General features: G+C 36.9%; 1 protein-coding gene and 2 long non-coding RNA genes across 3 annotated transcripts; all 3 read right to left on the bottom strand.

Moving 5' to 3' along the window:
• Nucleotides 1–24,585: 24,585 nt before the first annotated feature.
• Nucleotides 24,586–26,193, bottom strand: LOC117341317. The gene is made up of 3 exons (XR_004535609.1): nt 25,076–26,193; nt 24,925–24,981; nt 24,586–24,840 (listed from the first exon to the last, which is right to left on the bottom strand). It is a non-coding gene; the product is annotated as an uncharacterized LOC117341317 (long non-coding RNA).
• Nucleotides 26,194–30,470: 4,277 nt separating this feature from the next.
• Nucleotides 30,471–31,938, bottom strand: LOC117341349. Its single transcript, XR_004535616.1, has 3 exons — nt 30,821–31,938; nt 30,670–30,726; nt 30,471–30,585 (listed from the first exon to the last, which is right to left on the bottom strand). It is a non-coding gene; the product is annotated as an uncharacterized LOC117341349 (long non-coding RNA).
• A 27,041-nt stretch (nt 31,939–58,979) lies between these two features.
• On the bottom strand, nt 58,980–63,005 carry LOC117341409 (uncharacterized protein K02A2.6-like). Its single transcript, XM_033903258.1, has one exon. It carries the CDS (start codon nt 63,003–63,005, stop codon nt 58,980–58,982), a length of 4,026 nt encoding a protein of 1,341 aa, XP_033759149.1.
• Between the last annotated feature and the right edge of the window lie 9,084 nt (nt 63,006–72,089).

Genomic DNA, 72,089 nt, shown 5'->3' with positions numbered 1-72,089 from the left:
GGGTATGACAGTCGCCGATTATAAGACAAACCAGCTAGTCAGACTTGCGGAATTGGCGAACGAGATGGAATTACCAGTGATCACCGGGCCCGATTTGACAACAGAACAGTGTCAACACGCAGCGAGAGTAAAGGTACCGGATATAAAGCATCTGTCGGAGTGGTCCGCGGATCTTTCTCACATGCCAGACGTTGAACTTTCTGATATTTTTGTATACTTGGTCCAGTGTGGGTGGGACGGTGAACGTCTTCGCCGTTGGAAGTCCAGTCACGGCTACATGTTGAACAAAGACGGCCACGTCTGTAACGTACAGCTATGTGTTGATTGCGGAAAAGGGTACGAGTCCGTTGTTGTAGTTAGTGGTCAGTGTGTCAGAGAGACCAGCATATCAGAAAAACCTTACCACGTCTGGTTAGCCCTGGAAAAAAAAACCCGGGGGTTTTTTTGACCTCCCGGATGTGAATTCCCCAAACGTAAGAAAAGTAATTTTTTTATTAAACCCAGATTTAAAATTTAGTTTTTTTTCAATTTATTTAAAGGTTTAAAACAAAACAAGTAACCCTAACAAATGATCAGATATTTAAAAAAATTTTATTCCGTGTCATATTTTTATTGGAATGGCAGTAATTTTCACTTAGTTTTAAAAATTTTAAAAATCTGAAAAAAATTGACATGAAAAAAAAAATATTTTAAAATAAAAAAATTAGGATAAAAGGTAGTAATTTTACACATAGATGAACAATAATTTCAGTCAAAAATGGGGATAAACCATCTTCACTATGTATTTTTCTATGAAAACAATATAATTTTTTATATTTAATGTGAAACGTTCTTTATCGAAGCTTGGATTTTTTTTTTACTTACTTTGCTGGCCATGCCAACAGACACCATGAAACTGATGGGACATCGGTTTCAGTGGGGTTATTTAAGCTGAAATTGATTTTAAATGTTTCGGTCACTTACTCGGTTCAATAGTTCTCGAAAAAGAATATATGGACGTTTCAATGATATTCAATCTGGAATTATTAATTTTGATTTTGAGATTTCTGTCCTGCCAAAATATATTTGAATCGTATTTTCTTACCTTGAAGACAATCTCATCCCCACTGAAAAGGTGGAGAAAATCCTGGGCAGTCAGCTATTCGGAACGCTGTCAGCTTTGTTGACAGCAAGAGCCATGACCATTAGTCAGCTGATAACTATCAGGAGTATGCTGATATTCAAGCTCCTGATAGGAAACGGACAGAGATGCGGGGCCATCTCCAACATGACCCACGAAGAGTTTGATAGAAGAACCCGGAAAGAAGGGCTAACGATCATAAAGGTAATTTTTACATGTAAAAGTAGTTAAAGAAAATATTATGAATCTTGTATTGGAAATATTTTTAAACCTTGATAAAATTTAGTAAATATGATGAGTTACCAGAATATCCAAAACGCAAGTATAGACATCGGCATTACATGTCACAAAATTACCTTAATGAGTATATTAAAAACCAGTCCCGGACACTCTTCACATCCACACGATACATGAAAGATGGCTATTAATCAAAGGATTATAAGACTCTTTATTATGTGTGGATGTAGTATAGGATACATAAACGCATAATGAAAGTATATTTTTCTCTCATATCACAACCACATTTCTGGCAAAGGTGTCTTTATTAGACGTTTTGCCAAAAATACTTATGATATCATGAAAGATCATACCAAAGTTAAATAAACTATAAGCTTTCACACAAATTTCATTACTTTTATGCTATAGTGGTTGACGAAATAATATTTTGCCGACAAAAAAAACTTTGTATTCTCCAGTGACAGTTATTCTTATAAAACAATGCGTACGTCGCTGTCATTGAAATTGCATTCATTGTCCATGCGATGTTCGTCTCGACTGCCATATAAGATAATTTTGGCAACTTCGTGTTTAAACCAGCGAACAGTGACTAGATACTAGAATATTCGATCTTTTTTGTGACAAAGGATTAAATGTGTATAACCGGTTTCCTTGATGGGATGACGAAGGTATGGCCGTTGATAACGACGATCATATTCGAAGACTTGGTTGGCAGTTAGTTTTCCTGTTTTTCTGATTACACAAATGTAGACTCAATTAATCTTATACGATTGCAATTGTATAAATAATAATTTAGGGAATACATGCACAAGGTTTGTTTCAAAGGCCCTTGGGATGGATGTGTAACACTGTGTAACTAAGGCAGTCACGGCAGTCGATATTAGATATCTGTTGAAACAGTGGCATTTCCTTTGTATGACCTCCCAGGTTTACTGGATACATGTTGATTTCTACTCTAGTTGACATGGAAATGAAATATGTTGGATTATCTAACATTCAAAATGTAATGCCTTTCATGTGATCTAGGGGATCTAGTGACTTGAACTTTTGCCGATTTAAAGTGCTACCTCACTGAAGCATACTGCCGAAGACACCCAGCAACACAACCCATCCGGCCATATTATACTGACAACGGGCAAACCAGTCGTCCCACTCCAAATGTGCTGAGCGCTAAGCCGGAGCAGCAACTACCATTTTTTAAGACTGGTATGTCTCGGCTAGGGAACAGAACCAAAAGCCTTCCTCACAGGGGCGAACGCTCATCTTAAGGCCAAAAGTGAGGCAGTGTCAAGGGAGACGTAAGGAAGAAGAAAGTTGTTAAGAAGAGAAAAGATAAGATCCCAAATTTAGTCGCCTCTTACGATCATGCAATAGGGAAGTTCCGAGTTAGTCTCCCTTTGCGAACTCGTCAAAAAAAGAGGTAAAAATACACTACTTGTTTACCGGTTGGTAGGGCCAAAATGGAGGCGTAGCCCAATTATCGTCTGCTAGTTTTCGCTTGATCTTAAAACCATGGATTCAATGAATGTGTCAGAACTGAAGAGCTATCTGAAGGCACGGGGTATGACAGTCGCCGATTATAAGACAAACCAGCTAGTCAGACTTGCGGAATTGGCGACCGAGATGGAATTACCAGTGATCACCGGGCCCGATTTGACAACAGAACAGTGTCAACACGCAGCGAGAGTAAAGGTACCGGATATAAAGCATCTGTTGGAGTGGTCCGCGGATCTTTCTCACATGCCAGACGTTGAACTTTCTGATATTTTTGTATACTTGGTCCAGTGTGGGTGGGACGGTGAACGTCTTCGCCGTTGGAAGTCCAGTCACGGCTACATGTTGAACAAAGACGGCCACGTCTGTAACGTACAGCTATGTGTTGATTGCGGAAAAGGGTACGAGTCCGTTGTTGTAGTTAGTGGTCAGTGTGTCAGAGAGACCAGCATATCAGAAAAACCTTACCACGTCTGGTTAGCCCTGGAAAAGACCGGTGTCATTTTGACAGCAGGATGTGAATGTCCAGCGTAAGAACATGTATTTTTATGTATTATTACACAGATAAAATATTTAGTTATTTCAGTGTATTTATGATTTATACAACACAAGTAACATAACAAATGATACAGATATTTAAAAAATATTTATTCCGTGTCATATTGTTATTGGAATGGCATGTAATATTTCACTTAGTTTACATATTTGTAGATCTGAATATTGACATGAAAATAAAATATTTTAAAATAAACAAATTAGGATACATGTAAAATGCATGCATGCTTAGTCCTACATGTATATATTTTTGATATTTTAATTGAATCACTTACAAAAGTTGCCTAAACAATTTTTTGAACCAATGCTAATTTAAAGCTACTACATTTTATAGTAAAAAATATTTTTCTTTCTAACATTTTCAGAAATGACGGCTTTTGCAAGCATGTTGTAGCTGTTGCACTTGGGGTTTCTGACTGGTGTGGACGCCATGTAGACAGGAGCACAGAAGTCTGCACTGATAAGGTGTGTGAATGGGACAAACCGAGGAAAGTGTCACGCCCCCCAAAACTGGATGACATCCCCATCAGTGAAAACCTACCTTGTGGACCAACACGTTCCAGATACTCTGTCTCTACAAATCAACCAAAAATGACTGACCTAGAGGTGGAAAAGGCCTTATACCGATTAGTCAAAGGTGAGGAAACCCAGATCACTGAATCTCTTACACCTCCTTCTGATGATGAAAGTGACTATGATGAACCAAAGCCAGTCTCCATATCAGAGTGTGTTCACATTTTTTCAGCAAGTTATTCAGGTGATACTGGGAATTTTTTAAGCTTTCTGAAATCTCGGGTAACTGGATTATTGCAAACAAGTATCACAGCTAACCATCGGTCAAACTGAGAATGACGACTGGTTCTTATACAGGCATGGAAGACTAACAGCATCACAGTTCGGAATAGCAGCTTCTTACAAGGGAAACAATCCAAATAACTGTATTGTAGATGCAATCTTCTGCTGCTCCCCTCCTCCCTGAGGCAGGGCTTGTTAGGGGACACTACACTGTATAATAGGTATATCTGGAGTATACAAATTGCTGTAGCATGTTATATACAAATGTACCCAAATAAATATACATTATATATTTACATGGCCTTTTAGTCTCTGTCATTAATTCCGTATGCTATTATAAAGATAACCAATTAAGGTCCCAACAGAACCCTGGATCCCCCGAACCTGGGTTGTGACCGTGTACACACGTGTGGGGGAAATCCCTTACGCGTGTGACGGAAACGACGTTCTTTTACATAAATAAATGTTCTTGTGATTACTTAATTAAATCTGGAAAAGTTGGATCAAAATCTGTATAAAAACTACATTACCGTATGTGTAGATATGTTTTGTTATAATAAATAGGCTCTGGTTGCATTCAAGATCAATGTAAAATGAAATATACGTCTTCTGTGGGATGGTACCAAACGATTGGTTCCACAATAAAATCCTAGCCGATGCTATAGATCAAATGTCTCCCAACAAATGACTTTTATCGATAAAGAAAGCACCAATTACCCCTTTTATTAACAATACTTACATGCTCAACATGGGTCAAGTTGACGTAATTTGCTATGAGGGTGTTAGGTCATTTCGTCCCAACGAAGTCAGGTTATTTCGTCCCAACGAAGTCATTTAGCCACATTTTTGGTACACGAGTGATTAGACTTGTTATGACTTGTTCGACATCAACAAACCTGCTCATATAAGGTATTTTAGGGTTTAATATCGTTAACTGATTGCTATGATTATAAATGGTGGCAACAAATAACATAATTATGACCTCGGCTATCCAAAGCAAGGAGTGGTACTATAATGATTCTGACAAAACAAATATCTGTTTTTGTCTATTTTTAGTAACCCTATATGGACGTGGCCTGGATGCCATTGTGAACTTAAGTGTTGGCGTGGCCTTGATGATTGGGACAAAAGCTAATTAAGGTGTCCTGAAGATTTTGTTATAGATGATTGCTAGATAACGTAAAATATCTACAGAACTGCGGCATAGTTATGCACATTTTGCCATTTTCGAGATGGACGATTTCGACCACGACGCGAATGCCATTCGTCCTAGATAGTGACCATTTATTTACCTAAGGCGTCACACCTGTAAAACATCCGCCATATTGTAAATGTTGTAGGCGGGGTCAGGAGACGAGAGTTCGCCACACAAGAACACTTCGCATTGGTGTTATTTTTTCCAGAATGTACAGTTGGACAATGCTTGAATTTAAACAGTGGCCAACAATCGACTCCTGGTCTCGCATTCGGGTTCTATCGCCGGATTAGTCGGAAGTGTAAGCTAACAACACAGCGCCATGTTCTATAATTACAAATTCCTGGACTATACGTCGAAGACTATCCATATACACGCCTCGCATGTCTTCTCACCAAACAGAGGCTTTACGTGGTCTTACATCAATCTATTAATCCAACTCCAGGTTCTTCAAATTAAAGGTTTTAATTAGACAGCATTATTAAAGGTACAATTCATAGACACCATTACCCAACAGGCTGGTCATAATCACTGTTTTCCAGAACAAATTCCTCTGACTAATTTTCGATTTGACACTCATTTGTTCCACATATTAAATACATTTGTACTTGGTGGTAGAGAATTTGTGTATCCCGAGCCGAGCCCGAGCTTTGGGTATTTTGGTTTTTCTCAATGCTCTTCTGTAAAATATTCACAAAATTTGTTTCTTAAATGTTTTTATGGAGGCGTTTACGCCTGCCATATTACAATCACCTACGAGTTGTGACGTCACAATCTCTCACTTTCATTTTCGTTATATTTCCTTTCATAGTTCATTTTGTAGTTTCTTTCGGTTCATATATGATGTAGTTGAACTATATATACATTTATGAAAACTATCACGACTACAAATAAAGTGCTATTACATGAAAAAAGGTATATTCAGTATAAATTTCTCTTCGGCGGAAGCCCGGAATTTGAGACCTCTGGTGGTAATTTCTGTAACTACATATGTAGGTGTAATGATTCGCTTATTAGTCCAAGTATGAGGCACGTCATTGTAGTCCGTCATTTAAAGTAGATGTGTACAGAAATGTATTAACTATGCTGATAATGTTGTGAACATTTCAGGAACTATTTTGAATAAACAATAAGAATAATGTCTTGTAAATATCTACACCTGCATCGATTTTTGCAAATCTATATCGAAAATACTGATTGAAGGGAGATAACTGCGATATTCTGACGTTACCTTACAGAGGACACTTGTTTAACTACTAGGAATAAAGACGGCATAACAACCCAAGCGCAAACAAATTTCCGATTTTCATCAAACCCTCCAGGTTTTGGCTAACAACATTTCTTTTGTTTACAACTTGGTAGTTTGTTCACGAGATTTTATGAGATTTGGTCCGATATTTAGCTATCACGTGTTTCGTCTGTTTACGTGAGCGAGCACTCTGTCAAAATGGAGGCACGTGGACACGGGCTTCACACGAAGCATCAAAGTGTGATGATTGTCGCTAGAAATTAATATCTATCATTATGAATTAAAGGCAAGTTGCTTACAAAGTTTAAATCTGTTTGTTGACCCACTGAAATAAGCGTTTGTTTATTTAGGACGAAACTGTTTACGATATATTTAGGACGAAACTGTTTACGATAAGTTGTTCAAGCCTGGCCAGACCACAAAATCACAATATCTACTGCGATTATAGTCCGAATTTTCTGACGATCTTGCTGTATACTATATGCAGACTTTAATCAGCTTTAAGGCGATATCAACCCCAGAACCCTTCGGATTACTGCGATAACTGATTGAAGTCCCTGTGTTTCAAATCTATGAATCGGCAGACCTACGTGATGGCGTGATGGAATTCGATCGTTTATTTTTCAAAACTAAGAAAACTGGCACATATCTGTCGTGGTGGTCATTTGTGCTGTACCTTCCCCGACAGAGACAATATACATACTCTGGATTTTTGTGATAAGGTTTACTGCAGTAGCTACTCGCACTCGTAATATATATGAAAATGCTAAATTATTATTGAACCAGCTTGGTTCAAATGTTTTCATGTAATATATATATATACATTTGTATGCACCAAGCTGTGAAATGTTTGTATTACATAGAATATTTAAACAATACAAAGTAATTGTAGATTAACAAAATGTATACCAATTGCATTTTAACGTACTAGTACAACTTTTTGTTGTTTTCATGTAATATAACTTTTTGTTGTTTTCATGTAAAATGATAAATACATGTATATCTATTGGCAATCGATATACAATCCATATAATATAAGACTTTCTCAAATATCAATATCCTCATAACTTTCAAAATAAATCTATATTTGCTTTTGAAATTTCATTAAAAATGTTTGATTTTCATGTCACGAACAAATCCCTTAAAATGATCATCAATCTCCTTATTGGTCTCCAGAAAGTGTGAAAATAAATGAAACTTTTTTGTCAATAATTCTATTCATTATGAATTCATGTATAACCATTTAGGTTTTTTCCAATGTTGACCTTTAAAACTATATATATATACAAGCAACAATCTGTGGGATGTCAAATATGGAAGGCTATATAGCTGTTTCAGGATAAATTGCCAAAAATGCTTATAAGTACTGTTTCTTATCACTGATCACATATATTGGGTTTTGGACTATTATGTGTAATTGCTACTTAAGTGTGAATTTTTTCGGCTTAAGTGATAATGTATTTATTTGTACTTATGTGCAACAGACATCGCGAGAGTTTAATTCTCCTACATATAATATTGACTCCTACAAAAAGAAGTTGAGTGATCATGAGTGGTTGACTACGAGAGGCATTTTATCAAATCTCATATTGACCATACTGATTGCTCATGATCATATTTCATCCGGCCTAGTAAACTCTAGAAAAAACATCTTAATTTATGAAAGTAGCTTACTCCTTTAATGTATGTGTAAAAATTACGTATATATATATATCGTACAAAACATCAAACTTCTAATATGGTAGATATGAAACATACATTTAGGCTGACTGCCTGATAATATGATACAATTTGTACAGAGTTTACAATCCTTTGACATTCAGCTCATAATATACACCATTATAATTTGATCTGTCGTCATGCGTCGGTCTTCTTCTTAAGACCAAGATATCGCAGAATGGTGTACAAAAGGTTCTTAAGCTATTTTATCAAAATTGTTAATTTCATGGCCCCCTATGTGTCGCATTCCCCCTGGGGAGAGGATACATTTTACTATAGTTTATATAGGAAACTCATCACACATATTTTCGCATAATTTGTTTCATTTTCATTGGAAATCGGTTAGCACGTGGTTAGGGCAAACTTTTCTCAATGATATATTGTCAGAGAATGTCAAGGCCAACGACTTGTTATGGGTTCGTATGTCAAAAATAAAAATCTTATATTGATTATTTTTTTCATTTCATATGAACGAACATAGTCCACTGAAACAGAATGTGCATATTTTATTGTCATCAGATAAAAATATGGCAGAAAGATATGGCACTTGGAAAAGAATCAAAGCTATTTTCTCCAGCCAAAATTAAAAAATAATCCAAAATTGCAGAATAAAGGTTTCTGCTCTTTTATCTATAATATACACATGAAGGCTTGATGTTTGGCGCATCGATAACGTATGTCTGGCTACAAATGTTATACCTATATTTGACCTTGACCTTCATTTAAGGTCACGGGGGTCAAATGATGAAGAAAATTCAAAGTTCTTTCAAAATTATTAATTTGGGTCACATTTTAAAGAATCGGCCCTTTTAAAGGTGTGTGCAATGTATCAAGGTCAAATAATCAAAATGACGCAGATATGGCACTTTTAAAAAGAAATTCCTACCAAAATGAAAAAATGACCCAAAACTGCACATACACAGGAAGGCTGGATATTTGGCAAACAGATACATGTAACATGTGTAACTGGCTACAAATATTGAGTTTATCTCTCTGACCTTGACCTTCATTCACATTTTAAAGAACCGGCTCTTATGAAGGTGTGTGCAAAGTTTCAAGGGCAAATTATTAAAAATGATGCAGAGATGCCCTTTAAAGAATGTTTTCTTGCCAAAATCAAAAATTATCCTTAAACTGCAATTCAATTGTTGGCTCAAAAGGGGTCAATTTGGCTCAATTGACATAAATAACTTCTTCTTTGAAACTAAGCAATCGATATAGCTCATACTTGACTGGTAGCATCCTTTTGGGTAGGGATTCAAAATTGTAAAAATGGTGGGGTTGATCCCCGGGGGGCAGGGTCAAAAGGGGTCAATTGGTTTCTCTGAAACTAAGTTATGGATATAACTCACATTGGTGTGGTAGCAATCCCTATGGGGTTGTACCCAAAGTCAATTTCATTTCATGGATTAATTGCACAATTTGGTATAAAACCTACATTTGTATGGTAGCATGGTTATGGGGTGGGTATTCAAAATTGTACGAATGTTGGGGTTAACCTCCCGGGGGCTGAAGGATTGGACCAAAATAGGTCAATTTCGCTAAATTGACATTTTTACACAATCCTAATGTAAAAATAGGCCCAGGGTTCTTTCCCCACCCCAAGGGACTTATACAATCGTATTGAATTGATATCAAATATGAAAGTTTTCTTTAATATTTTGCATGTAAAACGCTGTATATTTATATACAGTACCTATAGCTACTAGGCTATTATCTACATCTTGGTGGTAAATTAAAAAGCAACAAATCACAGTTTATTGTTAATATTGACATTGGATCTATTAAAATAGATGGAATTGATATCTAATTTTGAAATAATTGTCCTTAAAAATGAGGTCTTTGTTAAAAAAAAGTGTAATATCTTTTAAAAGCTGTCAATCTAATTTTGATATTATTCTAAGATCAAAATAGAAAGGAATAAACAATTTTGTTTACAAGATATTGAAAGACATTGTACACTTTCAACAAAAAAGTAGCAGACACTCCCTGTATTTTCAATACATATCGTGTATTGCTTAACTTATCGAAATGCATATCTTATTGTTTCGTAATTTTCTAATACCCAGGCCTATAAAATATAAGTTTGTTTTAAACACATAAATGCAAATTTTGAACTACTTAAGTATAAAAGATGGTTTAAAGTATGAATGTTAATGACATGTACCTAAGTAGACGTTGATTTGAAAAAAATTAAAATGTTTGACTTTTTAAGTAAAGGTTTGATTGAAATAAGAAATGTTTAACTTCTTTTAGAAGTAGGTTTGCAACTTTTCAGATGGTTAAAACCATTATGTACATCGGAACAGTCTAAACCATTACATTCATCAGGACTGTGAAAACCATTATGTCCGGTTGGTTTGACACATTTAAGTGGAAATGTTTAGTCATGTTGATATCAGTTTAATTTGTATTCTTGCTTTATTTCAAATATCTCCTTTTACATCTGACTAACGCCTCCTACAGTACTTTCACTTTGATTAAACAAATTCTGTATCACTTCACCAGCATAGTACAGGCCCAATACCAAGTATCTTGGCCTCAAGGTTATTCAGTTGAAGTTTTTCAAGGTTTTTGCACGTCTAGCTCCAGTGGTCTTTAATGAAGGTAAAGGTCATTTATCAAAACAAACCTTGTAGCATTCAAGATTTGGGACCATCACTACAGAATGCAAGACCAAGTTTGAAAAGATCATCAAGCTAGCTATACAGAAGAAAAACAATTGAACAGGGATGTTATTTTGGACTACTGTGCTGAATATGTACTGATCTGACAGATCCATCATTTTAAAATGCCCAACAACATTATAGGAGTTTTAACCAAACCAAAGATTCTATTAAAATTATTGTTAAAAAGGAAGAAGCAGAGCATTTCTATATATATGTTATAGAGACATGAAAATATTGATGTACATCTATTGCCAAACAAAAAGCAAATTTTGACAAATCAACCAATTCTCAAAATCCACTAAATATGACAATTTGTTAACCAAAAGGATACTAGTACTGGAAAGAAATGAGAAGAAACTTTTGAAGATATGTAATAGAAGGAAATGTAAAGACTCATGTGAGAGACTATAACAACAGAGATATTATCAATAAAAAGAAATTAATTTTAAGTATACAAATAACCAAGTGTAAACTTTGTTATATAGGAGTTATATATCTGATTTATATGAATATGTCCTCTGCCCCAAATAATGGAAAGTAAAAAACCATAACAATAAAATGTTGAAATCTTACCTACATGAAAACTAAAATGGATTTGTAAAGTTTCTTTCACCTCTTTTGTAACTTCCAGATTTCTTGTGACTCAATAAAATAACCTATTCCATTTTTCGCCCACTTTCAAATATCATCAGATGTATATAATGATGTGTAGAACAATTGGAAACAAATATCAGAATGGCAATCTGCTAGAATAAGATTTACATGTATATGAAAGAAAACAAAGGGACACAACTCTTCAAGTTAGTGAAAATCCAACCCTTAATTTAGCATTATGATCATATGTCATTAGAGAATGTGTTCCTAAACCAAAGGCAACAACTGTATGAGAGCTTGTCAGTGTCTAACTTCCGGTGGTAGGGCAAGAGGAAACTCTGAATACTCATCAATTAGTCTCACCAAAGGTCTTTGAACTGTTAGAAGGTGAGGTTGCCAGATCTATTAATAAAATCTGACATTCTGTGTATTGAAATCAGAACAAAAGTAATACAGTATATGTCAACAGGTATTTTTGGATTGATACAGCAAAGATGTTAATATGAATGTTTAAAAAAATGATTTTCTTATTACTGCAAACACATATGATGGAATATGCACAAAGCGGATTGGGTCCAATTCCAACACATGTGCAACGAGGAGCTTACTGTAGAAAAACTAACTAACCTCGATGACTCATTTAAAACATTTACCGAAACTCTCACTTCTATTGCCGAAAAAACGATACCAAAGTCCGTTCCAAAACCTACAAAGTTTCTTTTATCTGAAGAATCTTTTATTAATAGATCCGGCCGAAAGGCAGCTCTAAGACGATTTTTGACTTCCCCTACTGTCGAAAATTACAATAATTTTAAAATTTGGAGAGCAAAGGCTCGACGATCTATTAAATCCGATAAAAAGAATAGCTGGAAGGAATACGTTTCTAAAATAACTTCAAACACATCATCTAAAAAGGTATGGGATCAGTTGCGAAAAATAAGTGGAAAAAGAAAAACGGCACCATCATCCCATCTTATCAATAAAAAGCAAATTTTCTCTTCTAAATCCGAAATTGCGAATGTATTTGCCAAAAATATAGCCCAAAACTCATCAGCCAAAAACCACTCCCAAAAATTTCAACGATTTAAAAAAGAGAAAGAAAAGAAACGTCTTAATTTTAAATCCTCCAACACAGAAAGTTACAATAAACCATTCGATCTCCCAGAGTTGCTTGAATCCTTAAACAAATCACACGATTCAGCAGCTGGGCCTGATGAAATTCCATACCAATTCCTGAAACATCTACCGGAATCATCCTTACGTTGTCTCCTATATATTTTTAATCAAGTCTACGAATCTGGGAAGATCCCAGACTCTTGGAAGGAATCTACAATTATTCCAATTCATAAACCTGGTAAGGACACCACTGAACCAAATAATTATCGTCCAATCTCTCTAACGAGTTGCATTTGCAAAACACTTGAACGGATGATAAACAGTAGACTAGTTTGGTTCCTTGAATCCAATAATATTTTGAGTCCACTCCAAAGTGGATTCAGAAACCGCAGAGGAACAGTAGACCATCTGGTCAGATTAGAAACCTTCATTCGAGAAGCTTTCGCGAAGAAGGAGCATCTTGTCGCTGTGTTCTTTGATCTGGAAAAGGCATACGACACTACATGGCAATATGGTATTATGAAAGACCTGCATGAAATTGGTGTACGTGGGAATCTCCCAAAATTCATTTCAAACTATATATCTGACAGACATTTTAAAGTTCGCGTAGGTTCAACTTATTCCGAAACAGCAAAACAGGAAATGGGAGTCCCTCAGGGTGGGATCCTTTCCGTAACACTTTTTGGTCTGAAAATCAACAGTATAACTAAATGTCTCGGTAAGTCGACTGAAGGGTCTCTATTCGTCGATGACTTCTTGATCTGCTATAGGTCGAAGAACATGCACACGATAGAACGACAACTTCAACAATGTTTAGGCAAACTACAAACATGGGCGGATGAAAACGGCTTTAAATTCTCCAGATCAAAAACTGTCTGCATGCACTTCTGCCAAAAACGAAAACCACATAATGATCCAGATCTTACATTAAACGGTATCACAATTCCAGTTGTCGAGCAGACTAAATTCCTCGGACTAATTTTCGATTTGAAACTCTCCTTTGTTCCACATATAAAATACTTGAAAGATAAGTGCTCAAAGGCAATGAACATTTTACGAGTACTATCCCATACTGACTGGGGTGCAGACCGCGAAATGCTTCTGCGCCTTTATAGGGCACTTATTCGATCAAAACTCGACTATGGCTCCATCGTTTATGGATCGGCACGAAATTCTTACCTGCAGATGCTGGATCCTATCCAAAACCAAGGATTACGTCTAGTACTTGGTGCTTTTCGAACAACACCTGTGCAGAGCCTTTATGTTGAGGCAAATGAACCATCCCTAAATGACAGAAGGAAAAAACTTTCTCTTCAATATGCCGTTCAATTAAAATCCAACCCGAAAAATCCGGCTTTTGACCTTGTTGTCAATCCGAAATACCAAAACATATTTAATCAAAACCAAAAACTTTTACCAACATTTGGCATTAGAATTTCTAACTTTCTTCAGGAACTTAACATCAGTTTAGACAACATAGGCGAGTACACCGTAACTGATGTACCACCGTGGCTTATCGAAACACCTGATGTTAACCTTACTCTACATGAGAGGGCAAAGTCGAGTGTATTACCCGAAGAGCACAAATCTTCTTTTCGGGAGTGCATTGCAGATTTTCCTGATCATGTTCAGATCTACATTGATGGCTCAAAAGATGGAGTAAAGGTCTCCGCAGCATGCTATTCCGATCACCACTGCTCTTCAATCCAAAACAATATTTAGCTACTTGAAAGAAATCGATCTATTTTATAGACTTTGATGTCTTTTACGTTACTGTCTTTGACGTTCTATTGATAACAAAGTTCACATAATCTACTCGTACATATTATTTCACATAATCTATTCGTACATATATATATATCACCATTTTTAACCACCTTTTATCATAATGATGTAAATATACGATACGGATGCTTTTAAAAATGACAAATTTTATCCGATTTTAACTTTAAAAATAAAACATGTTAGAATATTGTTTGGCCCTAAATGACCCTAGTTGTCGATGGGCCGTAAAACATAAACAAACAAACAAACAAATCTTCAATCCGCTTACCAGATGGTGCCTCTATCTTCTCTGCGGAAGCATGTGCCATCGATTTAGCCCTCGACCATATCGAAGAACAACGCACCAGAAAGGCAATAATTTGTTCCGACTCTCTATCCGTCCTTCAGAATTTACAATCACGAGATCCAAAGAACATACTCATACAAAACCTTGTTTTACGAATATCTTGTATCTTAAAAAAATGCAAAATAACATTACTTTGGATTCCGAGCCATGTCGGAATTAAAGGCAACGAACTTGTTGACCGCCAAGCAAAACTTGCTCTAAATCTGCAACAAACAAATATTAAAATACCATATACAGATTTCAAACCTCTAATTAGTTCTGCCATTCAGAGTAAATGGCAGCAACGCTGGTCTCTCGAGACGAGCAACAAGCTTTTTAAAGTACAACCAAAACTTAAAACATCAAAACCAAGCCGGAAGGATCGTAGAGAGGAAATAGTCCTCTCTCGGCTCCGTACCGGGCACACATATCCTACTCATTCGTTCCTTTTGAAACGAGAGGATCCACCGGTGTGTTATGCATGTGATGTTCAATTCACAGTGCAGCATTTTTTAATAGAATGTTCCGATTTTAAGCACATTCGTGATAAATACTTTCGAGTCCCGGATATGAAAACCCTTTTCAGTTCCGTGGATTCGAAAACAATATTTAGCTACTTGAAAGAAATCGATCTATTTTATAGACTTTGATGTCTTTTACGTTACTGTCTTTGACGTTCTATTTATAACAAAGTTCACATAATCTATTCGTACATATTATTTCACATAATGTACATATATATATTTTACCATTTTTAACCACCTTTTATTATAATGATGTAAATATACAATACGGATGCTTTTAAAAAATGACAAATTTTATCTGATTTTAACTTTAAAAATAAAACATGTTAGAATATTGTTTGGCCCTAAATGACCCTAGTTGTCGATGGGCCGTAAAACATAAACAAACAAACAAACAAACATACATGTATATTATACAATTATTTCAATTACAGATTTGGGAAATGAAAGAAATATTTCTATGTTCGAGTGGATTCAAGAAATATATAACACAGTAGTATTCTAATGAAGAAATTAATTAATTGTGAAAATGTCACAGAAACATGTCACCAAACAATATGGTGTGGAGCGCAATGTATTTTGAAAGCTAAATTCTCACTGTAGTCAAGTTGTCAAGTTGTCAAGATGAAGAATCATATTCTTTTATATATTTACATGACTTAAAAAGTTGTTGCAAAGATTTATCAAATAAAAACAAAACAAATCCCCACAAAAAAAAAAAAAAAAAAAAACCAAAAAAAACAACTTTACAAAGATGAACTTAATTTAGACAATCAAAGCTGGTAATTGTGTAAAATGAACTTAATTTTACATCTTCATACCGTGCTTACACAGGCCATCATTCAGAACTGACTGAAAAAAAAACCATGCTATTCTTTTTAAATTTGTTGTTGACATTTCTCTGATCTTCAATAACCAAAATTTTCTTTTTTAATTTCACATTTTCATGACTTAGACTAATACAGTAAAAACTTTGTCTCTACTAACCCGACTGACCCTTAAAAAAAATCTTGAATGCTTTTTTTCCAAAAAAAATTCAGTGTTTTTATTGTTATGCAAATACTTGATAAGAATGTGTAGTCCATTCCTGTTTAAACATCCGGGTCAGTAATACAAGGTACATATACATAATATTTGGGGAAATATTCTCTGTTTTTATATGATCAAATGAAAGATAATTGATAACTAACTTCTTAACCTAAAGGGAAAGACATACTTAGGTTGTCAGTGCTGGAACAATTTTTAAAAAAAATTAAGTTTTTCACATTAATACCACATGGATATGAGACAAACACGAACATACCGCAGACTCCTGAAACATGTATTAATGCACACATTCATCACACACATGTATGTCACTATCGGGGAAGGCCGTCCATAATTATAAAGGACACCAGCTGTTGAAAGGTGTGGGGGGTTAAACAATACATAACCAAACATTTATTTTGATATTGAGTATATGTGTGTTGGTTGAGCAGAAGAGTAGTTATCCAGAGTTTGCATGTTCGATCCGTATGTGGAGGCATTGATGGAAATAAATTTTATCATCCTCTCAGCCAATTTTGGATTATTTCATGAAAATGAATAAATCATCGATCAATGACCAGGTACATAGTTCAGTGGTCGAGTGTAGTACTGTACGTCTAGAGTTTGCAGGGTCTCGAGTTTGAACCCTGGTCTGGCTACTATCTTTCTCTTGTTACATATTTTGCGAGCCTGCAAATCCTTGTTTAAAGCATTGGGAGGATGCTAAAGCAACAGGATATCCGAACCTGTTGTCTTTGGGTGTGAAGACTTGATAAAAGGAGGGAGGAATGTTGCGGAACTGGACTGGGTTGATCATCGGCGACCAGATAGCTCAGTGGTAGAGTGTTCATCTAGAATTTGGAGGGTCCTGGGTTCGAACCCCGGTCTCACTACTACATTTTCTCTTTCTCCTGTTACATTTTTTTGTACATGTCTGTTTACCTATGACTTATTTAAATCTGTGACACATTTGATACATGCACATATATGTCCGTTTTTGTTGTTTGCATAAACAGTATGATTAATATCCAAAATAAATATAAATATTCTTTCCCACTTTCAAAATTAGTTTATTGCTTAATTTGCTTTAAAATTGAGTAAAAATGTCCCTAATTTTAGATAAAACCCCCTTAAAATAATCATCAATCTTTGATATTGGTCTCCTGAAAGTATGGCATGTATGCCGTTTACTCTGTAACCCATGACCAGTAAACCTGTGACAGGTTGTGAGTCATAGAGAAGAAAGACAGGTTATGAGCTCGAGTCATATGGTAAACGTAAGTATGAAGTCAATACAGGGGGTTGAGACACAACGTCCCAGAAGCAGAGACATGTATATCATATGCACGTCTCTGCCAGAAGGTAGAAAATTGTAGTCATCCAGACGAATATGCCGTGGATACAGACATTTAAATTATTATGCAGTGTTTACAAAAGGATACGATAGTACATGTAACGTGGCCCTGTGTCAGGGTCAGCTGAGGGTAGTCAGATCAGACCTGCAGACCAGACAAATTTAAACAAAGATGCACTGTACATGAGAAGTACAAATATTCTTGATAGACCAATCCCGCGGATAAGTAACTAGATCGACTATGGTTCATATATCTGAAAACTGTTAAAACGAAAGTAGGTCTAGCCCAACTACGTGAAGCAAATACTGCTATTTTCGCAATAAACGTTCGTTTTACTTGATACGATAGTTATGAACAAAATCAGTGTTACCTTCCTTTGTATTTTAGCATATTGGTGTCTCAAAAAATGCGAGAATAATCAGGTATTGTTCAATGATCTTCTGTTTTATTATCGTCATGTTTTCCGGGTCACGTTCTAATAGCATGTGGGCTTCCAGTTACGTCAACAAATTCATTTCCCGCGCATTTATTGGGAAATCTAAATCGCCACTTAAAATGAAATGAAGCGAAAGAAATAAAAAATGTCTATATAAAAACATTGTGATCAGTATTGAGTGCAACATCGAAGTTTCATCGTAATTAAATGCTATGATTCGCTAACCTAAAGCATAAGAATTTGAAATCAAATTATTTTCAAACTCATATTTCGTTTCTATTACAATCTTAAAATTTGCATCACAAGATCGTTTAGAAGCTTTGCAATACTGACTCTTTCAAACGCACAGATGCTTTGATCTGAACAAAGATGGCGACCTGAAGCTGTGTGGCGGTTTGGATTAGAATTAAATTGCGTATATTTCGGCAAGTAAACATCGTACAATGTTCCCGTGTGGTCAGATCATCTAGTTTTTATGGAGGCGTTTACGCCTGCCATATTACAATCACCTACGAGTTGTGACGTCACAATCTCTCACTTTCATTTTCGTTATATTTCCTTTCACAGTTCATTTTGTAGTTTCTTTCGGTTCATATATGATGTAGTTGAACTATATATACATTTATGAAAACTATCAAGACTACAAATAAAGTTCTATTACATGAAAAAAGGTATATTCAGTATAAATTTCTCTTCGGCGGAAGCCCGGAATTTGAGACCTCTGGTGGTAATTTCTATAACTAGGGGTAATGATTCGCTTATACTATTAGTTCCAAGTATGAGGCACGTCATTGTAGTCCGTCATTCAAAGTAGATGTGCACAGAAATGTATTAACTATGCTTATAATGTTGTGAACATTTCAGGAACTATTTTGAATAAACAATAAGAATAATGTCTTGTAAATATCTACACCTGCATCGATTTTTGCAAATCTATATCGAAAATACTGTTTGAAGGGAGATAACTGCGAGATTCTGACGTTACCTTACAGAGGACACTTGTTTAACTACTAGGAATAAAGACGGCATAGCAACCAAGCGCAAACAAATTCCCGATTTTCATAATACCCTCCAGGTTTTGGCTAACAACATTTCTTTTGTTTACAACTTGGTAGTTTGTTCACGAGATTTTATGAGATTTGGTCCGATATTTAGCGATCACGTGTTCCGTCTGTTTTCGTGAGCGAGCACTCTGTCAAAATGGAGGCACGTGGACACGGGCTTCACACGAAGCATCAAAGTGTGGTGTTTGTCGCTAGAAATTAATATCTATCAACATGAATTAAAGGCAAGTTGCTTACAAAGTTTAAATCTGTTTGTTGACCCACTGAAATAAGCGTTTGTTTATTTAGGACGAAACTGTTTACGATAAGTTGTTCAAGCCTGTCCAGACCACAAAATCACAATATCTACTGCGATTATAGTCCGAATTTTCTGACGATCTTGCTATATACTATATGCAGACTTTAATCAGCGATATCAACACCAGAACCCTTCGGATTACTGCGATAACTGATCGAAGTCCCTGTGTTTCAAATCTATGAATCGGTAGACCTAACGTGATCGGTGATGGCGTGATGGAATTCGATCGTTTATTTTTTAAAACTAAGAAAACTGGCACATATCTGTCGTGGTGGTCATTTGTGCTGTACCTTCCCCGACAGAGACAATATACATAATCTGGGCTTTTGTGATAAGGTTTACTGCAGTAGCTACTCGCACTCGTAATATATATGAAAATGCTAAATTATTATTGAACCAGCTTGTCTTATTTATATATTATTCAGCTCACGATTCAACCTTTTCAAATGTTTTCATGTAATATAACTTTTTGTTGTTTTCATGTAAAATGATAAATACATGTATATCTATTGGCAATCGATATATCAAATTCATATAATATAAGACTTTCTCAAATATCAATATTCCTCATAACTTTCAAAATAAATCTCTATTTGCTTTTGAAATTTAATTAAAAATGTTTGATATTCATGTCACGAACAAATCCCTTAAAACGATCATCAATCTCCTTATTGGTCTCCAGAAAGTGTGAAAATAAATGAAACTTTTTTGTCAATAATTCTATTTATTATGAATTCATGTATAACCATTTAGGTTTTTTCCAATGTTGACCTTTAAAACTATATATATACAAGCAACAATCTGTGGGATGTCAAATATGGAAAGCTATATAGCTGATTCAGGATAAATTGCCAAAAATGCTTATAAGTACTGTTTCTTATCACTGATCACATATATTGGGTTTTTGACTATTATGTGTTATTGCTACTTAAGTGTGAATTTTTTCGGCTTAAGTGATAATGTATTTCTTTGTACTTGTGTGCAACAGACATCGCAAGAGTTTAATTCTCCTACATATAATATTGACTCCTACAAAAAGAAGTTGAGTGATCATGAGTGGTTGACTACGAGAGGCATTTTATCAAATCTCATATTGACCATACTGATTGCTCATGATCATATTTCATCCGGCCTAGTAAACTCTAGAAAAAACATCTTAATTTATGAAAGTAGCTTACTCCTTTAATGTATGTGTAAAAATTACGTATATATATATATCGTACAAAACATCAGCATGCTATTCCGATCACCATTGCTCTTCAATCCGCTTACCAGATGGTGCCTCTATCTTCTCTGCGGAAGCATGTGCCATCGATTTGGCCCTCGACCATATCGAAGAACAACGCATCAGAAAAGCAATCATTTGTTCCGACTCTCTATCCGTCCTTCAGAATTTACAATCACGAGATCCAAAGAACATACTCATACAAAACCTTGTTTTACGAATATCTCGTATCTTAAAAAAATGCAAAATAACATTACTTTGGATTCCGAGCCATGTCGGAATTAAAGGCAACGAACTTGTTGACCGCCAAGCAAAACTTGCTCTAAATCTGCAACAAACAAATATTAAAATACCATATACAGATTTCAAACCTCTAATTAGTTCTGCCATTCAGAGTAAATGGCAGCAACGCTGGTCTCTCGAGACGAGCAACAAACTTTTTAAAGTACAACCAAAACTTAAAACATCAAAACCAAGCCGGAAGGATCGTAGAGAGGAAATAGTCCTCTCTCGGCTCCGTACCGGGCACACATATCCTACTCATTCGTTCCTTTTGAAACGAGAGGATCCACCGGTGTGTTATGCATGTGATGTTCAATTCACAGTGCAGCATTTTTTAATAGAATGTTCCGATTTTAAGCATATTCGTGATAAATACTTTCGAGTCCCGGATATGAAAACCCTTTTCAGTTCCGTGGATTCGAAAACAATATTTAGCTACTTGAAAGAAATCGATCTATTTTATAGACTTTGATGTCTTTTACGTTACTGTCTTTGACGTTCTATTGATAACAAAGTTCACATAATCTACTCGTACATATTATTTCACATAATCTATTCGTACATATATATATATCACCATTTTTAACCACCTTTTATCATAATGATGTAAATATACGATACGGATGCTTTTAAAAATGACAAATTTTATCCGATTTTAACTTTAAAAATAAAACATGTTAGAATATTGTTTGGCCCTAAATGACCCTAGTTGTCGATGGGCCGTAAAACATAAACAAACAAACAAACAATCCTACAAAAAGAAGTTGAGTGATCATGAGTGGTTGACTACGAGAGGCATTTTATCAAATCTCATATTGACCATACTGATTGCTCATGATCATATTTCATCCGGCCTAGTAAACTCTAGAAAAAACATCTTAATTTATGAAAGTAGCTAACTCCTTTAATGTATGTGTAAAAATTAAGTATATATATATATCGTACAAAACATCAAACTTCTAATATGGTAGATATGAAACATACATTTAGGCTGACTGCCTGATAATATAATTTGTACAGAGTTTACAATCCTTTGACATTCAGCTCATAATATACACCATTATAATTTGATCTGTCGTCATGCGTCGGTCTTCTTAAGACCAAGATATCGCAGAATGGTGTACAAAAGGTTCTTAAGCTATTTTATCAAAATTGTTAATTTCATGACCCCATATGTGTCGCATTCTCCTTGGGGAGAGGATACATTTTACTATAGTTTATATAGGAAACTCATCACACATATTTTAGCATAATTTATTTCATTTTCATTGGAAATTGGTTAGCACGTGGTTAGGGCAAACTTTTCTCAGTGATATATTGTCAGAGAATGTCAAGGCCAACGACTTGTTATGGGTTCGAATGTCAAAAATAAAAATCTTATATTGATTATTTTTTTCATTTCATATGAAAGAACATAGTCCACTGAAACAGAATGTGCATATTTTATTGTCATCAGATAAAAATATGGCAGAAAGATATGGCACTTGGAAAAGAATCATAAAGCTATTTTCTCCAGCCAAAATTAAAAAAATAATCCAAAATTGCAGAATAAAGGTTTCTGCTCTTTTATCTATAATATACACATGAAGGCTTGATGTTTGGCGCATCGATAACGTATGGCTGGCTACAAATGTTATACTTATATTTGACCTTGACCTTCATTTAAGGTCACGGGGGTCAAATGATGAAGAAAATTCAAAGTTCTTTCAAAATTATTAATTTGGGTCACATTTTAAAGAATCAGCCCTTTTAAAGGTGTGTGCAATGTATCAAGGTCAAATAATCAAAATGACGCAGATATGGCACTTTTAAAAAGAAATTCCTACCAAAATGAAAAAATGACCCAAAACTGCACATACACATGAAGGCTGGATATTTGGCAAACAGATACATGTAACATGTGTAACTGGCTACAAATATTGAGTTTATCTCTCTGACCTTGACCTTCATTCACATTTTAAAGAACCGGCTCTTATGAAGGTGTGTGCGAAGTTTCAAGGGCAAATTATTAAAAATGATGCAGACATGCCCTTTAAAGAATGTTTTCTTGCCAAAATCAAAAATTATCCTTAAACTGCAATTCAATTGTTGGCTCAAAAGGGGTCAATTTGGCTCAATTGACATAAATAACTTCTTCTCTGAAACTAAGCAATCGATATAGCTCATACTTGACTGGTAGCATCCTTTTGGGTAGGGATTCAAAATTGTAAAAATGGTGGGGTTGACCCCCGGGGGGCAGGGTCAAAAGGGGTCAATTGGTTTCTCTGAAACTAAGTTATGGATATAACTCACATTGGTGTGGTAGCAATCCCTATGGAGTTGTACCCAAAGTCAATTTCATTTCATGGATTAATTGCACAATTTGGTATAAAACCTACATTTGTATGGTAGCATGGTTATGGGGTGGGTATTCAAAATTGTACGAATGTTGGGGTTAACCTCCCGGGGGCTGAAGGATGGGACCAAAATAGGTCAATTTCGCTAAATTTACATTTTTACACAATCCTGATGTAAAAATAGGCCCAGGGTTCTTTCCCCACCCCAAGGGACCTATACAATCATATTGAATTGATATCAAATATGAAAGTTTTCTTCAATATTTTGCATGTAAAACGCTGTATATTTATATACAGTACCTATAGCTACTAGGCTATTATCTACATCTTGGTGGTAAATTAAAAAGCAACAAATCACAGTTTATTGTTAATATTGACATTGGAACTATTAAAATAGATGGAATTGATATCTAATTTTGAAATAATTGTCCTTAAAAATGAGGTCTTTGTTAAAAAAAAGTGTAATAACTTTTAAAAGCTGTCAATCTAATTTTGATATTATTCTAAGATCAAAATAGAAAGGAATAAACAATTTTGTTTACAAGATATTGAAAGACATTGTACACTTTCAACAAAAAAGTAGCAGACACTCCCTGTATTTTCAATACATATCGTGTATTGCTATAACTTATCGAAATGCATATCTAATTGTTTGGTCATTTCTAATACCCAGGCCTATAAAATATAAGTTTGTTTTAAACACATAAATGCAAATTTTGAACTACTTAAGTATAAAAGATGGTTTAAAGTATGAATGTTAATGACATGTACCTAAGTAGACGTTGATTTGAAAAAAAATTAAAATGTTTGACTTTTTAAGTAAAGGTTTGATTGAAATAAGAAATGTTTAACTTCTTTTAGAAGTAGGTTTGCAACTTTTAAGATGGTTAAAACCATTATGTACATCGGAACAGTCTAAACCATTACATTCATCAGGACTGTGAAAACCATTATGTCCGGTTGGTTTGACACATTTAAGTGGAAATGTTTAGTCATGTTGATATCAGTTTAATTTGTATTCTTGCTTTATTTCAAATATCTCCTTTTACATCTGACTAACGCCTCCTACAGTACTTTCAGTACTTTGATTTCAATACGTTTTCAGAACAGTTGTTGTTTAGTCCCTACGGTCATTAACATAAAAATTCGGATTATTATATAAATACTTATTTAATTACTAGTTAAATATAGAACAAACACGTATTTTACGATTCGTTTCATTTATTTTGGAGATCTGAAAAGAGAGAGAACAAATATTTTACCACAGATATTTCAATAAAAGAAAAAATCGAATTGTAGAAAATATTAACAATTATTCAAGTTGAAAAAGAGTTAAAATGAAAAGGAGAAAACTCAGTTACTCACTTTACATGTCTAATGAGGTAATAAGGGCCTTGAACATTTCCTCATCTATGGATACTGTGTGGAAGTCAGATGTCAGCTGAAATGAGAATGGTTTAATAGGAAAAATGTCTTAAAAGTTGTGGAGGAAAATGTAAAAATCGTACAAAATAGCTATACTTACAACGTCGATTCTTTCAGGCGATTCCAACCTCACCCTCTTTCTCTGCAGGTCTTCGGACTGGAAAAACATACATTTATATATTAAGACATGGGAAGTAAATGTGTGATAACGACAAATCGAAATATGATAGAGTTAATATAAGTATACTTACTGGCTCTTCATCCCTCTTCCTTTTCTGTAACAGTAAAACAAATTAAGTTATTCGATGTGAAACAATATGATGGAAATATGAAATGCTATATGATTAATGCGACAGTATTACAGTAATGCAAAGAAAATAGCACCTTTGTTACTGGTGGGGTAACCAGTTGTGGTCCCAATGGGACCTGTGTCTGTGGCGGCGGTGGTGGTGATGCTGTCACCAGTTGTGGTCCCAATGGGACCTGTGTCTGTGGCGGCGGTGGTGGTGATGCTGTCACCAGTTGTGGTCCCAATGGGACCGGTGTCTGTGGCGGCGGCGGTGGTGGTGCTGTCACCAGCTGTGGTCCCAATGGGACCGGTGTCTGTGGCGGTGTAGTATCAATTCGTTTGGAAGACTCCTAAACATGGAAATAATTTAATCATTTATAGTATCAGGATATACAATCCAAAACATCATGTTAATTGCTTTGACTAGTTATTTGTTTTAAAGATGACATTATTTTATATTCTTCAATTTGTGAGTTAATGAAAAAATGAATTTCATAAAGTAACTTTCATACGTACCTTTTTTATATGGGACTGGATATCTGCCATTAGTGCATAGTTCTGCACCATGTCCATGAATTCGTCCACACTCACGGTGGTGCACCTGTTATTGCGTCCATTTATATGGACATAGGTTACACCCCTATATACTGACAACTGGACATATTGTCCATTTCCGAAGAAATGTCTCGATGCCATCATTATTTTCAAAAAATAAAATCTCTTGAGATGGTCAAGCGATTGTGAGGTGAATAGGGTTGTAGTCTCTTTTATAGTGCGGGGGATCTGGAAAACGATTGGTTTGGATAGAATAATAAAATTTTGGTAATATTCCACTACTTCTCCTGATATTACAGGAGAAGTAGTGGAATTTCTAATTTACATATTGCGTAACGGTAAAAATTTGCATAGAGATGACGCTACTTTATTCCCTATTATGATAGTTGTTTACATTGAAACCAATTTGATATGTAGGTGTTTTTCCTTTAAACGGTCATATTAATACGTAGAAAGCGAATAACAAGAAATACAAAATCTGAAAGATATCGAAATGTTACTTTTTTTTGGTGCTTGTGTGTTATATATTTCGTCTTCGTGGGGCAGTGAAATGTGCTTTACCGTCAACCAAGGTCAAATGCTGACACAATGGTGTTACCCAATTAAATCGAGGGGTCGAAGAAGTTTCTTCAAGATTTCCGGTAACGGTAGATAAACTAGTGCAATGCGTCATCGTATACCTACTATACATTTAGCAGAAAACATCCAATCTTATCTATGCGATATGTAAATGAATTGAAACTATTTCAAAAGGTTGTTTTTATTCCTATTAATTTAACTAAAGGTTTTAAAGATTGTTTTTCAATGAATTAAACTAAAGATTTGAAAAAAAAAATACATATCGCATAGGTAGAATTGAACATTTACTGCTTGTTACTTTTGTATGGATGGTATCGCTGCTGTGATACCGAATAGGACGGTGGTGGTCCTGCTCTCTCTGCCAAGTTTATATAGGGATAAGACCCACACTGGACCGCAGGTGTCAATTGTAACGGTACATTCGGTGCGCAGGTGCGGGTATAGGTGCCGGTCATGCAAGTGTAGATGCTTGCGAATCGGTACAAGTCAAAGTTGCTGTCGAATACTCATGTGCAGGCTAAAAATGGAATGTATATATATATATGTAATTATCAACACAATCAAAATAATACATTAAAATATGTTTGGATAGGATTTTTTTTCATTACCTCATCCAGATGATGGAGTTGCACATCAAAAGCCCTTTTTACGAGGCATAGTTCCTCGTACTCTTCATAGTGCAAACTTAAAGTCTACCCGTTTCTGCAAATTTTATCTGATTTCAACTAAAAATAAAAAAACGATAGTATATTGTTTGGCCGTAAAACAAACAAACAAACAAAGGTTCGCATTGAGTTTCTTGATCGCTGGTCCAGGAGCCTACTGACGACACCCCAACATGTTTTTCTGTTACTAGCGAATTATAGCCCTTAATATCATAAAAATGGATTTGAAATCGCATGCTATTTGTCCGAGTATCGTACACTTTCTGGATATACGCGGTTTTAAGATTTCATCTATTAAATATTCCGCTTCACATAGAAGACGTTTGTTGATCGTTTTTGTTGTGTTGAGGATTACTCTCGCGTAGCATTCCATTAAAAGAAGAATAAATTCAAGGTTAAGTTTTTCTTTGGTCTTTATTCAATTTTGTGTGCATATTTTAGTTACATTAGTAACATGTGAGACCAATTAAAACAATGGATGTATTCTGATACCAACTTAAGTCCTATATCTTATTTTTTTAACTCCTTAGCGATCTTCAGTCCATCTTCCAGTTCTTATTTTTCAAGTAGTAGTCTCTCCTGTTTTCCCTCCTGATCCTCAACGCTCTTCTGTAAAATATTCACAAAATTTGTTTCTTAAATGTTTTTTTTACATGATTTTCATTAAGATACGACTATCAACACTGCACAAAAAAGGATATATTAATAAATTTGAAAATGTAAAAGTTTCTCATTTTAAAGGGTTAGGAACTATATACAATGCAATATTACGTATGGTATCTTGCTGGAAATTATGATGACAGAATAATCTGTAGGTTTCCTTGGGGTTGATTGTTCCTTGAAAACGACAGAATCTTCCCACTCAATGCTTGAACTAAAATTTGATTTTGACACACAATTTGACAGGTTTAGATATACCAAATATAAATATAAAAAAATTAGATCAATTAAATACAGATTTTAGCCATATATAATGTATGCCTCAGTTTTGTTCCTATTACAAATCAATTATCTCTACTGTTGATTATATGCATTACATATTCAGAATCTCCAATACATCTACAAAATACTGCTTCGGCAAAGATATACATGGGATGCCTGCGAATGAGACAGGTTAACTCCCTAGAAACCGTTCCCCATTTTAAATTGATGTATTTATCTATATAGAAAAACATATTCATTTCTATATTCTGGATATTTAACTTTGATTGCTTTGATTATCATTTTTAAAATATATCTTGGATGTACGTTAAATATATGACATCCAAATGTAACTTTCACCGTAGATAAACTAGTGCAATACGTCATCGTATATCTACTATACATTTAGCAGAAAACATCCAATCTTATCTATGCGATATGTAAATGAATTGAAACTATTTCAAAAGGTTGTTTTTATTCCTATTAATTTAACTAAAGATTTGAAAAAAAGGTTTTAAAGATTGTTTTTCTATGAATTAAACTAAAGATTTGAAAAAAAAATACATATCGCATAGGTAGAATTGAACATTTACTGCTTGTTACTTTTGTATGGATGGTATCGCTGCTGTGATACCGAATAGGACGGTGGTGGTCCTGCTCTCTCTGCCAAGTTTATATAGGGATAAGACCCACACTGGACCGCAGGTGTCAATTGTAACGGTACATTCGGTGCGCAGGTGCGGGTATAGGTGCCGGTCATGCAAGTTTAGATGCTTGCGAATCGGTACAAGTCAAAGTTGCTGTCGAATACTCAGGTGCAGGCTAAAAATGGAATGTATATATATATATGTGTAATTATCAACACAATCAAAATAATACATTAAAATATGTTTGGATAGGATTTTTTTTTCATTACCTCATCCAGATGATGGAGTTGCACATCAAAAGCCCTTTTTACGAGGCATAATTCCTCGTACTCTTCATAGTGCAAACTTAAAGTCTACCCGTTTCTGCAAATTTTATCTGATTTCAACTAAAAATAAAAAAAACGATAGTATATTGTTTGGCCGTAAAACAAACAAACAAACAAAGGTTAGCATTGAGTTTCTTGATCGCTGGTCCAGGAGCCTACTGACGACACCCCAACATGTTTTTCTGTTACTAGCGAATTATAGCCCTTAATATCATCAAAATGGATTTGAAATCGCATGCTATTTGTCCGAGTATCGTACACTTTCTGGATATACGCGGTTTTAAGATTTCATCTATTAAATATTCCGCTTCACATAGAAGACGTTTGTTGATCGTTTTGTGTTGTGTTGAGGATTACTCTCGCGTAGCATTCCATTAAAAGAAGAATAAATTCAAGGTTAAGTTTTTCTTTGGTCTTTATTCAATTTTGTGTGCATATTTTAGTTACATTAGTAACATGTGAGACCAATTAAAACAATGGATGTATTCTGATACCAACTTAAGTCCTATATCTTATTTTTTTAACTCCTTAGCGATCTTCAGTCCATCTTCCAGTTCTTATTTTTCAAGTAGTAGTCTCTCCTGTTTTCCCTCCTGATCCTCAACGCTCTTCTGTAAAATATTCACAAAATTTGTTTCTTAAATGTTTTTTTTACATGATTTTCATTAAGATACGACTATCAACACTGCACAAAAAAGGATATATTAATAAATTTGAAAATGTAAAAGTTTCTCATTTTAAAGGGTTAGGAACTATATACAATGCAATATTACGTATGGTATCTTGCTGGAAATTATGATGACAGAATAATCTGTAGGTTTCCTTGGGGTTGATTGTTCCTTGAAAACGACAGAATCTTCCCACTCAATGCTTGAACTAAAATTTGATTTTGACACACAATTTGACAGGTTTAGATATACCAAATATAAATATAAAAAAAATTAGATCAATTAAATACAGATTTTAGCCATATATAATGTATGCCTCAGTTTTGTTCCTATTACAAATCAATTATCTCTACTGTTGATTATATGCATTACATATTCAGAATCTCCAATACATCTACAAAATACTGCTTCGGCAAAGATATACATGGGATGCCTGCGAATGAGACAGGTTAACTCCCTAGAAACCGTTCCCCATTTTAAATTGATGTATTTATCTATATAGAAAAACATATTCATTTCTATATTCTGGATATTTAACTTTGATTGCTTTGATTATCATTTTTAAAATATATCTTGGATGTACGTTAAATATATGACATCCAAATGTAACTTTCACCGTAGATAAACTAGTGCAATACGTCATCGTATATCTACTATACATTTAGCAGAAAACATCCAATCTTATTTAGCGGAAATTGTTTTTTTTTTCAAATATCTCCTTTTTTTACATCTGACTAACCCCTCCTACAGTACTTTCAGTACTTTGATTTCAATACGTTTTCAGAACAGTTGTTGTTTAGTCCTACGGTCATTAACATAAAAATTCGATTATTATATAATACTTATTTAATTACTAGTTAAATAAGAACAACACGTATTTTACTTCGTTTCATTTATTTGGAGATCTGAAAAGAGAGAGAACAAATATTTTACCACAGATATTTCAATAAAAGAAAAAATCGAATTGTAAAAATATTAACAATTATTCAAGTTGAAAAAGAGTTAAAATGAAAAGGAGAAAACTCAGTTACTCACTTTACATGTCTAATGAGGTAATAAGGGCCTTGAACATTTCCTCATCTATGGATACTGTGTGGAAGTCAGATGTCAGCTGAAATGAGAATGGTTTAATAGGAAAAATGTCTTAAAAGTTGTGGAGGAAAATGTAAAAATCGTACAAAATAGCTATACTTACAACGTCGATTCTTTCAGGCGATTCCAACCTCACCCTCTTTCTCTGCAGGTCTTCGGACTGGAAAAACATACATTTATATATTAAGACATGGGAAGTAAATGTGTGATAACGACAAATCGAAATATGATAGAGTTAATATAAGTATACTTACTGGCTCTTCATCCCTCTTCCTTTTCTGTAACAGTAAAACAAATTAAGTTATTCGATGTGAAACAATATGATGGAAATATGAAATGCTATATGATTAATGCGACAGTATTACAGTAATGCAAAGAAAATAGCACCTTTGTTACTGGTGGGGTAACCAGTTGTGGTCCCAATGGGACCTGTGTCTGTGGCGGCGGTGGTGGTGATGCTGTCACCAGTTGTGGTCCCAATGGGACCTGTGTCTGTGGCGGCGGTGGTGGTGATGCTGTCACCAGTTGTGGTCCCAATGGGACCGGTGTCTGTGGCGGCGGCGGTGGTGGTGCTGTCACCAGCTGTGGTCCCAATGGGACCGGTGTCTGTGGCGGTGTAGTATCAATTCGTTTGGAAGACTCCTAAACATGGAAATAATTTAATCATTTATAGTATCAGGATATACAATCCAAAACATCATGTTAATTGCTTTGACTAGTTATTTGTTTTAAAGATGACATTATTTTATATTCTTCAATTTGTGAGTTAATGAAAAAATGAATTTCATAAAGTAACTTTCATACGTACCTTTTTTATATGGGACTGGATATCTGCCATTAGTGCATAGTTCTGCACCATGTCCATGAATTCGTCCACACTCACGGTGGTGCACCTGTTATTGCGTCCATTTATATGGACATAGGTTACACCCCTATATACTGACAACTGGACATATTGTCCATTTCCGAAGAAATGTCTCGATGCCATCATTATTTTCAAAAAATAAAATCTCTTGAGATGGTCAAGCGATTGTGAGGTGAATAGGGTTGTAGTCTCTTTTATAGTGCGGGGGATCTGGAAAACGATTGGTTTGGATAGAATAATAAAATTTTGGTAATATTCCACTACTTCTCCTGATATTACAGGAGAAGTAGTGGAATTTCTAATTTACATATTGCGTAACGGTAAAAATTTGCATAGAGATGACGCTACTTTATTCCCTATTATGATAGTTGTTTACATTGAAACCAATTTGATATGTAGGTGTTTTTCCTTTAAACGGTCATATTAATACGTAGAAAGCGAATAACAAGAAATACAAAATCTGAAAGATATCGAAATGTTACTTTTTTTTGGTGCTTGTGTGTTATATATTTCGTCTTCGTGGGGCAGTGAAATGTGCTTTACCGTCAACCAAGGTCAAATGCTGACACAATGGTGTTACCCAATTAAATCGAGGGGTCGAAGAAGTTTCTTCAAGATTTCCGGTAACGGTAGATAAACTAGTGCAATGCGTCATCGTATACCTACTATACATTTAGCAGAAAACATCCAATCTTATCTATGCGATATGTAAATGAATTGAAACTATTTCAAAAGGTTGTTTTTATTCCTATTAATTTAACTAAAGGTTTTAAAGATTGTTTTTCAATGAATTAAACTAAAGATTTGAAAAAAAAAATACATATCGCATAGGTAGAATTGAACATTTACTGCTTGTTACTTTTGTATGGATGGTATCGCTGCTGTGATACCGAATAGGACGGTGGTGGTCCTGCTCTCTCTGCCAAGTTTATATAGGGATAAGACCCACACTGGACCGCAGGTGTCAATTGTAACGGTACATTCGGTGCGCAGGTGCGGGTATAGGTGCCGGTCATGCAAGTGTAGATGCTTGCGAATCGGTACAAGTCAAAGTTGCTGTCGAATACTCATGTGCAGGCTAAAAATGGAATGTATATATATATATGTAATTATCAACACAATCAAAATAATACATTAAAATATGTTTGGATAGGATTTTTTTTCATTACCTCATCCAGATGATGGAGTTGCACATCAAAAGCCCTTTTTACGAGGCATAGTTCCTCGTACTCTTCATAGTGCAAACTTAAAGTCTACCCGTTTCTGCAAATTTTATCTGATTTCAACTAAAAATAAAAAAACGATAGTATATTGTTTGGCCGTAAAACAAACAAACAAACAAAGGTTCGCATTGAGTTTCTTGATCGCTGGTCCAGGAGCCTACTGACGACACCCCAACATGTTTTTCTGTTACTAGCGAATTATAGCCCTTAATATCATAAAAATGGATTTGAAATCGCATGCTATTTGTCCGAGTATCGTACACTTTCTGGATATACGCGGTTTTAAGATTTCATCTATTAAATATTCCGCTTCACATAGAAGACGTTTGTTGATCGTTTTTGTTGTGTTGAGGATTACTCTCGCGTAGCATTCCATTAAAAGAAGAATAAATTCAAGGTTAAGTTTTTCTTTGGTCTTTATTCAATTTTGTGTGCATATTTTAGTTACATTAGTAACATGTGAGACCAATTAAAACAATGGATGTATTCTGATACCAACTTAAGTCCTATATCTTATTTTTTTAACTCCTTAGCGATCTTCAGTCCATCTTCCAGTTCTTATTTTTCAAGTAGTAGTCTCTCCTGTTTTCCCTCCTGATCCTCAACGCTCTTCTGTAAAATATTCACAAAATTTGTTTCTTAAATGTTTTTTTTACATGATTTTCATTAAGATACGACTATCAACACTGCACAAAAAAGGATATATTAATAAATTTGAAAATGTAAAAGTTTCTCATTTTAAAGGGTTAGGAACTATATACAATGCAATATTACGTATGGTATCTTGCTGGAAATTATGATGACAGAATAATCTGTAGGTTTCCTTGGGGTTGATTGTTCCTTGAAAACGACAGAATCTTCCCACTCAATGCTTGAACTAAAATTTGATTTTGACACACAATTTGACAGGTTTAGATATACCAAATATAAATATAAAAAAATTAGATCAATTAAATACAGATTTTAGCCATATATAATGTATGCCTCAGTTTTGTTCCTATTACAAATCAATTATCTCTACTGTTGATTATATGCATTACATATTCAGAATCTCCAATACATCTACAAAATACTGCTTCGGCAAAGATATACATGGGATGCCTGCGAATGAGACAGGTTAACTCCCTAGAAACCGTTCCCCATTTTAAATTGATGTATTTATCTATATAGAAAAACATATTCATTTCTATATTCTGGATATTTAACTTTGATTGCTTTGATTATCATTTTTAAAATATATCTTGGATGTACGTTAAATATATGACATCCAAATGTAACTTTCACCGTAGATAAACTAGTGCAATACGTCATCGTATATCTACTATACATTTAGCAGAAAACATCCAATCTTATCTATGCGATATGTAAATGAATTGAAACTATTTCAAAAGGTTGTTTTTATTCCTATTAATTTAACTAAAGATTTGAAAAAAAGGTTTTAAAGATTGTTTTTCTATGAATTAAACTAAAGATTTGAAAAAAAAATACATATCGCATAGGTAGAATTGAACATTTACTGCTTGTTACTTTTGTATGGATGGTATCGCTGCTGTGATACCGAATAGGACGGTGGTGGTCCTGCTCTCTCTGCCAAGTTTATATAGGGATAAGACCCACACTGGACCGCAGGTGTCAATTGTAACGGTACATTCGGTGCGCAGGTGCGGGTATAGGTGCCGGTCATGCAAGTTTAGATGCTTGCGAATCGGTACAAGTCAAAGTTGCTGTCGAATACTCAGGTGCAGGCTAAAAATGGAATGTATATATATATATGTGTAATTATCAACACAATCAAAATAATACATTAAAATATGTTTGGATAGGATTTTTTTTTCATTACCTCATCCAGATGATGGAGTTGCACATCAAAAGCCCTTTTTACGAGGCATAATTCCTCGTACTCTTCATAGTGCAAACTTAAAGTCTACCCGTTTCTGCAAATTTTATCTGATTTCAACTAAAAATAAAAAAAACGATAGTATATTGTTTGGCCGTAAAACAAACAAACAAACAAAGGTTAGCATTGAGTTTCTTGATCGCTGGTCCAGGAGCCTACTGACGACACCCCAACATGTTTTTCTGTTACTAGCGAATTATAGCCCTTAATATCATCAAAATGGATTTGAAATCGCATGCTATTTGTCCGAGTATCGTACACTTTCTGGATATACGCGGTTTTAAGATTTCATCTATTAAATATTCCGCTTCACATAGAAGACGTTTGTTGATCGTTTTGTGTTGTGTTGAGGATTACTCTCGCGTAGCATTCCATTAAAAGAAGAATAAATTCAAGGTTAAGTTTTTCTTTGGTCTTTATTCAATTTTGTGTGCATATTTTAGTTACATTAGTAACATGTGAGACCAATTAAAACAATGGATGTATTCTGATACCAACTTAAGTCCTATATCTTATTTTTTTAACTCCTTAGCGATCTTCAGTCCATCTTCCAGTTCTTATTTTTCAAGTAGTAGTCTCTCCTGTTTTCCCTCCTGATCCTCAACGCTCTTCTGTAAAATATTCACAAAATTTGTTTCTTAAATGTTTTTTTTACATGATTTTCATTAAGATACGACTATCAACACTGCACAAAAAAGGATATATTAATAAATTTGAAAATGTAAAAGTTTCTCATTTTAAAGGGTTAGGAACTATATACAATGCAATATTACGTATGGTATCTTGCTGGAAATTATGATGACAGAATAATCTGTAGGTTTCCTTGGGGTTGATTGTTCCTTGAAAACGACAGAATCTTCCCACTCAATGCTTGAACTAAAATTTGATTTTGACACACAATTTGACAGGTTTAGATATACCAAATATAAATATAAAAAAAATTAGATCAATTAAATACAGATTTTAGCCATATATAATGTATGCCTCAGTTTTGTTCCTATTACAAATCAATTATCTCTACTGTTGATTATATGCATTACATATTCAGAATCTCCAATACATCTACAAAATACTGCTTCGGCAAAGATATACATGGGATGCCTGCGAATGAGACAGGTTAACTCCCTAGAAACCGTTCCCCATTTTAAATTGATGTATTTATCTATATAGAAAAACATATTCATTTCTATATTCTGGATATTTAACTTTGATTGCTTTGATTATCATTTTTAAAATATATCTTGGATGTACGTTAAATATATGACATCCAAATGTAACTTTCACCGTAGATAAACTAGTGCAATACGTCATCGTATATCTACTATACATTTAGCAGAAAACATCCAATCTTATCTATGCGATATGTAAATGAATTGAAACTATTTCAAAAGGTTGTTTTTATTCCTATTAATTTAACTAAAGATTTGAAAAAAAGGTTTTAAAGATTGTTTTTCTATGAATTAAACTAAAGATTTGAAAAAAAAATACATATCGCATAGGTAGAATTGAACATTTACTGCTTGTTACTTTTGTATGGATGGTATCGCTGCTGTGATACCGAATAGGACGGTGGTGGTCCTGCTCTCTCTGCCAAGTTTATATAGGGATAAGACCCACACTGGACCGCAGGTGTCAATTGTAACGGTACATTCGGTGCGCAGGTGCGGGTATAGGTGCCGGTCATGCAAGTTTAGATGCTTGCGAATCGGTACAAGTCAAAGTTGCTGTCGAATACTCAGGTGCAGGCTAAAAATGGAATGTATATATATATATGTAATTATCAACACAATCAAAATAATACATTAAAATATGTTTGGATAGGATTTTTTTTTCATTACCTCATCCAGATGATGGAGTTGCACATCAAAAGCCCTTTTTACGAGGCATAATTCCTCGTACTCTTCATAGTGCAAACTTAAAGTCTACCCGTTTCTGCAAATTTTATCTGATTTCAACTAAAAATAAAAAAAACGATAGTATATTGTTTGGCCGTAAAACAAACAAACAAACAAAGGTTAGCATTGAGTTTCTTGATCGCTGGTCCAGGAGCCTACTGACGACACCCCAACATGTTTTTCTGTTACTAGCGAATTATAGCCCTTAATATCATCAAAATGGATTTGAAATCGCATGCTATTTGTCCGAGTATCGTACACTTTCTGGATATACGCGGTTTTAAGATTTCATCTATTAAATATTCCGCTTCACATAGAAGACGTTTGCTGATCGTTTTGTGTTGTGTTGAGGATTACTCTCGCGTAGCATTCCATTAAAAGAAGAATAAATTCAAGGTTAAGTTTTTCTTTGGTCTTTATTCAATTTTGTGTGCATATTTTAGTTACATTAGTAACATGTGAGACCAATTAAAACAATGGATGTATTCTGATACCAACTTAAGTCCTATATCTTATTTTTTTAACTCCTTAGCGATCTTCAGTCCATCTTCCAGTTCTTATTTTTAGCCCACCATCATCAGATGGTGGGCTATTCAAATCGCCCTGCGTCCGTGGTCCGTCGTCCGTCCGTCCGTCCATCCGTGCTAGCATTTGACCATTAAGAGTTAACGAACTTGCCCTGTCCATATATAAGTGCTAATGAAGAATTGAGAGGGTGCCTCCTAATTCTTTGCTCAAAATTTGCTGGACCACTACTTAGGACCTACATATTCATTCTAGAAATTAACTCTTTATCGTTCGAATAAAAATTGTCCAAACCACAGTTATTCATTGTAAGAGTTGATTCCCTTTCCGTGTTGTATGAATCAGTTCCAAGTCAGCTTCCCGCGAAAATGTTTGCGCACGCGTGTACGGAATTTCCGGAAAACAGAAAGCTGGACGCGGGGCCGAATCAGCAGGTAAGTGCACAAGCAAACTTCATGTTAAATGTGTATTGAAATGATTGATTGGATAAAAGTATGTAATATAGAGTTCAAGTAGGCCTAAGTGTTCCTTAAAAAGGGCCTTACTATCTTCCATCACTGAAAACAAAAGGCGGGCTGAGGGATTTTCCAAATCTTGCAAATTGGCCTAGGTCTACTGTAGGCTACTGAACAAATAACTCCCAAATTTCTGGTAACAGTTAGGCCTACGGTACATGTGTAAGTTCAAAATGGAGAAACGGTCTTTTGTCGATAATTGTTTTAAATGAAAAGCTGCATGTGCCGTTAAACAGACCTGAAGGCTTAATTTACTCAAAAGAAAAGAATCGTGTGTTGCGCTTGTGCAGATAGGCCTAATGGCCGATGTCGGTGAAATTGTAAACAAACCAACAATGCCAGTGTAGCGAAGAAAAACAACATTTTGACAAAGTCTTGTCGACGTATTTCAAACTCGTCTTCATATTAGCAGCTTTCCTGTCTTTTATGACGATTAATATTTTATGGATGTGATAATAATACGGTATATATAACGAAACAATCAAGCATGCAAACAACTTCACCGGCAATCCGACATCTAGTCCGAATTTTCTGACGATCTTACTATGTAATTTATTAATTGACTGAACATAGAGTGGTATAAACGCTAAAGCAAACAAATAATTCAATATATAACAGGCAAAGGCATATTTATTACGTTTTCCCTCGTGTAAATAATGGAAGATGGAGGGATGTGTGACCTATATCAGTTCAAACACAATTTCCGATATTTATATCGATATAATTGAATATGAATCATATGAAATGTATACAATAACAGGTCACTTACTTTAAAACTTGATTTTGTATATGTTTTCAAACAGAACAAATACTTCCAAGTGTAAAACGATCTCTTTGTCAAGAAGGACTACAGAAATGTAACTAATTTTCGACACGAAAATCTTGACCGGAATTCAGGAATGAAAAAAAAATTCTTTTATAGAAGAAATCTTTCACTGTTAATTAAGTTTATGTTAACAAAGAATCTCCTATTTTATGGTACTTTAACATATTAGAATACAATGGAATTTTATTTTCTTTAATTTGTATGTGGCTATCTTAACAATAAAATTAGGAAAAAGTGAGTTTCTAAATAATGATATCAACTTAAATTGTCCTGAAAAAATGGATTGAAAAATGTGAAATAATCTTCCTATTCTGATAGTCTCTCTCTTCCAAAACTTGTAGTACCAGTATAAATGTTTTGCACTTTAAACACTGGAAATATCTTATAAAAAATATTAATATCCTATAAAAAATATTATCATAAATCCAGTTGCATTTGACCTCAACTGAAAATGGGTTTTTTTCAGTTTTAAATGGCAAGTTAGTTTCTAATTTGGCGAGTGAAATTTTAATCAAATGTGAGTTGCTTAAAAAGTTAGTGACAATGTGCATCAAGAAGCTGACGAGCTTTCATTTGGTGTCTATGTAAACTAATCGGTTGGGAAACGGAAGGTAAAATTTCACTGGAGTATTACTATCAGTAATTTAGATTTCTGTATTTTTCATGCCACGGAAAAGGAAGAAACCAAATGATGAAAATAAAGGTAACAATGACGTATATCCTATATGTAGTTAAATTGGCCGATATCAAATTAAAGTTGTGGCTTTTTGAATGTTGCCATAATCTGATAAACACAAGTATATTCAAAGAAGACCAACATGACTCCTTGCTCAAATATATAGTTTTCTGTTGGCACCAGTTTCATTTAGATGGGGTTATCGATGTTGCTTATAGACCTTGTTAATTAACAAATAAATGAAATTTATAAAAAAAAAAAAGCTCTATTAAGCACAAATGAAAATTCAACACCTATAAAACATTACCTTCAATAATGCTTTTGGTTTTCATTGTAAGACATTTGGGACTGGACACTTGGAACAATCTTATGTCCAAGGTTTGATTTCAGATTATTCTAGGCTAGCCCTTGGATGTTATTATTTTAGTTTGATCTTTTACAGAAACTATATATCAAAGCTTTCTTCCCTCTGAATTGTTTGGTTTGGTTTGGTTTGGTTTGGTTTAATTTGTTTAACGTCCTATTAACAGCTAAGGTCATTTAAGGACGGCCTCCCGTGCGTGCGACATGCATGCGTGTGTTCAGTGCGTATGTGTGTTTTGGGAGGCTGCGGTATGTTCGTGTTAAGTCTCCCTGTGATAGGCCGGAACTTTTGCCGATTTATAGTGCTACCTCACTGAAGCATACTGCCGAAGACACCCCACCCGGTCACATTATACTGACAACGGGCGAAGCAGTCGTCCCACTCCGTGTAACAGGGTTAACTCTTTGTCTTGGACAACTCTGATAAACATGAAGAATGTAACTGTAGGATGATGACAATTTTGATCTTGAAGTTAAAATTATATAAGTGACTTTGTAATTCTGGGAGTTCCTTGGTTTCTTGTGTGGACATAGTTTGCTACCATTTTCGAAATAAGGGTTTAAGAATTTGCCCTGTCCACATATGGGAACCAATGAGGAATTGAGAGGATGCCATTTTATTTTAATTTGAAAATTGGAGCAGAAATGAAGAATATTGAACTACAGTATTGTTATTACCTGAAGTGTTTGTTTGAAAATGGTTAACTCTTATGTGTTGGACATCCGTGACAATCATGAAAGATCTGCAGTAATGCAAGCAATATTAGATTTTCAACTATCATTATTAGTTATTACCTCATAATTTTTGGACGTCATATTTCCCAGGGTGCAATAGACTGCAAATTTAATTTCAATATGAATGTAATGAGTTACAAATCCCACATGGAGTTCATTTTGGTCCTTTCTTATGCTTTATTTAATCACTGCAATTGCTCCGTTGTTGTAAAAGACAGTTTACAGAAGGACCACATGATAATATGGAGAGGACTCAAATTTGTGTCTGTTGAAGACATGGAGGATGTTGCAAGATACTGTAGGAAGATGCATATTCAATATGAATTGATTTCTTGTTCCACATAGCATCCGCAGGTACATTTACAAGAACAAATTATGTAAAAGAGTGGTATTAAATACCATGCATTTGTCCATGGCATGCCAGTTTTTGTCATTTTTTAATCTGTTAAAATCCACAAAAGCAAGCTTTCCCCCCCTTTTTTCTAAATACTACATACACATATCAAGTGGGTATTCTAATGGACCATGACGATAAGATTTTGCCAGTATGAATTCATATAAAACGAATGATTTCCTGATAGCTAGCGAAATTTCAACCTGTCTGACCAGTCGTTTTGCTCCACCAGTGATCAGCGCTATGTAAATGAGGGTTTCTCGAACAATGCGAGTCGTCAAACTGACCATTCGGAACGGACTTTTGTTATTCAGGTAGTATGAAAAATATAACTGTTAGTGTAGACAGCATGCATATGTACAGTCAAGAACTGAAATTTAGGATTTTGCTGGTTGCCCCTTTAATACAAAGACTGGACCATCACAAAGTATATAAATAGAAAAATTAACAATTAGTTATTTCATTTTTAGAATCACCTAGATCCTACAAACTCAGGAAGATGTTCAAAACAGGTAATTATGATTAAAATATATGTTTTCATTCATACTGCATAAGTTCAGGACAGTGGAGTACTGTATAGTTGTGATATTTTGCAGATGTGTAAAATGTTCATGTTTCGTGTCAAGAGTGTATTATTGTTGGTCCAATTTCATGAATCACCATTGCTGTAAATCTTTTTTGGACATGTTAAAATCTTGTGTTTGTAATAAAAAATATTCATTTATACAAAATTTTGCAAATTTTAATATATCGACAAAATTTAACCCCTTCATGAATATTTAACAATTATAAAAGTACAATCTATTTAAATCATGGTCAAGCCCTCGTCGTCGAAATAACACTGTTGTCAGATGTTTTTAATAAAGCAACTTTTCAGTTTTCAACTACATAGGTTGATAATATGAATTCACCATTTCTTTGACCTTGATTAGGAGATGTGGTCCTCTGTGCAATGGAACTATCAGTGTGGTGGCCGGGGTATATTATGGAGGTTGTTGGCAAACAACTTGTCGTTGGTTTCTGGGATGAAGTTGAAACGTATGTATGATGCATAAAGACTTAGAGATTATACAAAGATTAACAATTTGATTCTGATATATTCTTTTTCATCAGTGATGTAATTGTAATAAAGTAGGAAAATTGAGAAGCTAATACATGTTGCCTTTTTATATTTTGATGAATTTCCCATTTTTGGAAAATACAAGAAATTGAATATGAACATTATTTTTACATTTGCTCTAATCCAACCAGGTGAGCGATACAGGCCCCATGGACATCTTGTTTGATTATATTAACAGTTACCTGGACATGTCAAGCAATTCGCCAATGTCGTGACGAGCCAACACCCGATTCGTGGGAGTGCGACGTCTCAAAATGCTTCTGTGTGGATGCTGGGGAGCTCCCTACCCATGACGTCTCCATCTCCACAAGGGGTACATTTCACTTGGAGGGGCTGACCGTGAACCACAGGGTCCACGTAATGACAGGGTCAGTGGACCCCCCTCTATCATGTAGGACGGGTGTGATATCGATTTCCTGGTCAAGGAATAGTACCATATGCCGTAAGTACGAGTGTCTATTCATTATCTGAAATATATATATATATATATAGACAGGTTTGGTTTGGTTTATTTTGTTTAACGTCCTATTAACAGCCAAGGTCATACTGTCCCTCCATCTTAACACATTATAGACGATAACAACCTTGTACAAAAACTAGTGATTTCAGATTGAGTATTAATGATATACATCTATATACTTAATTAAAAGAAAACTTGTAAACCTCTCGGGGTCGTCCATAATGATAGGAGTGGATTCATGCTCTGCATGGGAGGGGGGAGAGGTCGCATAATAATAATAATAAAACAAAGACAGGGCTTGCCCATTTTGTAAGTTGTAGATTGATTAGATATAATTCATCAAATTTTATTGTTCATAAGTTATTTTGTGTCGAAAATAAATTCGTTTTTTTTTTATTGAGTCAAATTATTTTATCATCACCTCCAGCATCCCGTCCCGACAGGACGTTCAGATCCATGACGTCACCCTACCGCCCCACAGATAGGACCGAGCAGCAATCGACGACACCCGTCAGTCCCGAGGGACCCATGGATTGGACCACACCTGATCGGACAGTGGAAACAAAGTGAGACCGTCCATCCCTCGGAATTGACGCAATCGACGACACCCGTCAGTCCCGAGGGACCCATGGAATGGACCACACCTGATCGGACAGTGGAATCGACGAAGTCCATTTCGTACACCACCCTCGCACCTTCCTCCTTCCCCGCACACGCCATTTTTATTTTTTCACTATCCAGAACTCATCAGAGTATGAGTGAACTCTACGAGCTGACAGCAAAAAAAATAGAAGATTCATCCGTTCTCTAGGTATGGAATACGTAGAGATCTGGGAACAATAATACACGAAGCTTAAAAACGCTGAAGCATTCAATTTTGTAAATACGCTCGACCTACAATCAAGGGTGGACCATCGTGACGCATTTTTGGAGGACGTACGAATGCCATTAAATTGCCTCTTTCACCAAAGAGGGCAAAAAGATTCATTACGCAGACTTTGCATCACTATACCCTTTTGTCAACAAATACAGGAAGTATCCTGTCGGTCATCCGAGCATCATCCCACGAGACTTCAAGGACATCGGTGCTTATTTTGGGATAGCAAAAGTGAAGGTTTTACCTCCCAGGAAACTTTTTCATCTTGTACTGCCACAGAGGATTGGAGGCAAGCTGGCATTTGCTCTTTGTCGCACATGCGCAGTGACACAAAACCAAAAGAAATGCCAGTGTAGCGACGCACATAGAGCCTTGATAGGAACGTGGTGTACACCGGAACTAATGAAAGCCTTAGAAAATGGTTACGAGATAATGAAAGTGTACGAAGTGTACCACTGAAACGAAACATCTCAGTACGACCCCAACACTAGACAAGGCGGTATATTTGAAAACTATATCAATCTTTTCCTGAAAACCAAACAATAATCAAGTGGCAGGCCTACATGGGTGAAAACTGAAGAGGACATGGATAGATACATTGACGAATATTTTCAACACGAAGGCATTCGGCTTGACAGGAATAATGTGAAACAAAATAAGGCCATGAGGTCCCTGGCAATGCTCCTGTTGAATTCCTTCTGGGGAAAATTTGGTCAGCGTCTGAATATGACCCAAACTTCATTCTTTCACGACGCTGAAGCGGACAGATTCTTCCGACGTCTGACGGACACTCGCAAAACCATGAAAGATTTCCACATCATCAGTGACGACATGATACAACTCAGCTGGGAGAACGAAGAACACATGGTACCAGAAAATCCACAGACAAACATATTCATCGCGTGTTTCACTACTTGTAACGCACGCATGCATCTCTATGAGAAGTGTCTCGAAACACTTAACGAAAGAGTTCGGTATATGGATACTGATAGCGTAATATATATTCAAAATCATTGGGGTAGTGAATTACCCCTAGGAGACTTCTTAGGTGAACTGACGAATGAACTCGATGATGGTGACCACATTACAGAATTCGTGTCAGGAGGCCCAAAACAGTATGCTTATAAGACTCTCAAAGGAAACCACGTTTGCAAAATTAGAGGGTTCTCTCTGAACTATGTCAATAGTAAATTAATAAACTTTGATTCATTGAAGGAACCTTTGACGCCCACATGCACCCCAACGTCTAACGGAATCGACGGAGAAAGTCTAGACACTTCAAATAGAAAAAGAACACATTCAGGAAGTATATCACTCGTGAACGGCAAAAAGATCGGGAGAGAAAAATAGCGAAGAACAATATATAATAGAGTAGAAGAGAAAAAGTACAAAATCGTTTATACCAAACGAGTAATTAAAGAAGGCACTTATGGTTAATAGAAAAAAAGCAAATGATAGAACATTCCTATCTTACATTTCCTTATGGCTATTAGTATAGAACATTCTTATCTTACACTTCCTTATGGCTATTAGTATTGAAAAAAAGCAAATGATAGAACATTCTTATCTTTATTGACAAAATAAACATGAAACAAAATGTACCTTCATTGAAATTTTACAAATCTATTTTTGTTAAATATAGAATATAAATGAACAATGTCTGCATGTAAATATGTATATATATATATATATTCATTTGTTTTCGTTGTTCTTAATATGGTACATTAAAATTCCGTCCATTTTATTTTCTTGTTCAGCAGTTTGAGTCTGTAATCGGGAGAGGCTTCATCACTCATCATAACGAATGCATTTCTGTTCCTAAACAGCTTCAGGTGAATGTCCACTCCATTTAATAGGTACTTGTCCATCCTGAATATGTCTTCATACAGTGGTCCTTCCAATTCGATTATCTTACTCTTTTGAAATTGACTTAAAAGGTAAAATATTCAACCTATTATAACAATAAAACAAAGTCATAACAAGCCGAGGTCAGTGCCTCGTATACAAATGTCCACATAGTATAATCATAAATGAATGTGTTAAGTATCATGCCGCCTCAAACAATCAGTCAACTTCCCAAACTAATCATTATCAAATATCAATACACATTTGGCACTATGTACAGTAGTAGGCAATAAAGGAATGAAGGCTTAGGTCATGGCCAGACCTATACCAAAGCATGATATGGGAAGATGCCTCAGTTGACAGTCAGATATATAAATTTATGTATTTGGAACTTAAATGTAGGGGAAATGTTTTAAACAAATTAGTAATGTTATTATGAGCCACCTCAGACAGTCTCACATTATATTAACCATTAAAACAAACTTTCCAGCACAACGTTACTTGTATGATTTGTATGCCATCACAAACTGGTATTCTAAAATAGCGTTTTACCGCATCAGAATTGCAGCGCCCCATAAGTCGAATATTTTCCTCAGGTATATGACATTGGAAAGCTGTGCTAGCTGCACCTATATGAAAGGAATAGGGTTTGTACATTTATGAGTCTAGTGCAATAAAGGAAACTGCATCTCTTAACTTTGAGGAGTAGTAGGTTTGGGTTATGGATGTAAAGCCTTCAAGAGTGAAAAGAGGCCCTTGAGTACTCCCTCTAACTTTAAGATAAGATTTCATGGCTGCAACTGGACAAATGCTTTTACAGTTTTGACAAAATATCTTAAGATGGACTGGCCTATGTGAAGAATGGTGTTAGAAAAACCGAAGTGACAACACCATGTCTGCAGGTTTTTTTATGCAAAGTATCCATGACTACATTGGGAAATTGAATTATTTTTCAAGTAGAATCTTTACCCGAGATTGTTATTTCCCCTACTCGCAAAAATCCAAAGAAACTGAGAGTAAACATAGCCCGTGAAAGCTTTCTGTCGTAATAGTTGGGAGACGTGTGCTGTAAGGATGACATCGACTGTTCTATATATGATGGTGTAATCGGCAGTCGCATGTCTTGGCTCGCATATACATTTTGCACCCCTTTCAATATCTTCTTAATTGGAAAACACTGAGTTGGATCCTCAAAGTCTCATCTTATGCTGAGAGGCCAACCCTGCAAGATATGTATGAATAGTGTTTGCTGACTTGCCATTCTAGTATAACCAGGATATAGACTGAACCACTTTCGCCACTGGAACAGGAAAAGTTGAAGACATTCCCGTCAAATGGAGGTGAAATTTATTGTATGAATTAATCGCTGTGCGATAGGAAAGGTAAGACATTTTGTTTGCCCTGAAACAAAATATTGTAACGCAGACAGACCAACAACACCAGTCTACGCACCAATCTCATGATGTAGGAATCTTTCGATGATGTTTAGTTAATGATATCCACAACTGCTCTATTGTCTGAATGGAACCAGATTGACTGATTTTGCAAATGCTCTCCCCATATCTCTACAGCTAGTACGATAGGAAACAGCTCTTTTATAGTGATGGGAAAATTCTGCATACCGCAATCCTTCCACATACCGTAAAACCACAATCGACCAAAAACTGCACCATCAGAATCCTGCCATGACCTTAGATGTTAATAGGACCTTAAACAAAATAAACCAAACCAAATTGTCATCTAAAAATATAGATTTGTCATTCAAACTGTCAATAAACGCTGCCCAAGCTTGCATATCTAGCCGGGCACCTTTGTTTAACCGTATGTGGTGATGTGGCTTAGATTTTCCCTTCGCGAGGTTTGTAAGGCGTCGTAAAAAGGCACGACCAGGAACAATCACCTGACAACAAAAAATTAGCAGTCCTAACAGGGAATGTAACTCCCTTAAGGTGACTTTCTTACGATTCTTACTGGAGAATACAAGTTTTCTAACTTTGGTAACCTTTTCGAGTGGTAAACGGGCTTCCATCTGGATTGTTTCTAGCTTAATACCCAAAAATGTCAAAACTGAACTTGAACCTTCCGTCTTTTCCTCTTTTATTGGGACCCCCAACACGCCACATAGCGAAATAAATTGCTGGAGGCTCAATGCACAAATCGAGGAGTTTTTAGGACCTAAAAAGAGGACATCATCCAAAACATGGACCATGCCTGGAACACCCAGTTTAGTCATAGCTACCCACTGTAATGCTGTAATGTTTCGAATATTGCAGAGGAAATAGAACAGCCCTTAGGCAAACATCCGTCATAGTAGTACAAACCTTGAAAACAGATCATAGTCAGAAGGGTGAATGGGAACTATCCTAAAAGCTGATGCTATATCTGTTTCAGCCAAAAGACATCCAGTTCCATTTTTTTTAATCAGAGCCACTGCGTCATCCACTGTACTGTAGGTTACTGAACAACACCCATCTGGGATGAAATCATTGATAGATTGGCCCTCCGGGTAAGAAAGATGGTGGATCATTCTAAATTCCCCTGCTCTTTTTTGGTACTACCCCAATAGAACATTGTAATGTTGCAAAAGGTGGTATTTCAAATGGGCCTACTATTCTGCCTAAAGCTACATTTCCCTTTTAATAAGCTGAAACTAAGTTTTTGTATGTTCTAAAATTGCGCTGACCTTCAAAATTAAGCCGAAAACCTGTTCTGAAACCAAGCAACATAAATTCTGACAAACCTTTGTCATAACCTTTCAAGAAGTCTTCCAACACTGTAGCTTTAACTGGGGTGGTGATGTCATTACTTTTTACTTGTTTGGGTTTGATTTGTTTGACCAATGTTGGTATATGCCTTGTTTCCCTGACAGGACAGCACTGGGTGGAGCTTTTTACATTGGAAACACCAATGTTTGTATGGGCAGGATCAAGGGTGAGAGGGACATTTACCATGTTTATGTAATAAGTAGCAGAAACCTTGTGGGACTTTATCTGAACCTGGTCGTGGAAATCTGTTTGAGCCTCTGCGAAACCCCTCTGTCCCTCTACCACGACAGTTTGGTTTGGTTTGGTTTATTTTGTTTAACGTCCTATTAACAGCTAATGTCATTTAAGGACGGCCTCCTGTGCGTGCGACATGTATGCGTGTGGTGAGTGCGTATGTGTGTTTTGGGAGGCTGCGGTTTGTTCGTGTTAAGTCTCCTTGTGATAGGCCGGAACTTATGCCGATTTATAGTGCTACCACACTGAAGCATACTGCCGAAGACACCCAGCAGCACACCCCACCCGGTCACATTATACTGACAACGGGCCAACCAGTCGTCCCACTCCCAATATGCTGAGCGCTAAGCAGGAGCAGCAACTACCATTTTTAAAGACTCTGGTATGTCTCGGCTAGGGGACAGAACCCAAAACCTTCCTCACAGCGGCGAACGCTCAACTAAAGGCCAAACGTGAGGCATTGTCAAGGGAGACAGTAAGAAGAAGAAAGTTGTTCAGAAAGAGAAAAGATAAGATCCCAAGTTTAGTCGCCTCTTACGATCATGCAATGGGGGCAGCAGGTACAATTATTACGCCCTACCTGCAGGGCAGTTCGAGAGATAGAGCAAATACTTAACAGAGATCTTGAAGTATTGAACACCTGGGCTAAAACATGGTTAGTTATATTTAACCCTAATAAAACCGAAATGATTTTCATATCGAATTCAAACGAAATTGAAGCAGACTTTGATATTGTTTTTGATGTAACATTTGTAAATTTTACCGAGACTCACCGCCATCTTTGTGTATTTATTAATCAGTTCATCTGCTAAATGGGGAGATCATGTTAATTCTATATATAAGTCCAATATGAAAAAGATAAATATGTTAAGGAAATTGAAATTCATATTAAAACGAGATGCTCGACTTAGAATTCATAAAACTTTTATTTTACCTATGTTAGAATACGCATGTGAACTTTGGGACGGGTGTTCAATAACAGACTCTATAAAATTAGAAATAGTCCAACGTGAGGCAGCACGAAGTATCACTCATATGTAAATGTTTCAGCTTTATACTCAGAAACGAGCCTTGAGACACTCTCTGAGAGACGAAAACGCAGAAAAATAAGTATATTCTACAAATGGATAGGAACATAACTCCACATTATCTTAATTCTCTTCTTCCTCCAAATGTCGGCGATACTAACAACTACATCTTACGAACTAACAATAATTACAGAATTCCCCACTACAGACTCTCCCTTACTACCTCCTCCTTTATACCTTCATCTCTACACATGTGGAATGACCTGGATGAATCTACTAGATCATCTCCTTCCTTAGCAACTTTTTTAAAAAAGTATATCCAGGTCTGATGAAGAAAAATACCCAACATTTTATAATTTTGGTTCGTTCTCTGAAATCTGATTTTGATGTCATCTGCAGTTAGAGCCTCGTAATGTTCGTCTGTAAAGGATCTAAAGATACCTAGCTCTAAATGACGTTTCAGTTCCTGTTGACGGGTATTTGCCATTGATATTTTTCTTGCATGGATTGTTATTTGTTTTGATATGATTGTACCATAATTTTGGAGCTACTAACTCGCCCATATCAAGATCCCCTTTGTTTACCATGTCATGAGGAACGAAGGTGTTGAGATGATGGTGGAGTGGGAATAGAGAATTTTCCATTCGAGAGTTTCTTCTTTTGTCTTCGAACAAGCCGCGGGTAGTCACGACCGGAAACAGCACAATTTGTTTTAAAACAATACACAGGAATTCCATTTTCTTGCGCAAATAGCTTGAGAACTCGCCCACCATTGGAAGGGATTTCTCCTTTGGAGTTACGCACATCATACTTTTTTGCTAATTCGGACCAATTTATACTTGAAACTTTGTCTCTATTGTGGGTATCTGACATAAATAACAGTTTGTTGAAATGGTAAGATGAAAATTTACCGAAAGCACTTCGTTTTTAGGTCACCTCAGACGAAGCCTCAAGTGACCGATTCTAATCGCCTTTTGTCCGTCGTCGTGCGTCCGTAAACTTTTTACATTTTCGACTTCTTCTCCAAAACCACTTAACAAAATTCAATGACATTTAGCAGAAAGTTTCTATGGCTGAAGGTCAACCAAAATTGTGAACTATATGGTCCCCACCCCCCAGGGGCCTGAGGGGTGGGGCCAAAAAGGGTCAAATTGACTAAAACTTCAAAAATCAGCATGGGATGACAGTTTGATGGTAGATACATGTTGGCCCTGGTTGACCCTGGGGTCTCACGTTTGCCCCTGGGGAGGGGGTAAACTTAACTATAGTTTATATAGGGAAATCACATTTATGACTATTATTTGTTTGATTTCTATTGGAATACATTCTAACTTGGTTCAAATTATCAGCATGGGATGACAGTTTGATGTTATGTACAAGTTGGCCCTGGTTGACCCCCAGGGGCTGGTGGGCGGGGCCAAAAAGGGTCAAATTGACTGAAATGTCAAAAATCTTCTTCTCTACTCTCCGATATGGTAGAATCAAATACTCTTCATAGATGGAAGGCTCTTCTGGTGCTTTACCAAAATTGTGAATTTCATGACCCTGGGGTCTCACGTTTGCCCCTGGGTAGGGGGTAAACTTTATTATTTGTTGGATTTGTATTGGAATTCATTCTAACTTGGTTCAAATTATCAGCATGGGATTACAGTTTGATGTTATGTACATGTTGGCCCTGGTTGACCCCCAGGGGCTGGTGGGCGGGGCCAAAAAGGGTCAAATTGACTGAAATTTCAAAAATATTTTTCTATACTCTCAGGTATGTTAGAATCAAATAATTTTCATAGATGAAGGAGTCTTATGGTGTTTTACCAAAATTGTGAATTTCATGACCCTGGGGTCTCACGTTTGCCCCTGGGGAGGGGGTAAACTTTACTTTAGTTTATATAGGGAAATCACATTTTTGACTATTATTTGTTGGATTTGTATTGGAATTCATTCTAACTTGAATCAAATTATCAGCATGGGATGACACTTTGATGGTATGTACATGTTGGCCCTGGTTGACCCCCAGGGGCTGGTAGGCGGGGCCAAAAAGGGTCAAATGGAATGAAATTTCAAAAATCATCTTCTCTACTCTCAGATATGGTAGAATCAAATACTCTTCATAGATGGAAGGGTCTTAAGGTGCTTTACCAAAATTGTGAATTTCATGACCCTGGGGTCTCACGTTTGCCCCTGGGGAGGGGGTAAACTTTACTATAGTTTATATAGGGAAATCACATTTTTGACTATTTGTTTGATTTCTATTGGAATTCATTCTAACTTCGTTCAAATTATCAGCATGGGATTACAGTTTGATGTTATGTACATGTTGGCCCTGGCTGACCCCCAGGGGCTGGTGGGCGGGGCCAAAAAGGGTCAAATTGACTGAAATTTCAAAAATCTTCTTATCTAGTATATGTTAGAATCAAATACTCTTCATAGATGGAAGGCTCTTCAGGTGCTTTACCAAATTGTGAATTTCATGACCCTGGGGTCTCACGTTTGCCCCTGGGTAGGGGGTAAACTTTATTATTTGTTGGATTTGTATTGGAATTCATTCTAACTTGGTTCAAATTATCAGCATGGGATTACAGTTTGATGTTATGTACATGTTGGCCCTGGTTGACCCCAGGGGCTGGTGGGCGGGGCCAAAAAGGGTCAAATTGACTGAAATTTCAAAAATATGTTTCTATACTCTCAGGTATGTTAGAATCAAATACTCTTCATAGATGAAGGAGTCTTATGGTGCTTTACCAAAATTGTGAATTTCATGACCCTGGGGTCTCACGTTTGCCCCTGGGGAGGGGGTAAACTTTACTTTAGTTTATATAGGGAAATCACATTTTTGACTATTATTTGTTGGATTTGTATTGGAATTCATTCTAACTTGAATCAAATTATCAGCATGGGATGACACTTTGATGGTATGTACATGTTGGCCCTAGTTGACCCCCAGGGGCTGGTGGGCGGGGCCAAAAAGGGTCAAATGGAATGAAATTTCAAAAATCTTCTTATCTACTAGTAATATGTTAGAATCAAATACTCTTCATAGACTGACCCCATTAGGACTGATGGGTGGGGCCAAAAAGGATCAATTTAATTGGCCGAAATATTTCAAATCTCAGGTGACCGTTAAGGCCCTTTGGGGCTCTTGTTTACATATGCCGTCATTCTCTTTTTTCAAATGTTTTTCCACATTTTCTGTAGATTTTTCAGGGTCTCTCATAAAAAGTTCTCAGAGGTGTCCTATCATATTGTGAATAAGAAGTCCCACTGGCAATAAAGTTTATAACATTGTCTTCATTTGTCACCATAGGCATTGGTGCATGATTGTTTTAACTGTTCGTTCACATGTTGTGGTTTTTGTTTTTTTTTTTCATTTTCCGTTTGTTAGCTCACCTGGTCCAAAGGACCAAGATGAGCTTATGCCATACCGTGGCGTCCGTCGTCCGTCCGTCAACAATTGACTTATTTGACTTCTTTTTCATAACCGCTGATAGGAATTTTAACAAATTTGGTCAGCACCATCCCTATGGGTAGGGGAACTTAAAATTGTACAAATGATGGGGCTGATTCCCTGGGGGCCTCTGGGACGGGGCCAAAAGGGGTCAATTTGGCGCTTTTGATATAAACGACTTCCTTCTCTGAAACCAAGCAATGGCTATCGCTCATATTTGCCTGGTAGCATCACTATGAGGTGGGGATTCAAAATTGTACAAATGATGGGGCTGACCCCCCAGGGGCCTGAGGGGCGGGGCCGAATGTGGTCAATCCGGCTATATTCATATAAACGACTTCTCTGAAACCAAGCATTGGCTATCGCTCATATTTGCCTGGTAGCATCATTATGGGGTGGGGATTCAAAATTGTGCAAATGATGGGGCTGACCCCTCAGGGGCCTGAGGGGCGGGCCGAAGGTGGTCAATCCGGCTTTATTGATATAAACGACTTCTTGTCTGAAACCGAGCAATGGCTGTCGCTCATATTTGCCTGGTAGCATCATTATGGGGTCGGGATTCAAAATTGTACAAATGATTGGGCTGACCCCCCAGGGGCTGGAGGGGTGGGGCCGAATGTGGTCAATCCGGCTTTATTAGCTCACCTGGTCCTAAGGACCAAGGTGAGCGTATGCCATACCGTGGCGTCCGTCGTCCGTCGTCCGTCCGTCCGTCAACAATTGACTTATTTGACTTCTTCTTCATAACCGCTGATCGGAATTTCACCAAATTTGGTCAGAAGCATCCCTATGGGTAGGGGACTCAAAATTGTACAAATGATGGGGCTGACCCCCTGGGCGCCTCTAGGGCGGGGCCAAAAGGGGTCAAGTTAGCTATTTTGATATAAACGACTTCTTCTCGGAAACCGAGCAATGGATATTGATCATATTTGCTTGGTAGCATCACTATGGGTTGGGGATTCAAAATTGTACAAATGATGGGGCTGACCCCCTGGGGGCCTCTGGGGCGGGGCCAAATGAGGTCAATTGGGCTATATTGATATAAACGACTTCTCTGAAACCGAGCATTGGATATTGCTCATATTTTCCTGGTAGCATCACTATGTGGTGGGGATTCAAAATTGTACAAATGATGGGGCTGACCCCCCAGGGGCCTGAGGGGCGGGGTCAAATGTGGTCAATTGGGCTCTATTGATATAAACGACTTCTCTGAAACCGAGCAATTGATATCGCTCATATTTGCCTGGTAGCATCACTACTGAGTGGGGATTCAAAATTGTACAAATGGTGGGGCTGACCCCCCGGGGCGCTGAGGGGCGGGGCCAAACAGGGTCAATTTGGCTAAATTGATATAAACAACTTCTCTGAAACCGAGCAATGGATATATCACGTATTTGCCTTGTAGCACCTACTTGGGGTAGGAATTCAAAATTGTACAATTAGTGGGGCTAACCCCCTGGGTTTGTTAGGGGCGGGGCCAAAAAGGGCCAGTTTGGCTAGATTGATATAAACGACTTCTCCTCTGAAACTAAGCAATGGATATCTCACATATTTGACTGGCAATATCCCCTTGGGGTTTGGTTTATTGGCTTATTTTGTTTAACGTCCTATTAACATCTAAGGTCATTTAAGGACGGCCTCCCGTGCGTGCGACATGTATGAGTGTGGTGAGTGCGTATGTGTGTTTTGGGAGGCTGCGGTATGTTCGTGTTAGGTCTCCTTGTGATAGGCCGGAACTTTTGCCGATTTAAAGTGCTATCTCACTGAAGCATACTGCCAAAGACACCCAGCAACACACCCCACCCGGTCACATTATACTGACAACGGGAAACGGAAAACGGAAATCCGGATTATCTAAAAACAAATGCAAAAAGACTTGTGATATTCACTTAATTTGATATTCAGCCATTAATTGTTATTTGTAGTTTTATAACTTCTGAAATAGTGTGATTGATTCTCTATATAATATTGCTGTGGAACTTGTGTTATTTTTCAAACAAATTCATTTTGATAATTTGTTAATTTAGAACGTTCATCAAGTCATGATCAAGACTTGAAATTCTCGCTACACCATACTTCAAACACAGTAATCAATGAATTGATAAATTGAAAATTGAAGTCAAGCAAATGAGTTAATATTTACCTAAATAATTTTTCAATATACAACACATGTTCAGATGACTATTTGTGCCATGCTGTTACAAGATTTCAGTTACAATTCTAAAAGTCAAGCAAATGAGTTAATATTTACCTAAATATTTTTTTTCAATATACAACACATGTTCAGATGACTATTTGTGCCATGCTGTTACAAGATTTCAGTTATAATTCTAAAATTGAATTAGTATGTAAATATATGTTATCCTGTCAATATCCACAAAGCGAGTGTAGTTTACTGTACTCAAAGTCATGCCAGTAGATAGCGGTACATATACTTACTGCTTACATCTAGTGCTTACTTGTGTGAACTATAAATTAATAACAAAATGGTTCATATATTTCTATATATGACTTCACAAATTATGTGGTGTCTGAAGATCTGAATGAAGTGAATAAACGATGTATTACATTATTTTTATGAAATATTCAAGTCATAGATCATTCTCTTAAAAATATTGATTTCAAGTCCATTTTGGTAATTTTACTATGACGGTAATCAGGCCTAGAATGGCGAATAAACCCCTAATATTTTACATATGATTAAATTTGACATTGGAGAACATAAAATTGTGTCCATTCTCTAAGCACTGGTAGAATGTACAGAATAGAGCTTCATAAATATATTCTCAAAATTACTAATTACCCCGGTAAATATAACATTTTACATAAACCTCCCATGACTGATGGTGAACTTAAACTTGCAAATCTCCTGTGTCATTCCAATTTTGATATGTGTAAATATATACACGTACTGTATATATATACAATGTATATAGTTATAGATATGGAATGCTTCACAATTTGCATACAGTTATGGAATAGTATAACACCCCCAGAAATGTTCTCACCACATAAAGGTGTGATCTGTGCAATTACATTGCTGAACTGTGTGGTTCAGTATGATTGGATGATCAACATTGGAAAAGGACAATAAATAGGGAATGTGTCGTCCCATCGAATGGACTGTAATCTTTGTGATCAGGTTTGAAGTTGAAAATGAATCTTGAAGTTTTCTTTTCCTGTTTGCTGAATTATTCGATGAAGATAGTCTTTATCTGGTTGTTATTCTTTATCACATTGTTTACAATACTGTAATTATAACAGAAGTTTATCTTCTCATATACAGATTTATTAACATTCCTAATTCGGGCCTTGATTAGCAGCTCTGGTTTTGGTTTTCAGTAATTCTTTATGTTTGTTTCATCATATTTAGTTGAAATACAACTATGTATGCCAAACTAACGATGGAACTAGCCTAAATTTAGTGCATATTAGAAGTTGGCATCAATAAGGTCACAGAGTCCTGGCTGTATTATAACTGATGATGCCTTCCCGAAAGAAAGAAGACATATTTTATTTTCATCGATCCAAGATAGATCAACAAACTTCCAATTTCAGTTAGGACCTTACAGAAACATGCATGTGTAAAATCAAATCAGAACAGCTGCAAACATTTCAAATTATTTGCAATTAATTCCTAAACCGATATCAGTAAATTTATCAACTTAAAACTAAGAAGATTACTGATTTTGCATTAAACAATAATGTTCGTTTACAGTACTTCCAGTACTTTGATTTGAAGCAGTCGATTAAAGGTGTGGTCATTGTCAATACACTCACGACAGTCACTCAACCTCAACACATGATTTTTTCTTGATGACACATTTTGCTGGAAAAAAAACCCAGAGAAAAATCATGTTTTAGAAGTTTTTTCACCAGATTTGTTAGAATTTATCCAATTCCCATCCTTTGACAAAGCGGTTTGTATCCTTGGCAAAACTGATCGAAATTTTGAATATCTGAAGTAGAGTTTCGGATAATTGGCTACAAAATGTTGGTAAATCTCGTGCCGTTTTGGTATGCGAAAGTCATTGTCATAAATTGGTGTAGACTCTTTACACTTTTCAGCTATATTTTGACTACATTTTTCATTAGAATTATCAACCCTCTGTACATAATTATTATTTTTAGATGATCTTGCGATGAAAACCTTGGAAAAATTACACAGTTTCATCTTGTTGAAAAATTATCGTCATGATGGTTGTTTGGACGAGTTGCTGCCTGGAACTTTTTTACCTGTAGGGGTTATCTCCCTTCGCCCTGCCTTGTTTTGTTGGTATATTTTGAATAATTGATATTTGTATGTCTACTAAAGAACAGAAACTGGGGCAATTGTGTCAACAAAATTAATTTGTATTGTTATCTATATGTGTTTCATTTAGAAATTCTGATTGCGTTCACAGTTGATTTCGTTAGTTTCAGTTTATGTCCTGCGGATGGCATTGTTGTTGTTTTTTTCGGCATAGCCGTCTAATTTTCTTTTGGCCCCGGATATGACGCGACAGGTGGCGTTCTGATCAAGATGAAGTATGTGATTGGTCAATGCAGCGGTCAATGCAAAATGCAGATATACAGTTAAAAACGAAACAAGTTAAAGGGACCTCACGGTAAACCAATATTTATTTAGTATTTTTTATCATATTATTGGGTATATCTTTAAAAAAATAACCTTCTGAACAATGACCATTCGAATTTGATGATGTATGTACATAAACACATCAATAATCAATTATTAAAATGTTATCACTCTGTATATGCAAATTTTGTGACATATACGATAAACGCATGCGCACAACAAACTAAAACAAATGGAAACAAAAATGGCTTCCAATGTGAATTGACTGGGGTTGAAAACGATAACAGCTTCCGCAATGAAGGAAATAATAGGAAAATGGATCAAACACAATCCTAGAGTCAAACATGAAAACAACAGTAGTACGGACGCCGCTCGTATTCTGCTTGATTGTTTGATAGTAGGTCATGATAATCTCGGTAATATTTACACAAACTCGGTAATTTTCACACAAACTCAGTAATATTAACACATACTCGGTAGTAGTTCCACAAACTCTGTAATATTTATACAGTCTGTACCAGTACATCGCTACTGTCACTATACTATATGAACAGTGTTTACACTTATTTACACATAAATATGTGTGCCGTAATATTTACAGAACGTGTTATTTAACATTTAAACCACTGTGTATAATATCGTTATCCAACAAACCCAGATGGAATATAGATATCGCCTAGTAAACTATCGTGTGTTTTTGTTGCCACGATTTCAAAACAGTCACGTAATGATCTAAACATAATTTCCGCGCTAAATTTAGAGGGTAGCACGCACGGGAGGCCGTCCTTAAATGACCTTAGCTGTTAATAGGACGTTAAACAAAATAAACCAAACCAAACCAAATTAGAGAGTGATTCGCAACTAAATCGAGTGGTCAAGCTGGACATAGGGATTGACTGTGAACATTGGAACAGCACAGAAACATAACTGGAAAGGAACAAAACGCGTGCATTCAGTGAAAATTGCAACGTTTTTACAGTGATGCCCCTTTTAAATTGAATGCAAGCTGAATGAGTGGATGCATCGATTCAAATGACACATTTGCAGTCTTGTTATCAACAAAATGATTCAAACTGATATAATTTTGTTATCCGTGCTGAAACTGCGGATTTATTAATTACATCGTAGTTCGTTAATTTAGTGCACCAGTAGTTTTACATTATAACCACCAGCATTAAAACTATGCCGTTTATCTTTTTTAAGATATTTCTTGTTTAGCAGTGTTTGTGGAAAATAAAACGTCGATTCTTTCATATTTTATTATTTTGAATGTTTGAAATAAAAAAACATAAACAGAAAATATATTGTTGTATGCTTATTAAAAAATCTGCATTATTAAAGTACATCGTGTATATAACATAAGTAAATAAACATCGTTGTAACATTTGTACCAATAAAACAGAAGAGTTCCACATGAATATGCATTGGTTATCACCGGTGCATTAACACTGCTATGAATAAACGTTTCGTGGAAGCATTTATAACAGTACTTGACAAAAATATAAACAGTTATATTAAATAGTGTGTTAATCTGAAATAAAAAGTACGTGTGCAACGTGGTGCAAATGCGTATTTCGGTATTTATAGGTTCTAGTTGATTAGCCTTGCACTAGTCCGTACAAAGCTGTGATTGTTATTGCAGCCCTACAGGTGGGGCGTAAGAATTGTACCTGCTGCCCCCATTGCATGATCGTAAGAGGCGACTAAATTTGGGATCTTATCTGTAGCACCGTTATGTGCTGTAAACAGGATTTGATCCTACACACAAACGATAACACCATTGAAGGTCGCCATCACCATGTGGTCTCTTTTATTCACAGTACGCATGCGTAATTGGATATTACGTAACATGAATGATATACGCAACTCACTCCATTAAGGATGCTTGACCCAAGATCTCGCATACACTACATCCCTCCTTTTTTTTCAAAACAGAAGTATTCAACAACAAAATTTTAAATCGAAATTCTCAACATATTTATAGAACAACCTGATGCTTTAAGAGTTCAAATTGTATAGCACCAGGTAGAAACACATTTGACTAGAACTGCATTAAAGTTCATCAATTCCATTGGCGCATATGATATTCAACACTTTGCAAAACTTTTAACAAAATTAAAGCTCATATGAAAACATCAAATAGCAAGTGTTATTACTTGTACACATGATAATCATCAAACTTTGTAGGCATCTTATGCTCACGCCTAGGACGTTCATTTACACTCTGTGGAATAGAACCTTTTGGTTCTTCAGCGAGCTCAGCTTGAACCACCCCGCCTGTATCTACAGGTGGTTCCATTTCCGGTACCACAACAGGTTCCTTTTGTGGTTCCTGTGGTTGTACTGGATTTTCTACAAACTTTTTCAAATGAGTAACATTCCGTTTGTGACCAGAATCTAGTGTTACAGAATTACCCGTTTTCTTCAAAACCTGACAAGGCTCTGGGTGAAATGTAGTAGAAAACTTATCATGCCTATCTTGTTTCCTAAGAACTAGATCTCCCTCATGAACTTCGCTCTCTCGTGCTCCACGTTTGGCATCAGCATATGCCCTCCCTTTCTCCTTTTTCTCAGTATCTCGATCTCTCACCTCAGTGTTAATATCATCAGTACTATAATGATGGAGATCTGGAAGTTTTGTACGCAACTTCCTACCGTACAACAGTTCAGCTGGACTGATACCAGTTGTGCTATGTGGGGTACTACGGTACATAAGTAAGTATGAATTGAGGTCATCTCTCCATGATCGACCTTCAGCTTGTGCGATACGGACACGCTTCATAATTGACCGATTTTCACGCTCCACTTGACCATTGGCCTGAGGCCACAATGGAGTTGTCCGACGGTGTTCAATCCCATGGCTACTGCAGAACACTTTGAAATGTTCGCTGATAAACTGAGGACCATTATCTGTCTGAATGGATTCTGACAATCCATGAGTGAGAAAGAACTTGGATAAAATTTGTGTAATTTTCTCAGACGTTGTGGTCTTTGTTACTTCTACCTCAAACCACCTACTATAATAGTCCACCAAAACAAAGATGAAATCACCGGTTGGCAACGGCCCTAATAAATCTGCCGCAAGATGTTGCCATGGTAATGACGGTAACTCACGACGTTTCATTGGTTCCGGTTTACACGGTTGACTAACTAGCTGACAACCATAACATTTCCGACAAAATTTCTCAACTTCATTGTCAATCCCCGGCCACCAAACTTTGCTACGGAGTCTGTGTTTCATACTGACAATACCAGGATGACCTTCATGAGCTAGTTCTAGAACACGTTCTCTCAATGACCTTGGAACCACTAACCTGGTTCCCCTAAGCACTATCATTCCTATAGCACTAAGCTCATTTCGAACAGGTAAGTAAGCAGTATGCTCAGTTTTGTGCCACTGACCGTTTAACAGATGTTCCCGAACTTCAGAAAGTTCTGGATCTTTCTCCGACTCACGCTCGACCTCACGGGTAGTCATGGCAACGGGAGTCGCTTCCTTAGCAACGAACCTAATGTACTCTTCACCGACTTCATGACTAGAGTTCGATACCTTTGACACCTTTAGAAGTCGCGACAGCGAATCTGCGATATTTCTCGAACCTGGAATATACCTCACCCTATAACGATAAGGTTGTAACCGGAGGACCCATCTCTCGATCCTCGCACAGGGTTTTGACCTGGTTGAATAGATACATTCTAGCGGCTTGTGATCTGTTAACAACTCAAATTCCATACCATAAAGGTAAACGTGGAACCTCTCGCAGGCCCAAACAATAGCTAGCGCCTCTTTCTCAGTCTGCGAATAGCGCTTCTCTGTGTCACTCAAACTCCTACTTGCGTAACAAATTACTCTAGATTCACCGCTTTGAGATTCCTGCACTAACACTGCCCCAAGACCGACTGGACTTGCGTCTGTAATGACCTGTGTCTTAGCATTCTTGTCAAAGTAACCCAACGTCTCGGCCTGTGCTAAGCACTTCTTAAGAACATTGAACGCGACCTGTTGTTCTGCCCCCCAGACAAATTCTTCGTCCTTTTTCGTCAGTTTCCGTAACGGAGCGGATATCGTAGCTAAGTCCGGAATAAACCGAGCACTGTAATTCACAAGACCTAGGAAGCTTCGTACTTCGCTCGCAGTAGTCGGCTCACGCGCATCAAGAACGGCCTTGACCTTGACCTCGGACGGACCGATCCCCTTTTCAGATAATACATGACCCATGAACACAAGTTTTGACATATTAAATTCACATTTGTCACTGTTCAATGTCATTCCCGACTCACTCAGGACTCTCACAGCTTCTCTCAGCCTCTGGTCATGCTCATCTTGACTACTACCATGTACAATAACATCATCCATGATATTTTGAACTCCCTCACAACCTTGCAACACTTGCTGTACAACTTTTTGAAACATTTCTGGCGCACAACTTACCCCAAACATCAACCTTTTGTACCTATACAAACCCTTGTGGGTCACAAAAGTTGTAATGTCTCTAGACTTCTCTGCTAACATAATCTGGTGGTAGGCCCACTTAATATCTATCTTGCTAAAAACCTTGCTACAGTTCATGTCTTGCAGTACCTCATCAACAGTGGGGATGGGGAATCGTTCGCGTAGGACAGCCGTGTTGGCCTGTCGCATATCTACACACAATCTAATGTCAGTGTCCCCTTTTGGTACCACCACGATCGGAGAAACCCAAGATGTGGGTCCATGTACTGGCTCAATTATGTCCAAGTCCTCAAGTTCCAGTAGTTTCTTTTCAAGTCTGTCCCTCAGGTTGTAAGGCACCCTCCTAAGTGGTTGTGCAATAGGTTTGACCTCGGGGTCAAGTGAGATTTCAAGTTCAAAATTCCTCAAAGTTCCTAATCCCTGGAATGCCTTGGGATACTTCCTAATCAACTCGTCCTTGATCCCCAGAGTTGTAGACACTTTGTTAATATCATGTCTCTCATTAGGTGACGGTAGTGGTCCCAACCTCAGAACCCCTAGTTTTATTGAGGTGTCTTTACCAAGAAGGGTCTGGCCCCTTCCCTCTATAACCAGAAACTCCACGCCGTCCTCGTATCTATCATTATATGCGATACGGGCTACAAATGATCCAACCGCATGAATCGGTGTCTGGCTACCATACACAAAAATGTGTTTGTCACTCTTCTTTGATGTACACTTAATAGACTGTCTTTTAAGTGTTTCCCATGTGCCCCTGTTCATAACGTTACAGCTGGCTCCAGAGTCAATAATAGCCTCCATCTGGATCCCTCCAATATTAATGACAATACTGTTTTGAGTCTGACCTGAAGTACCATGTACACTAAAGGCATAATTTGCAGGTCCCTCACTCGAAACTTGGCGAACCGTAGATTTCTGACCCTTGGACTTACATCTTGCCTCAAAATGTCCAACTCCATGACATTTCCGACACTTTTGTCCTTTAGCTGGGCACTTATCATCTTTGGCTAGGTGTCCTTCCCTACCACAGTTATAACATGGCCCTATTACTCTGTGACTGTTAGTGTTACCAGACTTCCGGTTGTCTTTCCTTGGTCTAGAGAAAGTTCTACTTTTGGCCCCCTTGGCGCCCCATGCTACCTTGTTTACTTCCTCTATCCCCTCTATGTTCCGTGCTTGTCTCTCGGATTGCTCCATGGCCCTAGCGATTTCTCGTAGCTGTACAAGTGTCAGAGTTCTCCCCTTTTCCAGTAACTTGCGACGTAGGTGATGTTGAGAACACTTTTCAATCACCTGATCTCTAATCTGTTCGTTCACAGCATTAAGATCACCAAACTCACATGTCTCCGCCTTCTGTCTCAAACGTGTTATAAATTGTTCTACAGTTTCATCAGCTTTCTGCGACATGCTTCTAAACAAATGTCTCTCATAGGGAATGTTCACTTCAGGTGTAAAATGTTTATTGAGCGTACTCAATGTTTTCTCGTACACGTCAGCCCCCTCCGTACTTTCTGTTAGGGTAAAGAAGATGTCCTGTACACTAAGCCCCGAACAATGCAACAACAGAGACTTCTTCTGGGCAGGGTCCTTCACCCCTCTCCCTCCCGCGTACAAGTCGAAAGCCCGCAGCCATCTTTTCCAACGCGGTCCGATTGCTGCTGTGTCTGAACAGTCAAACACTCCAACTCCACCTAATTCTGGCAAATAACTGGTTGCCTGCGCCATCCCTGATCACGTAGGCTCACGATCGTTCACTCGTCGCCAAAATGTAGCACCGTTATGTGCTGTAAACAGGATTTGATCCTACACACAAACGAAAACACCATTGAAGGTCGCCATCACCATGTGGTCTCTTTTATTCACAGTACGCATGCGTAATTGGATATTACGTAACATGAATGATATACGCAACTCACTCCATTAAGGATGCTTGACCCAAGATCTCGCATACACTACATTATCTTTTCTCTTCTTTCTTCACAGCTTTCTTCTTCCTAACGTTTGGTTTGGTTTGGTTTATTTTGTTTAACGTCCTATTAACAGCTAAGGTCATTTAAGGACGGCCTCCCGTGCGTGCGACATGCATGCGTGTGGTGAGTGCGTATGTGTGTTTTGGGAGGCTGCGGTATGTTCGTGTTAAGTCTCCTTGTGATAGGCCGGAACTTTGCCGATTTATAGTGCTACCTCACTGAAGCATACTGCCGAAGACACCCAGCAACACACCCCACCCGGTCACATTATACTGACAACGGGCGAACCAGTCGTCCCACTCCAAATATGCTTAGCGCTAAGCAGGAGTAGCAACTACCATTTTAAAGACTCTGGTATGTCTCGGCTAGGGGACAGAACCCAAATCCTTCCTCACAGGGGCGAACGCTCAACTAAAGGCCAAAAGTGAGGCATTGTCAAGGGAGACGTTAGGAAGAAGAAAGTTGTTAAGAAAGAAGAGAAAAGATAAGATCCCAAGTTTAGTCGCCTCTTACGATCATGCAATGGGGGCAGCAGGTACAATTCTTACGCCCTACCTGCAGGGTCCTCTTCCTAACGTCTCCCTTGACAATGCCTCACTTTTGGCCTTTAGTTGAGCGTTCACCCCTGTGAGGAAGGCTTCGGGTTTTGTCCCCTGGCCGAGACATACCAGAGTCTTTAAAAATGGTAGTTGCTGCTCCTGCTTAGCGCTCAGCATACTAGGAGTGGGACGACTGGTTCGCCCGTTGTCAGTATAATGTGACCGGGTGGGGTGTGTTGCTGGGTGTCTTCGGCAGTATGTTTCAGTGAGGTAGCACTTTAAATCGGCAAAAGTTCCGGCCTATCACAAGGAGACTTAACACGAACATACTGCAGCCTCCCAAAACACACATATGCACTCACCACACGCATGCATGTCGCACGCACGGGAGGACGTTAAACAAAATAAACCAATAAGCACAAACATTAAACATTCCAATATTTTCACAATGCACAAGTACTAACATATATTTTTATCATTCTCTTGGCAATTGTGAAGTTAAAATAAAATAACAACGGGAAAGGCTTCCACGATGATAACATTCTCGCTGATAACTTGAATGATTCGTTAAGAGACTGTTTAGTATGTGGTTTAAGATCAGAACAGATACAAAAGAAACTGTTATCAGAGGCTACGTTGACTCTCGATACCGCAAGCACTATAGCCTTAGCCATGGAGACAGCAGCTCGAGATGCCCATGAATTAAGAACTGGAGCCACAGCAACTGTCCATACAGATTCAACAAAACATTACCCGAAATCTAATCCAAAGGAAAAGAAAAAAATGTTTTCGTTGTAATGGTTTACATCACCCAAACCAATGCTATTTCTAGGACAAAGAATGTTTTGGTTGCCACAAACCCGGACGCTGTAAAAAGGTCTGTAAACAAGGTTAACCTGGTTACAGAAGAGACTGATGATGATTATATAGCATCTCTGTATGTTATGTCGGTTACAAAGACAAAACATTATGTTATTATATAAAAGCCAAAGTTGAACGGTGTAGAGGTTGAAATGGAATTAGACACTGGGGCAGCAGTTTCAGTTTTGTGACCAGAAAATGCAACAATTGTGGTGTAAACAAATTAGAAGATGTACTGAAGGATTTACCAAAGAGAAAAATTCTTGCGGAAAAGTGTGGATCAGTGCAGAAATGCTGCCAACAGTTGACTGAAGAGTTAGGGCCTTTTGCTTCACATGCGAGATGGCAGCAAGAACAGTTGTCACAGCTCTCAAAAACAGTACCAACAGGTTGGTTGGTGACAGTAGCAGACTTTGCAGAAAATGATCACCGCACATACCAGGATGAAATCCAATCTGCCCATTATCACTATCAACAGGCCACACTATTTACTCTTGTGGCCTACTACAACTGTAGAAACTGTGAAGAGGTCACCAGAGAGGATATGTGTTTCATTTCTGCAGACTTGAAGCATGATGTGCAGGCTACAACGGCGTCTCAATTGCAGAAAACAACTAGACGATGACACCACCCCAGGAACATCTGCATCTTCAAATATCAGATGCTTGCATTGTAAAACCAAACAAAGGATTTCAGATGTCCAGGCCCAATGTCAACGCAAAGCCACTTTCCGTATGACCAATGAAGATAATACTATACACAACTTCACAGCCTTTTCAGAAGTGTTGAAAAAATTTTCAGATGTAAACAACCTTCAAGACAAAGATAGCGATACTATGGAAGACTATATCCTCAACCTGAAACATGTTACAGTCACACATGAGCAAGACTCCGATATTGCTACAGAACTGCATTAGACAATTTTTGTTTCAACCACCAAGTCATATGTGGTGTAACTGGTGTTAACCCTTGATTTCACGATTTTTGCATATAAGTGCTCTACTGCAGCAATTTTAAATATTGAAATAGGAAACAATTATTTTTTAGGTCACCTGAGACAAAGTCTCAATTGACCTACCGTATTCGCCGTAACTAGCGCCTAAATATGCTACAAAGGGGGCGCTTATTACGATAACAATATGAGAGTTCTTGGTACCATATTGTAGGTAGACAGATCGGAAACAATTCATTTCAAGGCTTAAGACTCTTGATATAAAGTGTAAAATCTGTAAATTTCTGTCCAGATTAGGAAGGGAGGGGCGCTTATCTAATCTTAATACCGACCAAAAGGGGTGGGGGCGGTATTGAGATCGCCTTTTGTTCGGCGTCGTCCGTCGTAAACAATTTACATTTTCAACTTCTTATAAACTATTGAACCAAATTCAATGAAATTTAGCAGGACGCTTCCATGGCTGAAGGTCAATCAAAACTATGAAATATATGGTCCCAACCCCCATGGCATGAGGGCGGGGCCAAAAAAGGGTCAAATTGGCATAAATTTCAAAAATCATCTTCTTTACTCCCGGATATATAATGCATGAATCAAATACTCGTCATAGATGGAAGGGTCTTAAGGTCCTTTACCAAAATGGTGAATTTCATGACCCTGGGGTCATGTGTCTACCCCTGGGGAGGTGGTTAAGTTTACTATAGTTTCTATAGGAAAAACACATTTTTGAGCATTATTTGTTCAATTCCCATAAGAAAACTTTGTTAGAATGATCAATATGAAATGGCTATTGGGTATTTTACATATATTGCCACTGAGGGGCAGGGCCAAAAGGCGTCAAATTTACTAAAACATTGCAAATAGTCTGGAATCAAATACTCATCATAGATGAAAGTGTCTTAAGGTCTCCGTGTTAATTTTATTTTCTAACTCGGGCGTCCGTTAAGGCCCATGGGCCTCTTGTTTATCTCTTTCTGTACAGGATTCCAATTAAACTTTTCAATCTGCTTGTTTCTCCTTTGCATATTTTTGTATGCTTTCATAATGTAAGGTTTACATTCTGTGTCAACTGATGATCAAAACCGAACATACAGCCTCCCAAAACACAGATACACACCCACCTCAGACAGAGAGGCCGTTCTTAAATGACCTTAGCTGTTGATAGGACGTTAATGTAAATAAGTGAATATTTTTTTTTTATTATGTATCTTATCTCAACTTCAAACATCGTGTATACTTCATTTAATCTTTATTGAAAAGTTCTGCACTGTTATTTGTGTAATCACTTGTGTTAATAATGTTGTTTAACAAGTTCAAGTGACCTTTGGCCTATTAAACTGAAACTTCATACATTAATGCTTTCTTACTTGGCGTACTTGCTTAAGATAGCTTTTCACGTGTGAAGCTGAAAAGGCCAAAGTCACTTACTATAAACGTAAAATTGGTTACCATAATTCAAGTTCCCTACAGGGCCTATTAAACTTGAACTTCATACGGTGCTTGATTATACCACCTAGGCTATGTATAATGATTAAATTGTGCTGTTGTTTCATTCAATAATGTAAGCTGCGACATGAAAAAGTCTCCAGAGAAACATGTCTCGATTTTGGTCTCTGCTAGTGCTATGAACAAAGTCACGTTAACAATACTAGTACATAATAACAAAAACATTAGAGCTAATGAAAAATTGGGAATTATGAAAACAAATGACAAAAAGATATTTTTATAAAAGTGTTGCAGTAAATATCAAAAAGCAATTAACATTTAATCTCGACATGGATTTATTATCCTCTCATTTTCTTGGCACTAGGTAATAACTGGCACAAATAAGTTTAAATGTAAGTCTCGTTATAAAAAAATAAAACTTAAATCAAGAACATTGAATGAAATTGAAGCAGTACAAAAAATTAACAACTCATTTATGTTAAAAATACTATCAACATGCAATTTATGTGTTTCTCCGCTAGATCACCAAAATCCACATTCACTAAGGATTGTTGGTATCTGCTGATGAAACAATTAAATCTACATCTACACAACTCTCATTTAATTGATGAGACTCAAATGAACTGTAAAACTTTAACTGTCATATATACACACACACAACAAGTACTGTCAATATCTATGAAAGCTTGATGATCATGAGTCCGGGAAATAACACTTTCAAATGTTTTTGTTTTTTTAAATGTCCTCTCCAAACACTGTCCTTTGATGTTGAGATACGGCATGCTGCCTTATCTCATCCTGCATGAATTCAAAGAAACTTGACCAGTCCAATTCCCTCGGGTCATGTGGTCTAGATGTCGAGAATATTTGTTCCATCCTCTCTTGTTTGACTCCATCCACAACATATCTTGATGTCACAAGAGAAATGGAAATAATGTTTATTTGTATGCTGACATCATTCGATTTACTGTCCCCAGAGGCAGTATTAGTGTCATTATCCATCTCACTGGGCTGTTCCTCTGAATCATGGATTGACTCGTCCATCCCACCATAGGTTCCACTATAGTCATTCTCACTGATCATAGACAGCATCCTTCCTTGTTCATTATTAGAGATGTCCTCAAATGAATTCTCTAAGGTCAATTCCTCCATCATCAGGATCACTGTTCATATTATAACTGGTGCTCGGCACAGAGACTTGTACATCCGCAATGTCATATGTTTCAGTGGCGTTAATTGACAAACCATCATATATGTGTGCGTTCGGGTTTCGGCTGGAATTCGCCGATCGCGACCTGTTGGATGAAACACTACGTTGACTTTCTGATGGATAATAGCTCTGCTCTGTTCATTTCCCGTATTTTTGTGGAACAGGCCACTTCCCTCGCTTGCTTGGCAGACATCCCATGTATTCTACATAGGTGATGTTTCAGATATTCCGTCTGGAAATATGTGTTGTCGTAGTCCGCGACAGGGCACACCTTGAACCGTATATCCGAGGCGTGTTTCTGGTTAATATGGCGCTTTCGATTTATTTTACTCGAATAGACAGCCCCGCACTCTTCACATGTATACTTCTGCTCTACTTCCATGTGGACACACAACTCGTAGTTCTGAAACCTTGCTGGTTTAATTATCTGTCTTCCTCCACGTGTTCGTGTTGATGACTTAGATTTTAGACAGCTGCGAACGTAAACATCCGGGTCATGGGCCCGGTTAGTTTTAGGGTCGGCTCGCGGGTCTGGACCCGAATCCCTGTTACGACTCTCTGCTGCCGAAGTTCCCGGGTTTTGACTCGTTTGGGGTTTCTCAGCCGGGTTGTTATCTTCACTGTCCGAGTGTATCTCTGGGTGGTCATTTTCTTTATTCTCATCCCCAAAATCTATAATTTCCGGAAATTGAACGGATTTTAAAACGTTCCATTGTTTCTCGGGCTTGAACCACTTTATTGTTTTGAGTCCCCGGTACATTTTCAAATTATCTCCATGGACTGTAACACTCTTAGATTTTTGAGAGTGTTGAATGTAGAATAACACTTCTAGTCGAGGCCTTCATGTGCTGCCTGGATATCCTGCAACTGCAGGGAGTATCATCACGCCAGAAGATTCAGCTCTACTTTTTCTCCGGTACAGCGAGAGTAGTAGGAAGTTGGTGCGGAATCTATCTAAACACTTACTTTAGTGTGTCGGGCCTGGTGTTTCACTTCAACGATGCCCTGAGAAAGTCAATTCCCCTAGATCGGCTCCTTTTAGAGACAGATGCCCCTTACTTTCCGGTAAGTGCGTGCAGTGCCCCCCACTTTATTGACATCACAGCCAGGAGCCACAGAGAGGCACGCCCGGACCTTCTTCTGTTAAGCTTGTGTGTGGACCGACTGGACCGGTAGCAGGGCCCCCACCTTGTCTTAAAACTAGACTAGACTAGGCCATGCCGGTGTGAGGGTTAGTGCCCGTTCGGAGATGGCTATGGACTTTCCCAAAAGAAAACAGGAATGTAGTGAAAACGGACACAAGCGCGCCGGTGACACGGGTCAGCGTGCGCGAGCGGTCCACGTGCTCACTTGAAAAGAAGAGACTAAATCAGTGTTGTATTCGGCTATCTTTATATCTTTGGACTTCCGGCAATTAAAATCTATGTCAACGTCCTTTCCTTCTGCCAAACGTCTGCGTTGGATCCGTTTCTTTAATGTCTGCTTGATATGTTGTAGGTCGCTGTTGAAGGGGTTGTCCGCTTGAGTCTGATCAAATGCTGGGATATTGCCATCGTTGATCGTACTAACACAACCATTAGCTACCATCATGTGTTATTTAACTTGGCTGTGTCACCGGAAATAGTTCACCAGATATATATTTTTTAATCCTTGTGCAGTGAATTGTATAACCTTAAGCGGACACGGAAGTTTGCTAGTGGAACTTGTGAAATGTTTTGTTTTACACTTTATCATAAATCACCTTGATCCTCGTCTGTATCTGTAGTATTTACCTGCCAGGATGGCGCATACTTTACCGGATTGAACCGTGTTACAGAAAACATATCAAGATTTGCAATCAAGAAATGCCAAAAGTGAAGTTATGTTTTGTGGACACAGTTGTTGAGATAGCACATTTTATATTATTTTCTTTTAAGGTATGACTGCAACACATGTGTTGTAATGCCAACAGAGGTGGAGTGTTTGTGTTGCTAGGAGGTTTCCTTGATACAGACGAAAACAGAGGACAAGGCTATAGGCTGCATTACCCAGCATGATGGGTTCATAGTTTGGTTTGGTTTGGTTTGGTTTATTTTGTTTAACGTCCTATTAACAGCTAAGGTCATTTAAGGACGGCCTCCCGTGCGTGCGACATGCATGCGTGTGGCGGGTGCGTATGTGTGTTTTGGGAGGCTGCGGTTCATAGCGAACTGTATCAACACTGATGTCCTGAAGGTGTCGATGTTCGAGTAAGCATAACATCATGGCCCCATTGGGGATAATGAGCCAATGCATGAGTAAGTAAAATACAGTGATTTCCTTCTACTATAATTCATATCACAATAATTATTTCTCCAAAATTATTACTAGTAAGATGAAATCCCTCAAAATTTCAGTTTTATACAAATATCACAAAATGAAATCACTCTTGCTGTTTATTTATCTGATATAATTTATCAAGATTATGCTATGTAATCTGATTTTGCAAAAGTTTCTATGGTGATCTTTCTCTTTTAGGTCATATAGGCATGTGGCTTATAGGAGATTTACGAGATGGATATGGCAGCGACTGGGGAAGAGAAACAGAAAAGTTCTGCCAGCTTGTGTGGTGAACAGTATTCGTCAAGCTTTTCCCTCTGATGACTACTGTGGATTTAAGTATGTGCGGCCTTAGAAAGAAACATGAGTAACAATATAATTGAAAAGAAATTCATTTTATGCATACTTGTACCAGTATGACTCGACAATTTCTGATATGTTTAGGCATACAATGCAATTTGTAAGAGGCGACTAAATTTGGGATATTATTCTCTTCTTCCTTAACAACTTTCTTCCTAACGTCTCCCTTGAGACTGCCTCACTTTTGGCCTTTAGTTGAGCGTTCGCCCCTGTGAGGAAGGCTTTGGGTTCTGTCCCCTGGCCGAGACATACCAGAGTCTTTAAAAATGGTAGTTGCTACTCCTGCTTAGCGCTCAGCATATTTGGAGTGGGACGACTGGTTTGCCCGTTGTCAGTATAATGTGACCGGGTGGGGTGTGCTGCTGGGTGTCTTCGGCAGTATGATTCAGTGAGGTAGCACTTTAAATCGGCAAAAGTTCCGGCCTATCACAAGGAGACTTTACACGAACATACCGCAGCCTCCCAAAACACACATACGCACTCACCACACACACGCATGTCGCACGCACGGGAGGCCGTCCTTAAATGACCTTAGATGTTAATAGGACGTTAAACTAAATAAACCAAACCAATGTAATTTTTCTATAACAGTAGCTAACTATTTGATTAATATTTTTTGTTTGAAATTGTTCATATTTTAGTGAGCATGTACCTGTGATTCTAAGTGATAATTCTAGTCAGTTTTAGTTTCATATACACTTTGTAGCTTTTGTTATAGTGTCATTTGATGTCAATAGTCTGTGCTAAAGTTCAGGACCACCAGGTGGTTAAGAAATATTAATGATAATCTGTTGGACAATATAGAAGTAAAGAACTGTTTTGATTTTTATTTTGTTTTGGATCAATAGCTTATGAAATGGAATTGTCTAGGCGTGAAGTTGTATTTGATGAGATAACTATTTTTGAATAAGATGTGTTACCTCTTTTGTAATTGGTATAGACCTAACAAAATAAAACCATATTGTAATTGATGAACTGTTCTCCTTGTTATATGTTAAAAAATATCCAATGTAATAAGTGATGATACACACGTCAACTGAAATGTCAAAAATGTTGTTCTGTCAAAGATGACAGGAATTTGCTATAGGACATCAAGGGTAAGTACCACAAGGAAAGTTACAGATAAGTATTTTTTGTATTCTGTAGTGTACGTTTATAACTAATATTAACAGAAGC

This window comes from Pecten maximus, chromosome 13, assembly GCF_902652985.1.
Source record: "Pecten maximus chromosome 13, xPecMax1.1, whole genome shotgun sequence".
Lineage (NCBI taxonomy): Eukaryota > Metazoa > Mollusca > Bivalvia > Pectinida > Pectinidae > Pecten > Pecten maximus.
Note: the sequence above shows the minus strand (reverse complement) of the source record. Positions and strands in the feature narration are given on the sequence as shown.

Excerpts from the sequence above, each read along its gene's own strand:
- LOC117341409 (XM_033903258.1), bottom strand. The coding sequence starts at position 63,005 with ATGGCGCAGGCAACCAGTTATTTGCCAGAATTAGGTGGAGTTGGAGTG.